This window comes from Ixodes scapularis, unplaced genomic scaffold (assembly GCF_016920785.2).
Source record: "Ixodes scapularis isolate PalLabHiFi unplaced genomic scaffold, ASM1692078v2 PGA_scaffold10__122_contigs__length_95168666, whole genome shotgun sequence".
Taxonomy (NCBI): Eukaryota; Metazoa; Arthropoda; class Arachnida; order Ixodida; family Ixodidae; genus Ixodes; species Ixodes scapularis.
The window spans coordinates 35,110,937-35,179,742 of NW_024609836.1; the positions used below are offsets into that span (position 1 = coordinate 35,110,937).

General features: G+C 45.5%; 1 protein-coding gene and 1 non-coding gene across 2 annotated transcripts; both read right to left on the minus strand.

The window, feature by feature from the left end:
- Nucleotides 1-15,351: 15,351 nt before the first annotated feature.
- On the minus strand, nt 15,352-15,439 carry Trnastop-uca. The gene has a single exon. It is a non-coding gene; the product is annotated as a tRNA-Sec (tRNA).
- A 6,547-nt stretch (nt 15,440-21,986) lies between these two features.
- On the minus strand, nt 21,987-42,344 carry LOC8024092 (dopamine beta-hydroxylase). Its single transcript, XM_042288529.1, has 9 exons — nt 41,495-42,344; nt 32,802-32,948; nt 29,717-29,890; nt 28,082-28,168; nt 26,237-26,416; nt 24,985-25,254; nt 23,805-23,987; nt 22,815-22,874; nt 21,987-22,148 (listed from the first exon to the last, which is right to left on the minus strand). Exons 1-9 carry the CDS (start codon nt 41,795-41,797, stop codon nt 21,987-21,989), a joined length of 1,566 nt encoding a protein of 521 aa, XP_042144463.1. The 5' UTR covers nt 41,798-42,344.
- Between the last annotated feature and the right edge of the window lie 26,462 nt (nt 42,345-68,806).

Consider the following 68,806-nt stretch of genomic DNA (forward strand, 5'->3'; position numbering starts at 1 on the left):
GGGAGAGGGCACAGGGACTGGTTTATAAAATTCCCTGCGGTGACTGCCCCGCGTCGTACGTTGGGGAAACGAAAAACTATCCAGAGCGCTTGCGGCGCCACCGCTACGACATCGCGAAGAAAAATGTGGAGGGAAGCGCGCTGGCCGAACACGTCGAGAAGACGAACCACTCCCTCGACCTTGACAACAGCTCCATCCTCGGAACGGAGAAAAACTGGCGGAGGCGCCTACTGTTGGAGTCGTGGCACATTCAGTGCACACGTGGCAACATAAACCGGTCGACGGGGACCCTTCCCAGCAGCTACGTTTCGGGGTTAAGAGGGATAATCCGGAAAACACCCGGGGGTGTTCGGGTTCGTGGGCAGGCCATTCCGCGGGACAAAAACAGACACCCGTGATCAAGGGACCGAGTTGGTTCCGAAACGTCGGGATTTTTGCTTTTTAATAAAGCTTGGTTAGAGTTTCTAAGTTGAAGATTTATTAATCATTCCTAACCAGACGGATGTCCGACGAAAATGTTTACATTTAAGTCACGAAGTATTATTCAAAAAGCTTGAAATTTATGGCATTCGTGGACATGCCCTACAGCTTTTAACATCGTACCTACGACATCGTCAGCAATATGTTAACATAAACGGTCATTCTTCCACTGTAAGATCTATTACGTCAGGCGTTCCACAAGGAAGCATATTGGGAGCATTTCTTTTTAATTTATACATTAATGACATAATCAACGTAAACACTAAGGCGAAATTTCTAATTTATGCCGATGACACTACCATTTTTTTTCTGGCGAAACCTGTGACAAATTAATTGATATGGCGAACTTTACTCTATTAAATATAAAAGGCTGGGGGGATACCAACTCACTGATTATATTATTAATAAGACGAAAGCCGTCATATTTCGACCAAAAAATAGGTCTCTGGTTATATCGAAGGTTCTCCGCTTTGACTCGTCTCCCATCGAAATCGTTAGTTGTTTCAAAACACTTGGAGTGTTTTTTAGTGAGACAATGAGCTGGGATAATCATATAAACTATATTGTTCCAAAGCTTGCTCGGGTAGTTGGAATCGTAAATCGCTACCGATCTGTTTTACCGACGAACGTTAAATTGTTGCTCTATAAATCACTATTCTATTCCCATTTATCGTATTGTCTTCTAGTTTGGGGCACATCCACAATGACTAATATAGAAAAACTGTTTTTGCTGCAGAAAAAAATATTGAGAGGAATATGTAATGTTCCATATAACTTTCATTCTGCCTATTGATTTAAGACTTGTAAAATAATTAACGTTTCTAAATTATATCAGTACAGACTCGCTACAAGTTTTAAATGTGAAAAGAAAAGGGGATTGTGTTTTCTGAAAAGACTTGCGTCGTTAAGGGAAATTTGCCCACATTATTCCACCCGCAACCCAGAGAAATGGAGGACGGTCACTCAATTAACAAATTATGGCTTTCAAATGTTAAATTTCACACTCCCACATTTACTAAATAGTTTTAGCACTGATAATATTGACTTTGATAGTTTAACTTTAAAAGACCTGCGCTTATATTTTTGTACGTGATTTTCGCTTTCATTCTATGTTTTGTACCTGGGTGAACCTTGGTTTGTAGAAATGTCAACCTTGGATGTGCAACGGTCTCACTATATACTTTGCCTTTTTCGTATTTTTTTTTTCGCCTGCTTGTTGCTGACCAATGTAAGGGGCCCGAGGTCCAGTCACGCTGCCTACTGCAGCTTTTTTCCTTTGGGCCCCCCATCATTTGATGTAAATAAAGTTATTATTATTATTATGATGATTATTATTATTATTATTATTATTATTATTATTATTATTATTATTATTATTATTTATCGTTCCTGCTACGTTATCTACTAGCTTATCTGCGAAGTCATGACGTCATGCGGTCGTTGTGCTATTCATGGGTGCGTAAGGATGCGCCCAGTAACGTCATCGAATTATAATGAGGAGCTACACTTTCACATTCGAGAGTCAGATGCGCGCGCTGGCGGTCTTCTAGGATACCAAGGCCCATTTGCTCGAAGCAGGTTAACTTTAACCGTGGAAGAAAGTTAACCACATTTACCTAAGCTTTAGGTCGCGTGACCGGCAGAGTAGGGACGGCGGGGAAATATGGCGCTGCCCCTGCCAGCGAGCGTCGCTCGCTTTGGAAACTACTATGTTGCAGTCGCTGCAATATCGGACACGTTGGTCAGCAATGAATGGTGCAAGAGGCTTTTGCTTTGCCTTACCTTACTTAAATCGCAAAGTGTGTGCAATATTCTGGCCCCATTTTTTAGATAGTCTTTCGATTCTGGCCCTTCCGAAACCTAAAGGGACGCGTTAATTGTCGACATGGAATTGTCCTTGGAATCGTAGTGGATCGTAGAACCAGACCGCGCGTCAATAGACGTTTTGCTAAATTATCCAAGCAACAGCGACCATGCTACGAGTGTAGTTACACGTGCTACCCGTGCTGACGTCTGCAGTAGTAACTATTCTAAATAAAAGACTAAAACACATTTCTCCTTGCACGCGCGTTCGTCAAAGCCCAATTTGAATTATTTGCTTCGAACCTTTTATATGGGGAGTCCAGCGCGTGTGCCGCGTAGAATTACATTCCCAGCATTCTCCTTGATGCCTGGGCAATTTAGCAATAGGTATTTTTAGAGCTGAGCTGTTAAGGGAAAGTTTCCCCAGTATCATGTCTGTCAGACAACAAATGATGACACTAAACTCTGGACACCTACCGCCATCTATGAGTGACGGCGGCAACGAGACAACCGGATTGCGGGTTGCCTGGCTGCCGCTGTTACTCATAGATGCGCGGAAATCTCTCCAGCCTTTTCACTCTGGCTTGCCGAATCGTGGCCGCCCATTACTTTATTCCCACCATAGTACAGCTTCGCATGGTCTCCCTTCTTCACCGAACTGGATAGGCTGAAGGTTTTTTAACTGGAGTTGAAGCATACGATTTTCTTTTTTAAAGAAGGTTTTTATACAGTGTTTACACGCTGGCCAACCAAGCTGCCGGTGTGCTGCCCGCCTCTCACTGCTCACTTCTTCCTTGTTGTCTCTGGCATCGAACTTCGTCGTCCTCTTTCGAACTTGGAAGAAAATTTCAACGAGGCTTGTCTTCGCTTCAAACAGTGAAACATTGAACAATTTTCCAATCAAAGGTTGATTTAGTTTTACCATATCCATTATCTGTACCACAAGCAAAAAAAAAAAAAAAGAATCCTAACTGTATTTCGCGCTGTGTCGGGAAAGCCGGCTGCGCGCGTTCTTGGGGGGTCCCTCCTTTTGGGAAACCTTTCCACGAAATCCACTTATGTTCGCTCTAATTGACACGACCTACAAGAGCACTATAAAACAAAGGGGTATCACACACCCAGCCCTCGTCAAACGTGGCTAGGCACTCGTACGTACTTCGTAGGGAAGGGCGGTTAACTTTTTGCCGCGGTTAAAGTTAACCCGTTTCGAGCAAACGGGCCCAGGGGCTACAGTCACTAGATCCTGAGAGTGTAGCGCCATTGCCTTCCCCACCGGTTATACTCCGTTCAACGCTAGGCTGAGACTGCGGTGAGAGTCACGCTCTCGCCGGACCAATCAAAAGCCTCCCTTTCATCACGTGATCCGGCTCTCCTGGCGAGGATGTGGGCGAGAGCATCATAGCGTGGCGAAGAATCGACGTATGGCTGGTTCGAGGCGCTCGCTGCTTGCGCCGCAGTCTGAGCGAAGGGGTGCGCGGAGAATAGCAGACGACAAAACAGATGCTAATGTACATACACCAGGCACGTAGCCAGGATTTTGTCTCGGGGGGGGGGCGGGGGGGGGGGGGGGGGGGTGGGGCGCCCATGACAAAATACTGTATGAGGGGAAGGGGGAGAGGAGGTCCCAGCAAAATGGAAGATTTGGGGGGGGGGGGGGGCCGGGTCACATGCCCCCCCCGCCCCCCTAGCTACGTGCCTGCTTGTAATATTAACATGTTGTTGGCGCACGTTTTAATTACCATCTATTCAGGTAAGGAACTGTGACTGCACAGTCTGTAACAGATCAACAGTAACCTCTTACGACGTAGTGCGAGTAGCTAAACGCCTTTTCTTTCGCTTCCCGGATGCGCTCCCCCCCCCCCCCCCCCCTTGTCTACATGTCTGAGATACACCCAAAACATACTAACATACAGACAACCAAAACCACGCAAGGTAATTTGCTCATTGTTACTTGTTGCCATGGCAATCGCCATTTCGGTACATTTAAATCTGCGAGGCTTCCAAAAAGTCGTTACCAAATCAGCCGCGCCACAAAAGAGATGTACAGCGTCATGGGGCCGAAAGCGTTTTCAGCCAATATGAGTTTTTTAGCATATTCAACCAACTTATCAATATGCTTATCTCCACTAATATCTTACAATTATGTTGTTCCTCGTGAGAGAAATTGCTCACTCCATGGTCCAAAATGGCGAGCCCAGGGGAGACCTTGGCGTTACTTTCCCACGATTCAGAGACTTTACTTCAGATTACCCTGAGTTAAAAAAAAGAACTTAATACAGCTGCTTGCGCTCCTTTTTACCTCCTTCTAGTGGCGCAGAGCAAAGACGTCGGTCTGCGGATCGTACGGTCAAGGATATAATTACTGCTGCTTCGCTTAGTAAGTATCTCTTCTTAAGACTCAATCTTCCCAGTTATAATTGTGTATGATTACGTTTGACAAGCTATGTCTTCGATATTTTTGAAAGCCTTCTATCCGCTACGTACGCAGTGCGTTTATCTCTGCATGCAACGCTTATACGTTTCACACGAGGGTAACTCGTTTCTTATGAAATGTACCGCAAAAAGACATTCTGAGTTAAAAAAAAGGGGTTGCGTTTCTGCGGTTGCCGCATTTTGACGTTTCGTCTGTGAAAAGAATGTTCTGTCGATTATATTAAGACAAACCTCGTTCCATAACTCGGCCTCTAATTGTAGAAAAACGACTCCACCTTCCTTCTTCGTCCCTGTCCAAACAACGTTCTCTCTTTTCATGTGACTCGTTAGCACAATGAACGCGTTGAGCCTCGGGGGGATGCCGCTTTCTTTCAGCGGCGTCCGCTTCATTCCCCTTTCTTTTTGCGAGGCAGTGTGAAGACGACCAGACCACTTCCAGCAACAGTACGTCTTCTATTATAGGATGGATGATTGGAAGGACTATGTTGTCTATAGACTATACCCCTTGTACCGGGCAGTAGCCTGTGCCACGAGAAACCATTTGCAGCACTCTGCTTTACATTTTGCTGTAAGTTTTTTGTTTCCCATTAAATTATTTACCCCTCAAGTTTTCTGGATTATCACGCTTCTCAAGACTTTTTCCATTTATCTTCGAGCCTCCTTTTTGTGTTTGTAATAGTTTGTTCCCCTTTTTTTTTCATCCTCCCCGGCAAAACTTAGCGCTTCAGCCAGATTCCTTACCCTTTAGTTTCGCAGGACGAAACCATGTGCACTTCAAAGCCATGTGTTATACTGCCGTTTTCCTATTACTATTGCATACGGCGCATATCTGTATATCTCTTGAAGTTAGCACAATATGTCTTTCTACTTAAGGGCACAGGGTAAGTCCTATACTCCCCGTGCATTTTAGGCCATCTTGAGGAACTTTTTTTCCGGTAATTATGAGAAATATTCTAAATATAAATTATATATATATATAAACGAATATGTGCAGATGAATAAACCGTACTTAATCCAATGAATTAAAGAATCCAAGCTTTTCAGGAACCCGCCGAAAGCCAAAAATTGGCGGAGCCAGGATTTGAACTCTGGGCCTCCCAATGTCCGGTCGGGTGTGCTAACCACTACACCACTCCACCTTAGCTTTCTGGCGTTTCCTACCTGTCTTATTAATGCACAAGAAACGAAATGTGTCCAATCGGAGGTGTTCTGGAAACACACGCCGCCGTGTGGAACGCGGTACGACGCTTAGTGTCACGTGGTACGTGCTCGTTTGTGCTCCAGAAATCCTCCCACTGTTTGTCTCGCCCCGTGTACATGTAGTATTCTTTGTTTATGAGCTTTTTTAGAGACACGGTATCATCATCATCTGCGAGAATCAAGAGCCACGTTATTGAATATACAACACGGGCACTTCACGTCATCGTACGTGGTCTCCGAGGGGGATATAAACGAATATGTGCAGATGAATGAACCGTACTTAATCCAATGAATTAAAGAATCCAAGTTTTCAGGAACCCGCCGAAAGCCAAAAATTGGCGGAGCCAGGATTTGAACTCTGGGCCTCCCAATGTCCGGTCGGGTGTGCTAACCACTACACCACTCCACCTTAGCTTTCTGGCGTTTCCTACCTGTCTTATTAATGCACAAGAAACGAAATGTGTCCAATCGGAGGTGTTCTGGAAACACACGCCGCCGTGTGGAACGCGGTACGACGCTTAGTGTCACGTGGTACGTGCTCGTTTGTGCTCCAGAAATCCTCCCACTGTTTGTCTCGCCCCGTGTACATGTAGTATTCTTTGTTTATGAGCTTTTTTAGAGACACGGTATCATCATCATCTGCGAGAATCAAGAGCCACGTTATTGAATATACAACACGGGCACTTCACGTCATCGTACGTGGTCTCCGAGGGGGATATAAACGAATATGTGCAGATGAATGAACCGTACTTAATCCAATGAATTAAAGAATCCAAGTTTTCAGGAACCCGCCGAAAGCCAAAAATTGGCGGAGCCAGGATTTGAACTCTGGGCCTCCCAATGTCCGGTCGGGTGTGCTAACCACTACACCACTCCACCTTAGCTTTCTGGCGTTTCCTACCTGTCTTATTAATGCACAAGAAACGAAATGTGTCCAATCGGAGGTGTTCTGGAAACACACGCCGCCGCGTGGAACGCGGTACGACGCTTAGTGTCACGTGGTACGTGCTCGTTTGTGCTCCAGAAATCCTCCCACTGTTTGTCTCGCCCCGTGTACATGTAGTATTCTTTGTTTATTAACTTTTTTAGAGACACGGTATCAACATCATCTGCGAGAATCAAGAGCCACGTTATTGAATATACAACACGGGCACTTCACGTCATCGTACGTGGTCTCCGAGGGGGATATAAACGAATATGTGCAGATGAATGAACCGTACTTAATCCAATGAATTAAAGAATCCAAGTTTTCAGGAACCCGCCGAAAACCAAAAATTGGCGGAGCCAGGATTTGAACTCTGGGCCTCCCAATGTCCGGTCGGGTGTGCTAACCACTACACCACTCCACTTTTTTTTTTTTTTTTTTATTGCCGACATTGACATTGTGCAGCCAATAAGTACAGTGCTGTAAAAATGCCGTCAATCACTTACCGACTGACGTGGCATGGTTAAAAAAAATTTACATTTAACAGTTTTTCCATTGTTGGTAACCACTCCGGGACATTTGATCGAACCTTCCAAACTTCGACAATATAACGGATGGACTCGGAAAAATATTCCACAGGCCTTGTGTCAACATCTGCATGGCGAACAGCCATGCGGCATCTCCATATGCTGTGAAGGCCGAGCAACATGAAAAGATCGAAAGGCACACAATTCTCGTTTTCGACTGCTAGGAACCGTATGCCATGGGAATCCAGAGGAAACTCCTTTTTTAGAGTACGCTGCAACACATCCCAGAAAAATATAGCGTCCCAACAGTCCAAGAAGACGTGTTCAACTGACTCAGGTTTCTTACACAAAAAACAGTGGTCACCCCACGCGACAAACATACCCCTCTCCACCATCCACGTTTTAACAGGCAGAGTACCGGTGTGCAACTTGAAAAAAAAAAAGGTTTTGATGCACGCTGGGACGGACATTTTCTTAACGCGTTTCAGGACATCCTGTCCCGAACCTGTAGAATACAGAGCTCTATACAGTGGAACCGGCAGGGTAACGTCAACAAGGTCCTGGTACAGCTTTTTCCTAGTGACTTCACTCAGATATTCCAACGAAAAGTGTGCTCTTAGGAATTTGTACGCTCCCACCACTTCGCGCATATAACCGAAAATACACCCACCATATCCATACTCTGACGATACTATGAACTCAGGCAGAACATTACACAATCGCACTTGACAAACTGTGCTCAAAAACGGGTCCTTGACTTTACGTAAGAAAAGGAAACGATTTACCAGCTGCTTTAAAAACAAATGAGATAGCGCCAGGCCTCCATCACTCACACTGCGAAAAAGACTAGTCCGGCTCGTGCGCTCATAGGAAGAGCCCCAAATGAAGACCGCAAACACCCGATGCATTTTTTGGATATTCACCCTGGAACAATGTAAAACCTGAAGCACATACCACAATTTACTGATTAGGAACACATTGCAAACAGTGGATCGGGCAAATACCGAGAGATCCCTTCCTCTCCACTTCTCAGCTTTTCCTTGCAATTCGACTACCTGGGTCCTCCAAAAAGGGTCGCTGTCCCGATAGTTTTCCAGGGGGACTCCTAAATACTTTACCGGAGACGAGACCCATTTGACGTTTTCAAACACACTGGGCTTCACGTCCCACTCCCCATGCCAAAAACCTATGCACTTTTCCCAGTTTACGGCACTACCACTTCTATTGCAAAAACGTTTTACTAGTGCTATCACCTCTCGTACGCTTTCTCTGTTTGCACAGAACAACGCGATATCGTCTGCGTAGGCCAGTACTCGCACCTCGGAAGCATGTAGCTTAAAGCCACGAATGACGCTGCTTTTAACTACGCTCAAGCAGAAAGACTCTATGTATATGCAAAACAAAAGCGGGGACAGAGGGCAACCCTGTCGCACGGACCGGAGGACGCCGATACGTTTACAAACTGACTTGTTTACAACCAGGCTTGTCGTGCACCCCTCGTACGCCATACGAACACCCTCTATAATTACGGAGCCTACGTTTACATGTTCCATTATCGCCATCAAAACCTCATGTGACACACGATCGAATGCTTTTTCCAAGTCAATCTGGAGCATTGCAATTTTATCATTCGTTGCGTCACAGCATTCTAGTACACTTCGAGTGGTGTGAATGTTTGTTGTTATCGATCTTCCTTTTATTCCACACGTTTGGTGTGAACCAACTATTTCTCTTATTACTCCTTGAAGCCGTCGTGCCAAAATCTTCATTAGTACTTTGTAGTCTACGTTTGTTAAGCTGATTGGCCTATAGGATGTAACCGAACGCAATTTGACAATATCTTTGGTCTTGGGTATTAACACTGTGTGAGACCTCACAAAGGAGGGTGGTAGTTTTTTTCCTTCATAGGCCTCGTTAAAGACATTGTGTAGCACTGGCGCAACTTCATCTCTGAAGGTCTTATAGAAAGCTGCACTAATTCCGTCGGGTCCAGGTGTTTTTCCAGGGCTCAATTCGTCTATCGCTTTCACTATTTCTGTTACGGTGATCGGCATCTCAAGAAATTCCTTTGTCTCCTCATTTAGCTTCGGCAAAAGCACTAAGAACTCCTCCATAAATTCTGTCACTTTCACTGGGCTGTGCGCGAACAAGTTTGAATAATACTCAAAAAACGCTTGTTCAATATCTGTTTGGTCCTTCATAATCTTTCCATCTTTTTCGATTTCGCTGATAGTGTTCTTTCGTGCATAACGTTTTTCCATGCCCAACGCCTTTTTTGTCGGAAATTCCCCTACAGCGAACTTTTCTGCTCGTGCTCTGATAAGAGCTCCGTGATAACGCTCTTGATCAAGGACTTCCATTTTTTCCTTCAATTCACGTATATCGTTTTTGAATTCGCCCGGTGACTTACTTTCTTCTCTGATGAGCGTTTGAAAGTTTCTGCGCAGGATCGCCTCCTCATGTCTCTGAAGTGCCTTTACAGCACAGGCTTTTTCTATGGCTATCATTTTAAACTCTTCTTTAAAACCCTCCCATTCTGCTGCGTAGTTGCTTGAAACTTCTTCTAACTTGTTTAAGAGGCCTCGTACCAATTTCGTAAACCCTTCGTCGTCTAGGAGTCGACAGTTCAACTTCCATAGTTCCCAGGAAAACTTTGGTCGCCTATGCGTGCTTCCCAAAACAAAAGAAACTAAGCAGTGGTCACTGAACGATACCGGAACTACTTGATATTCGTTGCAGACTGGCACTTGTTCTAATGATATGTAAACTCTGTCTAACCGAGCATGGCTGATTCCTTGGAAATGAGTGTACTGAACAGTTCCCACGTGACCGATGCATTCCGCTACGTCATAAAGACCTGCCTCGCTGACGATGTCGTTCAATACCAACGTGCCAGCATCTCTGTACGGGGTCACTCCGGTCTTATCTTTTGCTGAACAGACACAATTGAAATCTCCTAGTAAAATAACATTACGTTCGCACATACAGTAGCCACGGACAAATTCAAAGAAGATTTTGCGGTCCACTGCAGACGTCGGCGCGTAGAGACAAATAACACGCCAGTGTGTTGAATAGTATGTGAAATCACAAATCACAAGCTTACCCGTTAGACATGTGACGACAGACTCTACAGTTATACCTATTGAATCCTTTAAGAACAAACAGCAACCTCCGGAAGTTCCTACTGCATGACTTACACAAACGTTGTACCGCGATGTAAAGGGTCGTAACATGCTCTGAGTGCGCTCGTCGCTCTCCACCTTTGTCTCTTGTATTGCAACTATGTCTAGCTCTTGGTCAATAAACAGGCGATTCAGCTGATACTGCTTACGCCTATCACTTAGACCTCGAACATTCAACATGCCTACACGCAATGGCTTTTCAAGGACTGGTGTGGTCATTTGCGTGTGCGCACAAAGAGCATATCATGCCTCAATAACAAACAGTTACTGGGGCGGCGGGCTGCCTTGAGACAAGGACGATGACCGCCTTGGTGACCCCCCGCGACTTTTCTTGTTCTTGACGTCGTCCCCCTCTTGTTGCGAGCTCTGCCGAGGCTGCTCACCTGGTCCAGCCACAGCCGCATCTGCCCCTTCGTGTCTTCGCTTAATCATCGCCGGGTTGAAGTCCATGTCGTTGCCGTGTTTCTCGCCCTCGGAGGTTTTGGTTGTATCAGATCCAGGCACAGTCCTGTCTTCGCTACTTTGCGTCGTCGAAGAAGTCTGCTCAGCCTCCGACTTTCCTTGCCGTTCTTCATCCGTGGTATTCGGTGCCTCAGTAGGTGCTTGACTGTTGCTACCGTGTGCACCTTCACTCTTCGCATCCCCGGCCACGCTTGCAGCTTCCTCGGCCTCGACCTCGTCCATCAGTTCCTCGTTGACGCCGCCACCATCGTTGTGCACTGCCACAGCCCGGGCATACCTGCGGGTGCAGTCCGTGCTTTCGTGCCCGAAACCACGACACTCTGAGCACCAAGGCGCCCTACACTCACGCCGTATGTGCCCAATGCGTCGGCAACGTAGGCGAACGGGCGCACGCCCCGGAACCACTACCAGGACCGTGCCCCCGTAGAATCGAAGCTGGTGTGGCAGGCTCTCCAGTGTTAGGTCCTGGCGGAGAGTTAGGACGACGGACAGCGTTGTAGACTCGACGCCCACGAGTCCGTCTACTTTCCACATCTCACGAACAACGCTCTTTACCTCGCCGTACGGTTCGAAAGCGCGGCGGACAGTGTCGACGGGCACGTCAAAGGTCACCCAATGCAGCTTCACCCTGACCTCTCTCCGATATGGGTCAATCGCTAGGCAGCGACGCCCCTTCACCTGGATTTCACCGGCTTGCAGCAGCTTCTCCTTGGCCTCTGGCGTTTTCAACTTGAGGAGCCACACGTGGCCCATCTGATAGGCTCCGAGACCCGCCAACTCCGACAATACTCCAGCCTGTTGCAACGGTCGTACAAAATCTTCGCCCGGTATGGGCGTCCGCCGGTGTCGCAGTGCAACACCACGCTGTTCTTCACCATTTCTCCTGTTGGCAAATGTGGCAGGACGGTCCGGTATTCTTCAGTCATAGTTCCCTTAGTACCGGGCGAAGCCTCAACAGTTCCCCGGCCTGTGGCCGTTGAGTTTTCCTTAGAGAATATTGAAAAGCGTCCGTTTGGAACGGCGTCTTCTTCTTTCTCCACTACACCACTCCACCTTGGCTTCCTGGCGTTTCCTACCTGTCTTATTAATGCACAAGAAACGAAATGTATCCAATCGGAGGTGTTCTGAAAACACACGCCGCCGCGTGGGACGCGGTACGACGCTTAGTGTCACGTGGTACGTGCTCGTTTGTGCTCCAGAAATCCTCCAACTGTTTGTCTCGCCCCGTGTACCTGTAGTAGTATTCTTTGTTTATGAGCTTTAGAGACACGGTATCATCATCATCTGCGAGAATCAAGAGCCACGTTATTGAATATACAACACGGGCCACTTCACACCATCGTACGTGGTCTCCGACGAGGATATAAACGAATTTGTGCAGAGGAATGAACCGTACTTAATCCAATGAATTAAAGAATCCAAGTTTTCAGGAACCCGCCGAAAGCCAAAAAACGGCGGAGCCAGGATTTGACCTCTGGGCCTCCCAATGTCCGGTCGGGTGTGCTAACCACTACACCACTACACTACTACACTACACAACACACTACACTACACCACTACACTACACCACTACACCACACACACACACACACACACACATATATATATATATATATATATATATGAAAAAAAGGCTGTGAGTATGTTTATACAACCTGAACTTAGTCTGCCTCAGCGGGCGACTTGTCTCTCAGCTGTAGATGAGCAATTTAGCCAGTGCAGTACAACCCGCTAAACTGGGGTCTTTACCGTGCACCACGCAGTAGTGATACAAGACCGCACGCCGGTACGATGCTCATCCCTATCAAAACGGGCAGGGGTGGGGACTGAACCCTACCTTATTTCTAAAGAAAGAAAGCTCTTTGTTAATGAACTGAACTTCAGGATGCAAACGAGCTGGTGAATTTCAAGCATAACAAAATCCCCAAGACTGCGGGTAAAAACGACATAAATACTACAGGAGAATAATAAAATTGCACATATGAAAAATAAAATCTTAGGGTTTGTGTTGTTTTTACCCGCAGTACCTGGGTTATTGTCGAGCTCTGTGTTCCTTCGTGAGCTTTCTACTTTTATTACAAAAATAAAAATGATTCCGTATCAGAGAGAAGGCCTTAGTCATTATTACAGTGAACTCATTTAACTATGTAATCACTTTTTTTTCATTTTCAAGTGATGAGCTAACGGATCTTTGCATCTGCTCCAAAAGCGTCAGTGGCTGCTCCAAGTCAATGTTTTGCCTGCTAGAGAACCGGCTCCAAAAGGCCAAATGCAGCTTTAGTCACTGCAATTATCAAAACAAAAAAAATCAATGAGAAAATGAGGACCGTTTCGATGCCGGACGCTGATCATCGCCATGTCTTCGCGGGCTTCGTTGACCGCTATTTTCTTATTGAACCCCTTTGACGAATGGGCTAGTTGGTATAGTTCATTTTAACGAAGTTGCCTAGATTGTCCCTAGGCGGGGGTTGTGGATATTCTGAACTTTCTCGTCGCAATATCGTCGTTTGGGGAAGTTATCGGTGACGACAAAGTGATGTTGCCCAACTTTGGGAAGGAATTATTATTGAGGCGAAGATTCAATTTTGTGGTATTATGGAGCTGTGCTCCTTGTACGCGGAGCTCATCTACCGGGGTCACTGAGAGTGGCGAAAGAAGTGTCTGAGACAAGAGGGTGACGGGGGATGGCGAGAAAAAACCGGGGGAGGTGGAATAACGGGGGTAAGACTACCAATGACTCTAAGGGTGCGTAGGGGTGCAAAGACGCGCGGTTGTGACGTCATCAGTGCAGTCGTTCAATCATCTGGCCCCAGGGTATTACTCGCGCGCTTCGATAGCGCACGCTCCGACTTTGTCTTCCACAATCTCGCTGGAATTTGAGCGCCGAGAGAGTTTGGATGTTTGAAGCTGACTTGTACGTACCGAGTTACTAGTAACTGATTACTTGTAATAAATTTAATTTTATTGTAACTTTTTAGCGCTTCAATTACTTTTTTTTTTTGCGGTGACGTTCACTGTAATTCAATTACTATTTTTTCTGCAATCAATTAGAAGCAATCAATGATATGTTTCTGAAAAAGCTGAAATTATTGAGGTCAATTAAAAAATCGCTCTGTCGACTCGTCGATGTTGCACCAACGTTGGACAGTTTTTTTTTCAAGCCCTAAACACTAACAAAAAAAATATACCAAGACACCAAAAGGATTAGAATCTCAACGCGCTCAGCGACGCTTTGACTGTCGAGCTGCCGACAGCGCCTCGCAACCGATAAGCGCTTCGCTTCCTTGAGGACTCGGAAGTGTTCGTCGAAACACTGCGCAACCACGAACTGAGTGGTAGGCAAAGATTTTTGTGTGCGGTACAACACCGCTCTTCCCTCAAGCGCATCCGTCGAGAGGGTGGGTCTTCTGCGTCGGGGCAGCTATCTTCACCAGGAAACGTGGGAAGATGACTGACGGCAACTACGAACGACAACTGCTGTTGAAGCTTGACAAGGTGTGAATGACAAAAATAAACAAAATGTAACTACTTTGAACATATGTATGAATTTTTTATTTCGCAAGAAAAATAAAAATAAAAAGGTAACGCAAAAAATAATTTATCACTTTCTAGTAACTTGCTAATTACTTTTGTGATGTAGTAATTGATTACTGTAATCAGGTATATTTTCCAATAAAGTCAGTGTAATTTTAATCGGTTAATTTTTTCCGGTAACTCGTACTGGGACTGGATGATTGTCATCTATTCTCGCGTGACGCCGTCGTCGCATGAGTTTAATCAGCATGCTCCGCGAACTTAGGCCCAAACTTTGTGTTTGGCGTTAATTGAAGCACACCTTTGCAAGGTTTGCATTGCTAATGGAAAGGGAACCAATGCCCAAAACAGCTGGAGAAATATAATTTTCTACAGATGAATTTTTTTTTTTTAAATTTAGTGTGTACGGATATTATTTATTTTTATTTCTCATCTTGAAAATTTGAAGCAGTAAAATTTAACTCTAAAGTTCTAAGAATTGGCAATTAAAAAAAAAATCAACTTCGATAAACCCTGAATTTGCAGCGAACAATAAACTCCGAAAACACAAAATTCTACTTATAAAGTATAAAAAAAGAGGGAGCTCATTGATTTATATGATTACAGACGTAACTGACATTTACGTTAATAAATATTGCAATCAGGTGTTGCCTCTCCCGCAAAAGCGCAAGAGGCAACATATGATAAATTGCCTCTTGAAAGTGTAAGAGGCAAAATGCATTTTGAAAGGGGCCAAAGAGTATTAAAAATGCTCTTTGCACTTTCGTCTTTTTGTCCCTAGAAATGGCCATTAAAAAGAGTAGTACGCCCAGAAGGTGGAATCGAACCACTCTGACGTCAGTCAGCTACGGGTTTGAAGCCACGTACCCCGGACCACCGGAGGTCGTCTGGGCGAAAGCGGTATTACCCTCAGCGCCTTTTATAGCAGACGAATTCCCGTTTACTTGTTTCGCGGTGACCGGGCATCTACTCCCGACATTTACAGAAGTATTACACACGGAGCCAAAGTTAACATACGACTGTATTCAGAATTTTAATGTAGTAGACATATCTCTTATCTTATTTGTACATTACAGAATTGCATCGTTTTTAAATAATATATTTTTAGCATGAAATGACACGCACTGACACAGATGAGCGCGCCGCCTACCGGCTTTCGCACGTTGTATGGTTACAAAGTGGCACTGCGTCCGTTGCTAAGGGAAGCGCAGCATCACGCGGCGTAGATGCACCGACGTCGCCATCTGTCGTTTTCGGTTACAGCCATTGATCCTGCTGGCGGTGACGTTCATCGCACCTGTGTGATGAACGGTTGGCTGGTGATGTGTTTTTAATTTTATATTTGCTCTGAAATAATGGAACTTTAGCTACTTATAAAGTGTTATGATCTCTGTTTAAAACAGTTATTAGTTTTAATGTAGCTTCTATAGTTTTATATACAGTCGCAGAAACAACTACATAGAAATTTTTGTTGTTGTTGTGCGGAGATATAGGTACACCAAATATTTAATAACAAGCATGATGCAATAGTTCATTATGCTCCCTATAAAGTGTACAGTGCCAGTATCTAGCCGAAAGCTGTGTACAAGTTTTTAATTTAATGATGCAAATCACAGACGTCATAAAGCCTTCTTCAATTAATTTAAAAAGTTAGTTAAAATTTGCAATGACATAATTAAGATACTGCCATTGCAAATAGATAGCGGAACTCTGCGCATACTCGGAATAATAGAAAATAAATTCATTATGTTTGGAAGATTATACCCAAAGGTGACCGGCACAAACTGTAAAAACAACCCAAAGCTGAAAATTGAAAAAAAAAAAAAAAAAATTCGAAAGTTTAAGAGATGTACTCTGCAAATATCGTCTACAATTACATAAAATACGGCCAGAACATAATTAGGGTGCTCAACAAACAGTCAGATTCAATATGTCGTCTCACACTGTATTAGTGACTTTTCTGGTCCTTCTTGCACCATGTGCCGTCGAACATTAGCTACATTAGCTGTTCCTGTCACGTTGGCATTTCAGTCTTCACGAGGTTTAGGATGGCAGTTTTCGCGGCAGCGGCGTGAAATTTCTTGCTAGTGAAGGGGGGTGCATTGGTTCCAGCAGGCTAAGAATCACGCAGAAGTGCAGAAGTTGATGCATTTCAAGTTGACGGCCAAACTCGTCCGAGCTCTTGCTGTCGCTTCGCTTTGCGCTTACACCTCTCCATGTGATCCGGCACGTATCGGCAAAAACGTCGAAGCAAAGAACCTAATCGGATCACCTGCTCTTATAAGTGTAGTTTGAGAGACCATAAAAATCCTCTACGTTTCCCAGCCGACTTCTGAACGCGTAGTGAATCTGCACTCGTGACAAGTGGGGCAGATCGCACCGCTCACAAATATCGGCAGGGCGCCGATGTCGCTCATCGCTGAACTCGCAGAGCCATAGTCCCGTGGTCTGTATTTGTTTTCGAAGGAAGCGATCTTATCCTCCGTAGAACGAAGAGACGGAGCATCAAATGCGTCGAAACAATCGCCATTACGTGGTTAGGCTTAGCAGGCCGCTGTAAAGGTTCCTCCGCTGACGTTCTCTGCTTAAGTTTGAGCCGCGTTTCTTGAAACTCGCACTTGCTTCGGCAGCTACAAACGCGAAAATCGTGCTTCTTAGTGTTGTCTATCACAAGTGTAATCGGCGATACATAGAAAGTGCTGCTGTCCTGAGCGTCTGCCTCTCCATGATGGCGGATGTTCGCGTAAACTTGGGATTTTTCGAGCACCGCGAGTCACTAAGACAGGTTTCTTTCTAACTTCGGGTGTGAATATTGTTTTGAATTATTTTTTACGTATAAAAGTAGCATGTACAAAAATAATAAAATAAGAGAAAAAACAAACAAACAAAAAAATTTACTATTTCCAAAATGATTTTGACTTTTCGACCCGCATGCATCCATGCTGTGGAGTGCATAGTGCAAAGAGTTGTGTCCAGTTCACCCCCCCCCCCCCCCCCCCCCCCGCACAGAGAGAGAGAGAGAGAGAGACAGAAGTACATGGCTTGGGTAAAACATGGTTGGAACACCGTAATTTATTTTTGCGCCGTATTAGTGTCGCAAAAAAGATCGAGTATATAGTCGGAAGAGCGTCATTTGTACAAGTTAACGCGTTCAGCGTGAGCAGCAGACTGGTTAGTGCACACTAGGCGTTGTCCGAAAACACACAACCCTAATTATATCCCACGGACTTACTTGCTCCATTAAGCGTGCCTTTTCCGCGCTACACGGGTGTGCTCCGACGAAGCAACAACCGCGTCGTCAGCGCGCGGCGGAGAAGCAAGTCGCGTGCGGAACTATCGAAGACACAGGCCGTAAGAGTGCCGTTTTCAGAAATGCATTATTCACGTGTGCACACGAGTTAGGCGAGCGCTTTTTTAAACGCGTTGGTTTCCGACATCTCGCAACTGCGTGTTCTTGAGATGGACTGCAGTTCCGCGTGCACCGCGGGATAAATAGACAAACATGCGTGGCTTTCCCGTCTCGCGCCTTCCTCTCTTTTTCCCGGTGCGTGAACACGTAGAAACGATGTTGCTAACGTTTGTAAGAGCAAGTTACATATCGTAACATTTTCTTATTTCAGACGTATTCAAAAGATAAATGTTTAAACTCAACCCTATTTAAGAATTCGGGTTCTACGCAATTTTACCATCAAATTGGGGTTACCTATTTTATTTACTTAATAGATACTGCGGCTCTCAGTTGAAAGCTTTGGCAGGTGTGAAAGTTTTCACAAGAGAGACACAAGATATAAATACCCCAAATGCGACCCAAACGAATATCTGGTGAAGTGCATCATCAAACCTGGTGAGTGATTAAAGCGTGACAATTCAATTTGTCAGCAAATTCCAATCTTGAATTACCCGAGGGAAAAATTAATATTTGAGAACGCTGTGTTTAAATTTGTATTGCCTAATTGATGTGGTATGGTTATCCTTGCCAATCCGGTCGATGAAAAAGTCATAAACTGTTCAATGCGAATATAATCTTGCCGTGGATAAATTGAATACAAATATTTTAATGTAATAATTCTTGCCCTAGCTTCCAACGTCTTTATATTGGTGTTCGTAAGCGAGTGCGTCCCAGAGGGCCGGTTCCTAAATGCGTTGAAGATGAACCTAAGAGCTTAATTTTGGACGCCTTCAAGTCTGCTCAACCCGTCTGTCGTGTGAGTAAGCGAAAGAGAGTTAGCGTACTCCAGCATCGATGGCCGAGTGAGTTCGGTGAGTGGGCTAGCGCACACCAACTCGGAGCACGGGGAGCTAAAGCTTGCGCTGCAGAACACAGTAATCCTGGGTTCAATCCCCACCCCTTCCCATTTTTATCTGGATGAGCATCGTACCGGCGTGCGGTCGTGTATCACTACTGCCTGGTGCACGCCAAAGACCCCAGGCTAGCGGTTGTACTGCACTGGCTCAATTGCTCATCTACAGCTGAGAGACAAGTGGCAGACTAAGTTCTAGGCTGTGTAAACACACACACACACATTTTTTTGTTTTCTAATTAATGTTATATGCTATAGTCTTTGTCTCGGTATCCGCAAAATTAAGGGTACGCCTAAGCGTAAAACGTGTACATCTAGCCTTTTTCGCAATTTAGCCAACACATTGACTTGAAGTCACTTTTTTATTAAACGTAGTGCCGAGGTATTTATAGTGGTCTTCAGATTATTATGTTTTTCTTTCATTCACAGCGTGACTAAAATGCAGAGGAATCGTTTTATAAGTTAGGGTCCTTGTTTCTGTTCTGACATATTCTAGCATTATTAAGATTTGTTTGATCTTAGGGGGGGGGGGGGGGGGGTGTAGTATTTAAAAAAAAATCATCTGGAAAAAAGAAGAAAAAAACTTGATTGATACTTATGTCTTTTCAGATATTATTATTAAAGATGACAAAAATGGACGAAGTACTGATCCCTGGGGTACCCCCGAAGTGACAAGGATATGAGTCAACGATATAGCATTAATTTTGACATTCTGAGTTCGATCAGATAAGTAGGCAGCAATCCAGCTTACTAATTATTCGTTTTTAAAAACTTAAAAAAAAAAAAAGATTGAGTAGATTTTGTGGTGAGAAACGCAATCAAAAGCTTTGGAAAAAGCTATACATATATCATCTTTTGATCACCGCTCATATATTGTATTCAGCACTAACTGGTGGTATTCCCAATTTCGGAAGTAGCACAAGGTTTGCAATACATCTGGCTACCATAGAAACCCCACTTTGGGCCCACGTTGCTCCCTCATTTGCCCATGCGGGGGTCGCACATTGCTCCCTCATTTGCTACTTGGGTATAGGTTTTAGATCGCAGCTCTTTTGGGCGCCCGTTTCCGCCTTGAGCGGCGTCGCCGTCGCCGTCGCCGTCGGCGTAACCGCGCGTTGCGTTATGGGACGTTTCCCATAATGACGTCACACGTGACGTCACGAGGGTCACTAGGGTCACAAGTGAGGTAACGAGGGAAGGGGAGGAGAGGAAAAGGGGAGGAGGAGGGGCATACGCTCCTCTCTGTACCCTCCCCTCCTCCTCCTCGAGAGCTGCACTCTAATTCGGCATTACAGAAAACTTAAGCGTCTTTCATTTTTTTTTTATTGTTACGCGTGCCAGCTCTTTTCTCACTGTGTAGCTTCTCCACAGCGTTTGACTTTTCTAGGAGAAGAAACCCTTTCAGGCGGAGCGGAACGCTTGCGCGCGCGTCTTATGAAGTAAAGGGATCATGCAACGATATCGAGTTCGAACTTTATTAGCTCCATCTTTTTTTGTTGAGGCATAAATCAAGTGGAAGATTATAGTAGGGAATCAGAAAGAGGAATTCCGCAGTGAAATTCCAAAAATAAGAGTGATCTATTCCTTCCGACATTTTATCTTGATTTGTCCGGTCACAAAAAAAAAGCGAAAGCCGTTTACCACTCCCTGTAACGCCGAATTGGAGCGCAGCTCTTGAGGAGGAGGAGGGAAGGGTACTGAGGGCCACGTGTTCTCGGGGGGGGGGGGGGGGGGGTCACGTGACCCCCCCGAGGGCGCGTGACCTTGGTGGGGTCATGTGGGGGCAAACACGTGCCCCCCTAAGAGGTCACGTGACCTCGGGGTGTCACCTGACTCCTCGGGTCACGTGACCAAAATTTTTCCGCTAGATTTAGCGGGAAAATTTATCCGCTAGATTTAGCGGGGAAATTTTTCCGCTAGATTTAGCGGGGAAATTTTTTCCGCTAGATTTAGCGGGGAACTTTTTTCAGCTAGATTTAGCGGGGAAATTTTTTCCGTTAGATTTAGCGGGGAAATTTTTTCCGCTAGATTTAGCGGGGAAATTTTTTCCGCTAGATTTAGCGGGGAAAGTTTTTCCGCTAGATTTAGCGGGGAAATTTTTTCCGCTAGATTTAGCGGGGAAATTTTTTCGCTAAATTTTTAGCGAAAAAATTTTCCGCTAGATTTAGCGGGGAAATTTACCCATAATGCACCGCGCGGTTACGCCGACGGCGACGCCGACGCCGACGGCGACGTCGCTCAAGCCGGAAACAGGCGCCTAAGAGCTGCGCTCTAATATGCTGTGCGCGTCACGGCCGAATGTGACTCTGGAATTAGACACGAGAACCGGAGGAACACTGATGGCTCGAGCCATCGGAGGAACACCTGACTGCCTGTACTGGCAACGAGTTGAGGAGGTCAACTCTCCTGGATTTATCGCTCTGTGTCCTGTAACTTTTAGTGCGTGCAACTAAAAACGCATTCCGCGTATTTAACGTCAAGTATCACTTCGAGATAGATTTGCTAGAAATGTAGAAAAATGGTTTAACGCTCCCTTCAACTTAGCGGCAACGAAACTGGCTTGTTTACGCAAACTTCGAGATTATGGCTGCCGAACTATGGCAACGGTGTCCGTAGCAACGCCTCTCGGCCGTCTCGGCCGTGCATGCATGCATCCTGAATGCGAAAACCCACAACTTTAAGGCCAATGAAAACAACAACAACAACAACAACAACAACAACAACAACAACAACAACAACAACAACAACAACAGCAAAAACAACAGCAAAAACAACAGCAACTACAACAACAACAACAAAAACAACAACAGAAAACAACAACAACAACGACAAAACAATAAAGAGTCGAAAACAAACAAACATGGCCTAATTTACTGTGCCGCAGCAGGCAGTTGCAACACGTGGCTATCAACAAAAATGAGAGAGCTTAACCGCGAATTACCGCTGACGTTCATGCAACGTGATTTACGAGATGGGGAAGCAAAGTCGACGTGAACGCAATATTTTGCCCAAAACTATCGCAGGAACGCTGCGAGTTTGTTACGTCGTCGGCGCAGCTAGATCTCGTCGTTTACGCAACGTCTGAAGGACGTAACGCGGTGCGAGTACGTCGTCCATCGCGACATTTACGTCCAGCTGCCTATGCCGTTAGCGAAGAGAGGCTGCGCACGTACTTGTTCATGTACTTGAAGTAGCTTTCCAAGGAGTGCGAGTCGATGGAGCTCTTGCACACCTCCAGGTCCGTCTTGGGGAAGTAGTGGATGTAGGAAACGCACATCTCCTCCCTGATCCCAAAGCCGCCCTGCGTTAAAAACAAACAATGCGAAAAGGAAAGCGCGACATTGATTGATGGTGATTTAGAGCTATTCTCGCTGTATAATTTGTTGCAACATGAGAAGTACGTAACTGGCTTCGTCCCCCAAATTTCAAGAGAGAAATTCTGTCATTACTCCCTCAATACGACCAAAGCATTTTTTTTTTAATGTAACGAAAAACGAGGAGCATCCTGGCTTTTTTATGTTTCAGTTTTGAAGATTCTCTAGCAAGCGCGTTTGGCAGCCTGGAAATGAGGAAATGCCAGCCAGAAGTCCGCATCTGTTAATACGATGACGCAAAATATACGAATGCATTATTTCGTGTAATGGCGAAGCTGGCTAGATTTCTCGCGGCTCAAAATTATAACCTAGCTCTCGACACCTAAAAGGCCCTAAGCTAGCATTATCACCTCTTCGAGCACCTTTTTGTACTTTTCTTCTGGCATTTTTTTTCATCTTAGCATGAATTTAAGCAGAGGTTACATGTGCGAGAAAGTTATCTTGGTAGGCGGAACCGCTGTGCGTTAGCCCGTGCAGCAAAGGCTCGTTCTCAAGCAAGGAATTCGCGCTTCTTAAAATTATTGTTTTATATATAGGAAACCAACGTCACCTAAGTCAGCAATCGGCAGAACAACCATCGCGAAATGACTTACCAGGGTCACGTTTTCACGATCCGCGGTGTCGTAGCGGCACGTTATCACCAAGGCGTCACCCTGCGTCATTAACCAAATATATGCTAGACACCCCCGACATGAAACTTCCTACGAAATTCTTTTTATTATGGCTCGGTGGCTCGGGATACGACGCTCTCAGGAGATGCCCCACGTTTATTTTTTAGTCTATACTTCATTTTACCGAGTCCGACCAGGGCCGTCGCTACAACCCGGTGGAGATAATCAAGCAATGTCAAAAGTGCATCGTCACGGTGTTTTTTTTGTGAGTTTGCTATTACCGGTTAATTTAGCCGCGCACAGAAATAAAGGAAAAAATCAGCTCAGGATTGTGGCGCATTTACTGTACGGTTTACCGGGTGATAGTAAAGACACAAATGTAATGAGCTCTATATCATGCGCACTGTTGGCGCTGCTTGAATGGGCTTATAGCCTCCTCTATACTCTCAAAGCCTGGCAGTTCGTCGACGGTGCCATAGAGTGCCTGGTCGCAGATTTGGAGCACGAGTATCTGATAGCAAAGAGCATCAAAGCCATTTCTCGGGAAACGTGGACGTCAGCGCACAGCTTTTGCAGCCGCGAGGACCCGACACACACTTGTTCGCTCGGGAGAAGTGTGTTTCGGCGGCTCGTCGCAGCGGGGCGCCAGTCACGTGGCTCTCCTTTCAACCGTTGTCTGCCGCTCCCCATTTTCCATTTCGGCGGCCGCTCCTCCTGGCGACCTGCCAGGCTTTCTTAGTATAAAGGAGGCTATGATGGGCTTCATTGGATCATAGTGTTGGCTGCGGTCAGGCTTAAAGTGAAACGAAGTACACCATAAAATCACCCTTTAACTTGCCCTTCATTGGCTCTCCGCCTACTCTGCGGGGGAAGCAAATTAACGTGCTAATGTCGGTCGTATCGTGGTTGGATACTGAAACGTGCGAGCGATTTTCTCAGAGTGTCGTCTCGACCGGTAGGGTTCCGACTCACGGGCATGAGCTGTAGCCTGTCCTTGAGGAGGCGTATCTCCTGGAAGTGGGTGCTGAAGTGGTCGTCGCGCGCCATTTCGCCGAGTTCGCTGCCTCCGCGGACGTGCTTGACCCAGACGCGTCGACCGGTCAAGTGGGTGTGCAGCTGAGCTGCCACCAGGGTGATGCCGGACTCGGGCAGTGCCTGGTGTCATAACGGGACCATTTGTGCTTGAGCTTTTGTTTTTGCCGCACAATACGTTGTAGGGGAGGCTTTGCAACTAAAAAAAAAGTTACGCAAAATCCCTACCCCTGCCCGTTGCGATTTGAATTAGCATCGTACCGGCGTGCGGTCTTGTATCACCACTGCGTGGTGCACGTTAAAGACCCCGGGCTAGCGGTTGTACTGCGCTGGTTAAGTTTCTCATCTACAGCCGAGACACCAGACGCACATTCGGGCTCACTAACTTGTCGCTGTATAAACATACACACAACACAATTACTTTTATTGTAGGGGAGGCTTTGTGGGAGAGGAGTGGCACAAAATCTCCAGCCCTGCCTTTTTTGATCTGGATGGTCATCGAACTTACGTGCGGTCGTGTATCACCCTTGCGCGGTTCATGTCAAAAACCCCGGGGTAGCTGTGGTACTGCACTGGCTTAATTTCTCATCCACTTCGTAAACCAGTGTCGCCATGTTTAAAAGGCAGAGCGACTTTATATTCTGTGTAAACCCGAACGTCGAATTGGGTTTTTAGTGGCACAAAACCGTCGCGAAAAAGCGGCACGTAATGACGTCATCTGCGTGATGGTGGTCACTTATCACGTGGTCACTGCCCCGTGGCAACCGGGATGATAGGTCACGTAATGGTTAACATGTGACGTTCCGTTAACGCATCCTACGTAGTACACGCATCTTGTCATGCATAACCAAAACGAGTTGCAAGTTTTACAATTGACAGAACATCTATATTTTGTAGACAAACCTCCTGGAAGCTTCAGAGGACTACTAACGTTACAGAGGCCCCAAGATGCTAAAACACAGCTTCTTCAGCGCCTTGACATAGCTAAGTGTCTGCCACTTTGTGGCTTTCAGAAGGTCTCCTCTAAAGTTCCTTATATCGGCTTTGACTATCCTCAGTCGCCTTCAAGGACGCTCTTTTTATTACGCTCACGGAAGGTGTCCCTGAAGAGGCAACTCACCACTCTGGTGCATTCGGAGATGCAGTAGCCCGTGAGGTCGAACGCCGGCTGGCGCGGAGGGATGGCCATCTTGTCGGTGTACTCGAGGCCGATCTCGAGGATGCCCACGTCGTAGGGTCTCAGCTCACTCGTGTGGTACAGCGTGATGCCGGAGCTATCCACGAAGCCACTCTGGTGCGCCGGGTTGTTCAGGTGCACCTCCAGCATGGCGAAAAGGGAGTAATCCCTGCCTCCCGCCGACAGGCCGGCTTCTTCTGGGTACGCCAGAGGCTTTGAGGAAGCCAGGACACGTCATTACCCCAGTTGCGAGCTCCGCTGCCCTTTTATTGAACCCCCGTTTCACAATGTTAGCAGTCAACTCCACAAGGAACAATACTCAAGCAACAGAAAGGGTAACTATAAAATAAAGAGAGCGTACAGGGAACGGCCTTTGCAGACGGCCAATTACACGCCGGTCTAGCAGACGACGTCTCTGCCCTCTGCGTGGGGATCTTATTGGGAACTGCGCACGCGCAGTGAGGCCAGGTACTGAGTGTTATTTGATCCATCGTCTACAAGACGGTTTTCTAAAATGTTTCAATGATAGCTGTAAGCCGTACGTTTAGTTAATAAAAAGTTGGATTTTAGACGCTTAAAACATATAGATTTAAAGTTTAATGACTGCAACGTGCGCCTCTAATAACGTGCCGCTCCTTGCGTTGTTTTTCACCTCTCCCTGCACCTATCGCCACGCCATCTCGAATAACTTCAGAAATTTCTTAGCGTCTCCGGCTCCAGACGCCGTCAACTTCCATTACTCGAAAAAGTCGTCTTTTAGCGATTCCTCTTCAACATTGGTTGAAAAAAGGAACTACATCGTGACATCGTTCAGTTAAATGAAGATAATATACGTGCGTGACTCTGTGTGGACTCTAAACTAGGTTGTTATTTGGGCCGGTGTGTTCATGGTCTTAAAATGTATAAAAGCTCCGAAAACAATAATTACGAAAACAAAGTAAGACAAAGACAAGGCGTTTTGTGTTTGTATTAATTACTTCGTCTTCTTCCTTATTAATTTCGGCACTCTTACACCTTCTAAGGCCGTAAACACGAAGTGTGGAGTTGGAAGAAACAAACCGATTGATTTCTTCAATAACCTATCAAGAAAGAGCCGAAGCTGTGTCGTGTACCAGGGCACCGAGCGACATGCCCCGAAACACGTTGGAAGAAGGTCGTTGTTGTGCATATAGAAATTCCAAGGAACGTCCAGTACCGGAGCCCCCATGGCCCAAGCCGCGATGACCCTCTTGCACCTCTCGAGGATCTCCGGTTTTTCGGGACTGTGGCAGGGTCCGTTCCAGGCCGGCAGGTCCTGGTCCGGCGGCACCTCGCAGTGGAACAGCTCCATGTGGTGCACTAGGGCTTCGTTACCCTTTTGGACGTTGGCCTCGTACTGCGGAAACATGTTGCGTCGTAAATACGGCCGTCCACACCGCAAAGCCGCAGTCAGCTCGTACGTCTCGTACATCATCTCGTACATCATCTCGTACATTATCTCGTACATCATCTCGTATATCATCTCGTAGATCATCTCGTAGATCGTACAAAAGACACACGGTGTTCGCTGCGGACACGATGAGAGGACATGTGTGCGGACACACGCCTTGAGCATGGTCGAAGTCGGCTTCATTCATGCTCCAAACATGTCTGCAGACTCTCCCTTTTGTACGATATGTATTAGCAATCTCACCGAGTCATTAGATGTAGCATAACAATGTTTGTGCCGTGAAGCAGGAAGCTGGTTCCGTGGTTAAACGTGGTGACGTCGACCTTTTGTAATCGGGCTTTGTGTTCCGAGCTCTCAGAAAGAGAAGCAGAAGTAAGGACATATACAATATTGGGATACCACCGCAAATATCACCCCAAAAAATCGAAAATTTGCATATCTAAATACTCAAAAAAAAGAAGAAAAAAAAAAAACGAAAATGATATTTGTGGATAAAAACAAAACAAAAACGAAAGCTACACTGAATTAAACAAAAATAAAAATGGAAACGCCAAGCGCTAGTTACATGTTACAAGTTACACAAAAACAACTGGCAGCGACCTTTTCGTCCAAAATTTTATAATGCATAAAATGCAGTATTTAAGGATCTACCTTTTTTATTTGTTTCGAACCCAGTAAACAGTCGTGTCGGAGGTGAAGAACATGCATCTTTATTCATATTCTGAAATAAAGGTTACTGCGCAGGAGAGCAGGGGAACGATCATAGCGAATAAAAACACCTTGAGATTACGGACCAAAAATGGGACAAAACAGTCCCATTTTCAGATGGTGTTGCCTCGCCCTTTTTTACCATAGTCTCAAGATTCTTTTTTTTTTGTCACTACTATCTTTATTAATTTCTTGTTAAATTCAGCAGGGAAGCTGAATAGGTGTTTAGGTTACGTGTCATGAATTTTCCCGTTAAATGTTAAGTTCAGCGGGGGAACTAAATTGCTGCAGAGCAACGTTACTAGATTCGCTCAGTTGCGGAACTGCCCCAGACGCTGCTTGCACAAACACCGCCCCCCCCCCCCCGCCCTCTCTTCCCCTACGGCTGGCCTCCCGTCGTTTGACGAACCATCGTTTTTGGGGGACATCTGCTATGATAACTGCAGTGTATTCCATGGAATACGTATGCTTTGAAGCTCAGCGTCTAGATGGCGTTTCATCGTACCCTATGAGACACGCAGTTTTGAAACGAAGATCTAGATGGCGCTTCAAATGACGGGAGGCGGACTGAAGGGGAGGTGATACCCCCCACTCGGGAGTTCTACAACTGAGGTAATCTAGTAACATTAGTGTATGGGTTCCGGGACATAATCTTTTTTTTTTTGTTGGTAAAGTTAGGGAACAAACTGAATTGGCGCCAGGTTACGTGACGTCAGGTCACGTGACAGCAGTTTTTCTGCTAAATTCAGCGGGCAAAGGCATGGGCACACGAACAAAGCCTTGGGATTAAGGGCCGGGTTCCGTTAAAAAGCATTCCAAGCTTTCAAAATAATGAACGACGATATTTTTTTGTAGGATTTCTTTTTGTGTTTGTTTGTATGCCTCGATCAGACGACAACTCACCCGAACAATGTGCCTCTTGTAGCGGAAGTCTGAGGGCAGCTTATGCATCGTGCACCAGTAGGTCGTTTCGTCGCTGGGCACCGGGACCTGCGACCACCGCCCAATTTAATTGTACCGGCAAGGGTAGTCGCGGTAAGACCCTAGGTCGATCGGCGTAAGCGGTTTATCCTTTTACGCTTCTCTGCGTGCACCTAAGCCGAGAGCTCACATGCACGCGTAGAGCCCCACGCCCAGGGTGTGCGAGACAGACGGGCAGCCGAATGTTATACGATCAATTAATCGGCGCCCTCCTTCGTACGTTTGGTAGAAAAAAAAAAAAAAGCGACGGCCGGTTCAGAAATACACACATAAATAAGCGACCGGACAAATAGTCGACATTTGATCTCGTGTACAAAGCATCAAACAATAAAAGAAATTGTTAGACAAAAAATGGAGGTACATAACAGTGTAAAATTTAAAAAAAAATTTGAATAGCCGGTTAAATCAGTATTTTTTTTAATAAATGAGAAAATACAAAAATGAAAGGTCGGTGCCATTAAACACAATTCTGTTTTTCGAAGTACTTAAATCAAGGAGCTGTGTCGATGCTTTGCTAACTCTTTCGAAGGAGGCGCCTCATAAAGCGTGTGATACATCGTCGTACTTTCGAACTGCTGGCTTTTCGCCTGCAGCCGACTATGCGCGCAGTGAAAGATGTCAAATGCGCCCAAATGAATCTTCGGCTGTGAAGAAACCATTTTGCGAAATTCTCCGGAAGTTACCAATTGGACGCCGCTCCACAATTAACTACTAGGCCGCTTAGAAACAACGATGGCGATTGTTACGGGCCTTAAAGTTGAGTTATTGTCTTTGAAAAACTACACCAAAACTGAAATCACACAAAAATTAGATTGAAAAGCGAAGTAGGATTTGGAAAATTTGAAGGTTTTGTTTTACTGTGTTTAGTCTACTGAGCGCAATAAACGAAAAATCCCGAATCGCTTTTGTTAGGGGCAATTGCATCTCTGCCTAAAACACGAGTCTGAAGAAGGCGTTTTGAAGCAGCCATATGCGCCGAGAAACTGAGGGAGAAGAGGAGACGAGAACGCGCCGGGGCGTCAAAATGCCGCGCTCTGGTTGGAATGATTGGTGGGTAGACCTTAAGCAGGGTAGACGGTGCGTGGCACGTGACAACGTACCGTCGAACTATGCACATCCCGAGGAAAGCTGCCACATGATTCGATCCGTCGTTCCGATTTGTTCAAAGGGGGGTTGTGGCTCATGTGTCAGTAAAACTTGGCAAAGGACATAAGATATGTCCTTTGCCAAGTTATACTGAGGCACTAAAACGTGGCGTATAGACTATTTCAATCATTGCCGTCTTCATGAGCAGTAGGTTATGTAAAAATCAGACGCCGCACGGGTACTCCCAGCCGAGTGACTCATCATTTTCGCTTGACTAATAAGCTCTGAAAACATTTGTGGCTTCAAACATTTTACTTTCGAAGAGACGTGGAGTCATCCCTCTACTCCGGCACCCACCGCCGACACTAAAGATTTGGAAGCTCTATTTGTGCCATCATAGGGGTCTCTTTTTCTTTATTTTTTCTTCTCTGCCCACCGTTGGACTGAAAGTTGGAAACATGGAGGACCGACCTTTTCATTGAGGAAGTTGACGAACTTGGTGTCCGGGGGAAAGGGAGGTGGCTCCCTCATGATCTTCAGCAGCTGCGCCCTCTGGAAGCCGTGCTCGGCACGAGTCAGCCGCAAGCCGTCCAGCTTGCGCAGCGGGCCCGTGCCCGTGGCGTACACCACGTGGACTGTGCCGTCCTGCGGTGCGAGTAACGTCCGGGGCGCGAGAAGGACATTCCGATAGGCACAAATATCCGAACCGCTAAAGGCGAGGAACCGCTGAAACGCTAAGCGACTAAAGGTGCCCTGAGGAGGTTTCTGAGATCGCCTAAATATGGCGATAACTCGCTCCGTGGGCTCTAAGCATCCTAGAATCCCGAAATCCGGAATCCCGAAATCATGACGATACGACATTCGATAAGAACGTCGGGCAGAAAACGCACGAGGGAAACGTTCTTTCGATAAGAACGTTCTTTCGATAAGAATGATTTCACGTTCTTTCGATAAGAACGTGAAATCGGCCCGAGGGTGACGATTTCACGTCACCCTCGGGCCGACTGCAAAACTATTTGAATCATCTGGAATCAGATGGCATTGACATTTTCAACCCTAACCAACCTCATTTTAGGCAGTGCTTGCTTCATGTATTGAAATAATGTTCATGCTTTGCAACTATTCAATTCCTGTGTTTTTCCTTTAGAGGTGTGTGAGGCGACCATACTTTTTTTTTTGTTTTCGTTTATATGCTATCTGAAATGTTACTAACAAGTGCACCAATGTATAGGCTTTGGCTCTTTTTGGGCACTCAAAATAAACGAACAAACAAACAAACAAATATATGATGAAAACGTAGTCGTTTTCGTTGTACAAGCGTCTCAAGTATGTAAGATTAGAAGGACCGCGGCAAGGAAGACAATTCCTGAAGGCTCAAAAAGATTACTTAGCCGTTAGGGCTGTCCGCGGAAGGTAAACTCTATAACACGATGACAAAAGCTGCGTGATAAAATAAAAAATTATAGAAATTATTGACTCAGGCCGTCGAAGCAAGGTCTTCACGACAGCAAGGTTAGTGTGTCCTCTAGACATTGTCCGAAAGTGCGCAGTTCATGTAGAGCCACTTCTTTTGAGCTAGAAGACAGTATTTTAGGTGCCACCTCACGGAAATGGTTGAAAGAGTAAATCACATTTACGTGATGCGCTCTGCGGATATAACGGGAAGCCACTATGGGGAGTATTCACTGGCGGCCATATCCGTGTGCGCTGCTGCTGAGCGCGTGCTGACGGCGAGCTTCCGAAGTCCTTTTGGAGCGTGCATTTAGCACCATCAAGGTTGCCGGTCTAATCAGGCTATTAATGTGAGCTCGTTCTGAGCATGCGCTCCTAACATCGCCCTGAAATATGGCGTCCAGTGAATATCGTGGAGGGACTTACCGGGCCGCGACTTTAGAGAGTTTTAGTAAATCGTTCCGATACCCCCGATAGCCCCGATAACGATACTATGCATGCGCAAGGGAGGCGGTGGCGGAGTATCGGGTATCGTTATCGGAGTCATGGGAACGATCTACTAAAACTCTCTATTAAGCCGGGGTCACACTGCTTACATATCGTACAAAATACAGTCTGCATACAGATTCGACCGCGAGCCACCGCGAGATCCGGGCTGCGAATGCCGCATGGCAATGAGTTCAAGGAGGAAACTTGACACGCGGCGTTCGAACCATGGATATGGCGGTGACTCGTGTTAGCAGACTGTCTTTTGTAGGGTGTGCGAGAAGTGTGACCCCGGCTTTAATGACCTGTTCAAGAAACTGTAGCCAAATAAATATAAATCAATATATGCTTTCAAACGAACGTAATAATTAGAACAACAAACTTTACATTCTGCTGGCCTGTCACGAAAAGTATGTCCGGGAAAAGAAAAATTAGAGGAGACGATACGCGAGAGAGTGGGCCATCTACGAATTTAGCGACTATGAAGCGTAATTGCAAGACGCTAGCAAGGATACCTATTTTTTTTAGCAACACTTTCTCAGTCCCGTTTAACTTTGCTTAAAAAAAACAAAAGAACTTTACACATTTAATTTACGTTGGTTGTACATACTGTCCTCGAGCGCTATTCGGACGTAAAAATAAATCGTATAAATAAGCCAATGAGCGGAGCAGGCACGTAGCCAGGTGGGTGGCCCATGAGGCCCGCCCCCCCCCCCCCCCCCCCCCCCTCGAAATCTTCCATTTTGCTAGGGCCTCCTCTCCCCCTCCCCCTCATGCGACATTTTGTCATGGGCGGCCCCCCGCCCTCCCCTCCCCCGAAACAAAATCCTGGCTACGTGCCTGGAGCGGAATGCAATAAAACCTTTCACAAGGGTGCCTTTAGATGGTGCATTTGTTATACAACAATTTTGTGAGTGCAAACTTCTATGAAAGAAGTTAATTATATATATCTTTTTATGCGTGAAAAAAAAAAAAAAAAGAAGAAACGGGATTAAAGCGTTTGTATGACGCTGCTCTCCTTATATTTTGTACCGCCAACGCTCGGATTTGCTGTGTATGCTTTAGGGTGGGCATTTCTAAGGAACTTTCAAGTTTCAGGCTGCTTTTGTTTTCTACTCGCGCATAGAAAAAAAAGAAGTTTTTCTTTCCTTTCATTTTTTCACCCAGAAACCTACACTCGCGAAATGTATGTATGCTAAATGCACCACCTAGAACAGTGGTTCTCAACCTCTGATGTTTTGGGGACCCCTTTTGAATTGGCGGAAGTGATGGGGGACTCCTCCACTGGGGAGGAAGGAGGGTGTTGAATGATTACAATGACAAACTGGTAAATAAAGAAAACTATATGCTTGCAAACGAAGTTCGAAGCTCTGAAACGAAGAATGATCAACTCACACGGCGCACATGGTTCGGTCTATTTGAGTTGTTGGTCAAGGACTTCAGGGACCCCCATTTGAGAACCACCGACCTAGAGACACCTTTGTGTCAAGTTTCATTGCACTCCGTTTATTGGATTATTTATAAGATTTTTGTTCACGGCCTTTAAGCGCTTCCTAAGTAAGCGCTAGGCTTCCACGTAGAAACGCTTCGATAGAGACAGGGTGGCAGGCATAGGTACCTCGATGACGTAGTCGTGCGAGTCGCAGGTGTCGAAGCTGCGCGTGAGCAGGAACCGCACCGTGGACCCTCGTCGCTTGAGGCTGCCCAGCACGCAGTCGTTCTGCTCGTCCACCGTCACGTAGCCGGCGTCGTCGGTCCAGGCGTCCTTTGGGAGACAGCAGGCACAATAAGAACCAAATTGGATTGTTTCCACTATTCCGTTTCACCTTGCGATGGACCGCTGCGGGCGTATACGAGTCATCCCTGTCAATCCAGTGGTGTGTGAATGCATCACGTGACTAGTTGCCCTACGGGTCGCTACACCCGTCCCCAAGGTCACGTGACACTCGCGCGGCATGCGAGTGGCTTCGATGGCTTGTAGCGTCCTCCGCGGTTCATCGTGCACGTGCACATGCACACTCTTTCTTTTACTTATCGACTGATTACCGAATGTTTTCTGACGGAACGGTGCTCGCGAAACCGTCACAAAATGTGTGACGCAGACTTTGGGGAAGCAAAACGAACATATAATTGAAAAGTGTGTATCTTTGGTTTTATTATAAAATGAGATATAGAGGAAAAAAGAGGGCGCAAAAAAGAATTGAGAAGAAGTGGAGCCAAATTTGGAAGAAATAACGTAATTCAGATGATCTCCCAACAAGAATCAAACCCAAGACCCCCGATTTCTGAACACGACGCTGGGCCACTGTGGCCGGGGGGAGGGGAGGAGGGGTATATTATTTTTGCGAGACATTTACTTACAATTCTGTACTCAACCCCGCAGCTCGGAGCAACGAAAGCTCAGACTGCAGAACCCATGGGGATCCCGAGTTCTATCTCCATCCATGCCCGTTTAGATCAAAATGAGCATCGTTCTGGTGACAAGATGTTTCGGTGGCGCCTGCTCTTGTACACGTTACTAAAAAAAAAAGTAATTTAATACGATTACAATAGACCCCTTTTCAAAACTCCGCGTCAACGCCTGTCCGCCATTTCTGGATCACATACTCTGAGCATGTATTGGACACGAGGACTGCGTCAGCGTTCAGCGTGAACTCGACTCAGCTTGTGTTGGACACGAGTGTGACGTCAGCGTTCGGCGAGGACTCGTATCCAATCAGGCGCTTCGAATCCAAGCAATGGCGACCGCCAATATTGTTTGATGGATTTAAAAAAAAGGGTCTATTACCCTCGGTTAAAAAAGCTATTCGGTTAGATTACTTGATTAGTTCAAAAGATGTCCGTTACTTGAAAAAGTAGCCGTTACTTTTCAAATTACTTCAGATATTCAAAAATGCAGATTGTTTTCTGCAGGTTTGAAAACGGGTCTTTTGCACTGTCCATTATTGGATTAGAATCACCGAATTATAAACTACTTCTTAATCCACCGATTTTTATACACCAGTTTTATGTCGGCGACCCGATTCAAGGATTTTGTTGGTAGGAAATCCCGTGGAAACAATGGCGCCATTGAAAAGATTTGACGAAAAATAGCAACGGTCACGAGTAATTTTAGTACTTTCAAAAGTATTCAAAATTACTCTCGTGATCACTTTTTAATACATGTATTTGAATAATTACAAAATTGCTCCGAAAAGTAATCGATTACAAGTAATTTGATTACTTGGAATGTGTGACGTACAAGTCTGGGTGGCGCCGTCATATTGTGCTTACCCGTGAGGTCACCCCCTGAACTACAGTTGTCGTCAACAACTTCCGCAGTTGCTGACGACAAGTTTGATGATGTGTGCCAGAGTCACGTCGGAGGCTCGCATTGATCTCGTTGTTAAGACAACATCATCAATGTTGACGGTCTGACGTTACTCCTCATTCCGTCGAGAATAGTGCAGAATTCACCCTACTCAAGACGTCACAGTGAGCAGTAGTATGGGCAATCGTGAAACGCCGACCACAGCGACGCGACGCGTCGCCAATACCGGCGTGCGATCGTATGTCACTACCGCGTGATGCACGTTAAAGACCACTGTCGCCATACCTGAGAGGAATTACGCACTCTAAACGTCTGATGTCGCACCCGCTTCCTTTTGACTATTTCTGTTGCCAGCGTGTTGCGGGAAGTTTCGAAAACGTCTATGCGGGCTGCAACTGGGGGCCACAAAGATGATTGGCACCGCGCATGCGCGAGAACCCGTTTTTGGAAGAGCGAATTTCTTCCGCGCGTGCTCTGTTCCACAGCCTGCACCACTGCCTTGGCACTGAGTCCCATCTTGACGCGAGCTATTATGTTGCGAATTAGCGTTGAATAACGACTACTAAATTTAATATGAACATTCTTGTGACAAAAGGTTGACTAATAGGTCATCAGATGGTAGTCCGCTTATTGGGATACAGAGAACTGCAATAACATGCCTGTTTGAAGGCACTTGAGACAAAAACGTCAAAAATATGACGTCAGGTTCTTGTTTGCATTTGGCACAAAAGAATTAGGCTCAATTTGTTTGGTTTTAATTAAAATCATAAATCCCATACTTTTTTTTTACAAAAAATATATAATATTATTTTGTGTTTTTATACCAAACAATCACGATATGCGCACGAAAATAATTTTTTTTTTATATTTTGAATTAGATTACATTCAATCATTGCCCGTGGAGTGGAAAAGACTAGAGATATTGTTGTCAGCGTGGAGTAAAGGGGTATTCCCACGGGGTCGAAATCGCTCCCTTTGCTCCTCGGGACGCCCATGACGTGGTACGTCACGCTTTTGCGTGGGGCCGCTTTAACGTTGACATCCCAGGGCGATGAGGGAGCTTTCGCTCGGGCTGCACAAACGCTCCCCGCCTTGGCGTGGGATCTCTTTGGAATTGGCAGTATTTTCTTCGCGTATCTGGCAACTTTCCAGCTTTTGCTCAGCGAGATGCTGGCGGTGGCGTCGGGATAACCAAACTTGTTGTGGCTTGTGCTGTTGCGCGTGTCCTCGGAGACACTCGAAGGAGTCTCCGATATTCGTTAATGGCGTCCTCAAGCAGCTCCTCGTACAACTGGTTTTTGATCCCACGTCCTTTGTGTTTCATCCCCTCCATTTAAGAATCCTCTATCTTTTAGCAGGACGCACTTCGCCATCCTCTGCACTGCTACCATATTCGCGTTTCACCTTTTCATGCACGCCTCCATTTGTTTGCTCTCGTCAGCGCGCACCGAGCCCTGTTGCTGAGAGTGCGACCGCTAAATGCGTTTGATAACACTGACATCCGGCTCCCCACCGTTTGTGTGAATATTTGAGACGGGGAGAGAGTCCCGCTGGTTCCGCCGATCATGGACGTCACGCGCATCCCTACCCGAAAAGCATCCCTCGTGTGAATACCCTTTAAAGTACATCTAAAAGTACTTTAAGCAAAGAACAATGTAATTTAGAGGAGCTGCTCTTCAAATAGTCAGCACACTGGGTGCAATATACCTAAAATAAACTCTATCGTTCAGTACTGTTTTTACTGGTATGCATTGCTCCAGGAGTAACCGGGGGCGCATCATTTATTTTCGGAAATGGCGGCGAATACTGGATAAGGTAAAATGGCAACACATCAGTTATTTTCAGAAATAGCGCCAAATTCAGAAGTCCCTCCGACCTATCAATTTTGGCGTCGCTTGCACTGGCTCGTTGTAAAGTCACTTTAGCTCATCGCACCCAAGGCAGTTAAACGTACTAGGAGAGAGCATGACGTCAGCCCCGTAGCTTCCGCAAGCTATCCTCTTGTAAAAAAGTGTCCTCTCCTTAAAGACCGACGACCAGTTCGCGCTTTCCACTTTTCGCCCGCTTCCTCCTCTCCCTCCTACCCTTTCCACCCACGCCCGCCCCTCTTGGTTCCTTCTTTCCATCCTTCGCTTCCCTCGCCCGAAGGCGTGGAGAGGAGGGTCTTCTGCCTTGCAGAATCTCGAGTCTGGTCGTCGGCCTTTAAAAAAAAAAAAAAAAAAAAAAAAACAGCAACAACAACAAACAAGCAAAAACAGTAAGTGTGAAGGCGAGCTGGTGATAATTAATCATAATCTGACACCCTAGGCTGTGGTGCGTAAAAAAATTGAGGAACTTTTAAATCGAAGTAGAAGACAGCCGAGGAGAATGTCTCAAAATATTGAAATCTTCTCATCTATTGCATTCTTATTTGATATTAATTTATTTTTTTTCGAGTCGGAGGTCTAGGAGACACATTATAATTAATTGTCCTCCCCTAATATTTTTAACCTCCTCGCTGGCGCCGACCGAGCGTGAAGTAGCGAGAGTTTGAAAAGCTACGGGAAAGCCGCCCCCAAAACAAACGGAGCGATGCGTCGTCTGCTCGCGTTTCTGTTGACTGTTACGAGTAAAATGTCCATTTCTTTAGAGTTGGCAATGTATAATTTTTTGATACAAATTTAACAAGACCAAATCTGGGAAATGTATTTTGAAGTCAAGAATTGTATCCCCGCCCCCCCCCCCCCCCCCCCCCCCCCAAACACACACACACACACACACACACACAAAAGAAAAAAAAGAAACTTAGGTAAAGTAGGACTTCATATTCAGAGAATATACTTACAAGTAAATTAAAAACCTACTTGAAGTAGTACTTAAGTACAATGTACTTAAAGTACTCCCCAACACTGATTGTTATATCGAGTGGTAAATTTAATTAAGGTAAATGAACGTACCTACTCCGGCACGACTGTTTGAATCCACGATGACCACCTTCTCGGCATATTTAGACAGATAACCACAAATACGAACTTTTTATATAAAACAACCAGAAACACAAAACTTGAAAGTATAAAACATGTATAAAGATGTCCTGCTCCCGTCCTCGTCCTCCGTTTTATACTTTCAAGTTTTGTATCTATTAACCAACACGCTCGTTTTGAATTGTAACCAGAAACAAGCAATGTTGTTTTTTTTTTTTAGCAGCGAAACTTTTTGAGCTGTTTTCTATCTCATGAAGTGGTTTAATATTCAATAGGCACAATGAACAGAAGCAAGCTGACTTCATATTTTCTATCTTGTCTTTGTATAATGAGATTGCTTTTTTTTTTTTTTTTATAGATCAGGATTTTGAGCCTCCATATCGCTTAGAAATTTCAGTACGAGTCTAATTTTATAACGTCCAACTATTTCAGTGCAGGGAAGACCACGTGCATAAAAAAAAAAAAAACGTCGAGAATCTCCAAGTACGAACGCGTAGCTATTCCCAAATCGATGCGTTGCCAAACACCGGTATCTAAATCTTTGTCGTCTCTTTACAAATGGAAACGAATTAGTCTGAGCACTTCAAATACATCCAGAAAAATCCAGAATTCGCAAAGCTTAAAATTACTATCGATTAAAAAAAAAACAATAATCTGCTATGTGCGCACTCACCCTGACACACATGGAAGAACAAGACGCAATAACGAAGCATACAATATGCAACAACCATTAGTATTTTTTGGAACAAGCAGACGGAAGGAAAGAGGATAGAGTTCTTGGAAAGAAATCGAAGTGCGGTGGTCGAGCAGCGAGTTCTCCTCAAGTTGTGCATTCCCGACCCTGGCTCGAAAAGACGGGCTTAGGATTATTGGTTGAACGGGAGGAAGGAGGGAGAGAAGAAGGGGAAGGAGGGAAGGGGGAGACCCTTTGTTCGCAAAGACCACATTCCATTGTGATCTAGTCCGCTTTATTAAAGTCAGCTCCTCATAGTTCATCGCTTTTATTACTATACTTTTTTTGTTGTCTTTGTTTTCTTAGCCGTCTACAACGCTGTACATAATTTACGCTGCGCTTAATATGACCCTGCGGGATCGGGGAAGAAAGGGAGAAGGCTCGGTCTTCTATCGGCATCCCACATTTCTTGATTATCATCTTCGCTGTGGAGAAATTGAATGGGGAAAGGGGGAATACGGGATTTCAGCCGAGGAAGTAAAGGAGGACCGAAAAAGACCTCAATATCCGGCACGTTCGAACTCGCTTAATATAAAAAAAAGTTGGAGCCATTTGCTTTACCCGATCTGTCTTGCTTCCTTTATCGGTGGGATCGCAGCTTTATTACCGCGGACATTTATTGCGGTACTAGATTCGCTATGGAGCGGTTCGAGTTCTATTTATAGATTGAGGCAAGTTAATACGATGAAGAAATCAATTTGTTTTTCTTTTTTTCATATTTTTATGTTAAGCGAAACAAATTTGATAGAAACTACTATTGTAGAATAGAAGGGGGTTTATGCGGGGCCTCTCCACCTTCGTGGAAAATCTTGGCGTTGGACACAAATCTGTAAGAAGGAGCCTCGAGAAAGCATCGACTTGCGTTCACGCTAGTTGTATGTCGCTTCGTGCACGTTTGACCATTCACGCTTCTCAGGCACGTAGCCAGGGGGGAGGCCCATGGGGCCCGGGACCCCCCGAAGTCTTTCATTTTGCTGGGACCTCCTCTCCCCTCTCCACCTCATACAGCATTTTGTCATGAGCGCGCGCCCCCCCCCCCCCCCCCCCGCCCCCCCCCCCCCCCCCAAACAAAAATCCTGGCTACGTGCCTGACGCTTCTGATCTTCTTTCAGCTCAAGTTGCGCTCCTGGGGAAAAGTAAACGGGAGAGCTTTGTTTATAAGAAAAAAAAAAAAAATGAAAGACCTTCACAAATCTATGTAATGCGAAATTAGAGCGCAACTCTTGAGAAGGAGGAGCGAAGGGTATACCTCTCCTCCTCCTCCGTACCCTCCCCTCCTCCTCTCGTCCTAACCCCTCCTTTCCCCCTCCTTCCCTACCCTCCTCTTTCTCCATACACTCCCCTCGTTTTCATCCGTGTCCTCCCCTACTTCTTCTGAACTCTAAGAAATGCCTGCGTGTCTACTTACCCGCAAAACACTCGAAGAGCCAATCTCTGTGATCTACGAAATCGCCTCAGAGAATGGTGAGGCGGAACGTCCGTTTAGACCTAAAAATGAAGTCTGCGCTGTGGCGTTACGCAATGCAAAGCGTCATGCTTGCATTGGGTAATGCCACAGCGCAGACTTAATTTTGAGGTCTAAACAAATGTTTCGCCATCTCATTCGCTGAGCTTATTTCGTAGATCGCAGAGATTGGCTCTTCGAGTGTTTTGCGGGTAAGTAGACGCGCAGGCATTTCTTAGACTGTGCGTACCCTCCCATTTTCCTCCTCCATACCCTCCCCTCTTCCCACAGTTTCGTCGCTAAGTTTAGCTGGAAAATTGAGGCCACGTGACCTCAACACCGAGTCAGTTTCCCACATCAATTCAGATTGGTGTTGAGGTCACGTGACGTCAGTTTTCTGGCTAAATCTAGCGGATAAACTGAATTTGCTCATGGGTGACGTGACACAAAGTTATGTGACGTCGTTTCCCCGCTACATTTAGCGCGGAAATTGACGTTACGTGACCTCAGCACGAATTCAATTTCCCGCTAAATTTAGCGGGGAAAACGATGTCACATGACTTCGCGTCACGTCACCCATGAACAAATTCAGTTTCTCCGCTAGATTTAGCGGGAAAACTGACGTCACGTTTCCTCAACAGCAATTCAGTTCCCCGCTAAATTTAGGAGGGAATTAAGTTGATGTTGAGGTAACGTGACGTCAATTCCCCGCTAAATTTAGCGGGGAATTGAATTGGTGTTGAGATCACGTGACGACAATTGTCCTGCTAAATTTAGCGTGGTTACGCCGACGGCGACGCCGCGAAACACAGAAACAGGCGCCTATATACACTCTAAAAAAGGCCCGTGCGTCTAGCAAGCGTGACGTTTTGCATTGCTTCATGTCACAGCTCAGACTGCGTTTTTTGGTCTAAACATGTTTTGCATCGTCATTCGCTGAGCTGCTTCCGTAAGTTGCGGTGATTGGCTCTACGAGTGTTGTGCGGGAGAGTAGACGTACGGGCTTTTTTTAGAGTGATATAAACACGTCCGCGAGTTCACTTTTACGCATAACACAAAGACAGTCAATCACGGCGAACAGTCGAATGATTCCAGGTAGTAACAATGTTGATAATATCATTAGATCTGAAAATGCAATGGAACAACGAGCAAGTGAAGTGTAACGTTAATTTTCGACGCGCATTGCACTTTTGTTTTGTCGTCCCAATTGTAATTTCAGTTTTGCCATTCCATGGGATGCTTCTACTGTTTGCAGTGATTCGTTGTCTTGTATTCTACAGGAAAGTGAACTCACAGACAGTTTTCAAAGTGCAGCCTATTAAGCAACGCGGGGTCTGTCTCATTATGTCTGCGCTTGCTGCTTCGTGAATCGCTGTTCGACGTTCGGCTAATGCCTTAATCTTATTGGCTGTGGAACGATGGTAAGGTGTTCGGGGTTCACCACGCTCTTCGTTTGTTGACGTCTAAATTACATAAACTATTACGACAGACAGTGAGAGCAAAACTTTCCATACTCTAAAAAAAGTTTGTGCGTCTACTTTGCCGCACAACACTCGGAGAGCCAATCACCGCAACTTACGGAGGCAGCTCAGCGAATGACAATGCTGAAACATGTTTAGACCAAAAAACGCAGTCTGAGTTCTGACATTAAGCAATGCAAAACGTCACGCTTGCATTGCTTAATGTCACAACTCAGACTGTATTTTTTGCTCTAAACATATGTTTCGGTATCGTCACTCGCTGAGCTGCCTCCGTAGGTTGATGTGATTGGGTCTCCAAATGGTGTGCGTGAAAGTAGACGCACAAACTTTTTTCAGATTGATGCATAAATAAGGAAGGAAGAGAAGAAGAGATAACTCACGTCGAGATGCGGCTGTTCCCTGACGTCTGCCCAGAGGACGCACAGGTCCGCCTGGCCCACCTCTCCCCGGTCCGAAAAGCCCAGGGCAAACCAGTCGTTGCGCGCCAGGTTGAGTTTGAGCTCGGCGGTCAACACTTGGGCGTCGTAGTCCACCGTCCAGTAGAGCGTGAACCGCCCCTGCGGATCCAGCACGAGCTCGAAGTAGCGCCGCTGCTCTCCTCCGGCCTCGGCAAAGAGCAGCGAGGCTCCGAGGAGTGCGAGCGCTCGCAACCAGGAGGACAGAAACGGGTCTCGTCCAACCATGCCTTCCTTCTTTTTGAAGATGGCCGTTCTTCTTTCTCAGTGACCCCCTCAGCAATCGAAGCCCAATTTGTAGGGTGGTCAATTCAACTCAACATCTTGTCGCAGCCGAGGTGATCGCAAGGGAACCCCAGGGTCCGATGACTCCTCTATTTGACGAGAAGTCAAGTGACACCGACTTATGGTCGGTGATCAGCCGAACAGCACTCGCTACTCAATGTCTTGCGACTCTGGTTTCCACTCCCAGTTTGAAGTGTCAGTTGTCGGCGAAGGTTCCTGACAATCCGAGCTCAGAAGTTAAGGTTTCTTCGAATACATACCCTACAGGTTCCTTTGTTTTCTATAGGTCCAGACTTCACAGCGTTTTGTGGTTCGGACTTGCAGTTCCACTCCTGAGGTGCGAGTTGTGGACGAAATTTCCCTAAGACTCGAGCTTGAAAACTAAAGTTCCCCAGGGTACATACCCTACAGGTTCCTCTGTCTTCTAGAGGTCCAGAGCTTGCAATCAGAGGACAGAACTGGACTCGATGCCCTCCTCTTCGACTTTTGCAGTCCCTAACGCCGGAGGGTGATGACGCTTTAGGGAAAGGCTGCCAATGAAAGCGACGCAGGAGGCGGGACACGGTAGAGGTGAACCTCCAATAAGGAGGCGTCGTCGGCGTGCTCAGTGACGCGTCTTCTTTTGTGCTCTGCCTGATGATTCCTTCCCCTCCTTTCGGGCCGGGGAATGTGAAAGGGGTCTTGCTCATAAAGGGGGGTCTAGACATGTCCTCCGCTCTTTCCTCCCTTCCCACGCGACCCTTTATAAATAACGGGAGCAATATGGAGCTTGGAGCGAAGGCCTCTGCCGCGAGTTAAATCCTTCGGTCCTTCTCTTCGTTTTTTTATTATTTATATTTCGTTCGTTGTGGCGATGCCCTGTGCGAGTTATTAATACGCATAAAAACTGCCGAGACGCAGCCTGTCGAGCCTCGAAACTAACCGAAAGAAGTCAGTAAAACGGAACTTGCCATCTACTTTGTGGCGGCATAGGCGGCATATGTGCGAAGCAACGTTTTGTGTACGTTGTTTCTTTCTTTGCGCAAGTTAGGCCGATAAACATTGGCCATATATTTATTCCGCGTTCACAAGCGAGTCAATGGTAAACAGAGAAATCATTTTAAGCAGAGCCCAACAAGAAAAATAGTGGACATTACGCGTTTTACCTTTTATTTTTATGGGAAGCTGTTTACTCCATATCCTGGAAGCCTAATAATAGATTTTCGTGTTGTTAACTGTTGCCCAGAAATTTTATAGTCTTTGTTGATATTTTAAGATTGCCGTTATAAAAGGAAGATTAGCAGATCATTTACGAACTTGGATATCAATACTTGATACTACGCAAGGACCCTGTGCATGAAGCGCCGATTTTTTTCGCACCTATTAGAAATCTTTATTGGAGTGTTAAAACGCTTTACTAAAGCTTACCGTCTCATGACTTCGGGAGTACTTTAATATTGCGAGAGTATGTATAGTGCCTTAATTTGGCCGACCAAAGTGCACATTTAACGAGTTTATTGCAGTTATTTATAGATCCCGCCAGGCCGTAAGGCCAAAGTAGGAATGGTACAAAAACAACAAGAACAACAACAAAAAAGAAATATAATCATTGTGACGAACAAAATAACATAAAGAAACGCAAGTTACTCACATAGACTATGGTACACAAATTGTTTTGCGATTGCACTCAGGGAGCGTGTTCCACAAATCTATACAACGAAAAGAAAATATTTGGAACGATATCTGGAGTGCCAATAGGGCTTAATATACATATTGTGTTTTGTTCTTGGTAGTATAGCTTCGGGAATTGTAACATATTTGGAAGTGTTTATCTGATAGTACCAGCGAAGTACTCGAAAAAAAAAGTTTAATTCTATTTATGGTCATTCTTGTCTAAACACTGTTAAGGTTTGCTTGGGACTTGAAATTAGCGACGGTGTCGGTTTAGTAAATAAGTCTGACCGTCTTATTTTGTATTATTTCTAAATCATAGGAATTTTTACTGGTAAATGGCACCCAAACCGGATTTACGTAGTCAATGGTTGGTAAAATTAGACACATGAAAGCCATTAATTTGACCTTTGGACTCGTACGATTTAGCTTTCTTCTCAACGTCCACAGTTTTTCAATATCTTTTTTTTTTTTGCACAGGTGTTCAATGGGAGTTCGAGATTAGATTGGAACTGAAGTGCACTCCGAGGTACTTATATTCAGTAATTGTATTCAGCAGAATTCCTTTGCGTTTTAGATAAATTCCAAGCTCAGTTTTCTGCGCGTTACATTCCTGTAGACAGTTTTCTTTATATTCAGTTCCATTTGCCAGTGAGCACAACATTTCTTATGTTTATTTACATTTTTACAATCTTCGGCAGAAGATATATTAGAGTAAATTATAATGTAATCTGCAAAGTGCTTCAAATTTTTCGCTGGATCCAATCCGTCGCTCATGTCGCTGATATGTAAGATAGAAATGAAGGGGCCGAGCACCGAACCCTGCGGAACACCGGATAGCACTGGTAATGAGTTGGTTCTTTCGTTCTGAAGACAAGCATACTGTTCCTTTTCTGGTAAGTATGCTTCCGACCAATGCACTATTTGGCTGTTCTTTAGAATGCAACTGAGCTCGTGCAATAGTTTAGGATGTTATACTCCATCAAAGGCTTTATCTAAATTTAAAAAAAAATAACAACAATTAACGCAACATTCGTTTGTCGCCGGTTATATACATTTCTGCTAAGATTGCGAAAAACTTCTATCAGCTGCGTAGTTGTGAAATCCCGTAAATTAAACATTAAAAAAAATTGTAGAAGTATCTTATTACATAAAATGTGCAGTTTGTGGTAGACGTTATCTGTATCTCCGCCACAGACAACGAACGAATCTACTGCGTTGAAGAATAACTTATGTAGTTTACCTGTTCTGTGAGGTGCCTTCTAATAAAAGCTTTGCTATACGGTACAGCCACCCGCCTTGCGTATACGTGCTGCTGTGACTGTAATACGTTTATGATCCTGCATCTTCTCACCCCTTCTCTTTCCAATTCCTTCGCCCCTCTTAAATCGTCATAATTTTACTGTAATTCGGTGGCGCGAAATTTTTGTTGCAGAAGGTAGGCGCTCAGCAGCCAGTCACCACACAAGCCACCTATGTGACATCAGTGCCGGCAGTGTATTCGAGTAGTGCTGGGGTCTCCAAACGTTTTGAATGAGGGGCCGGATTAGGAACCTGTGTCAATTTCGAGAGCCGGAAAATACATAAGCCAATAAAAATAAGGAAATACTAAAAGTAAAACTAATAATCATTTAAACATAAAAAATGGGCCGAAATCCCTGCTGCCGCCACGCTGATACTCGAAGAAATGCGTGAAAATTTCGCGCAGCGGTTATAAATAACGGAACACGATGAATGCCCTCCCTTAGCACTTTTCCGCGGGGAGAACTTTTCCGGAACCCCCTTCTCCCTGGTGGAAGCAGATTAGTTCACTTAGTATGTGCATGAAGGACGTGCGCGTGAGGCGCGTAAAACGACAGAGCCATTTCGTTGTGCGCATTTATTCACCTCGAACGCGCCTTTATTAGTGTGGTGGATAGATGATGCACATGAGCAGCCAGTATAACGTGAAGTGCGCCAGATATGCCGACATGGCAAGAGGACTGCGCGTCAAGAACGGCGGGGCAGGCGTGGCAGGTCGAAGAACGTACAGGTGTCCAAAGCCGGCGGCATTAGTTTCCAAAGGGCGTCCAAAGCGCGCACCCCAGAGCCGTATATGGGGAGGGTTTGGTCAGTCTATGATCTCGCCGCCGTAACGCTCTCCTCCCAAGTGAGCCAATCAGCACGCGGCGTAGAGCGAGAGGCATTAGCGCATGCGCGTGAACTCCCGGCTGCTCCCACCTGAGTGGGGAGGGCCGCCATCTTCGATCATTCTCCCGGCGGAATGCGTGGGATCAGCATCTAAATCTCGATTATTGCCTTTTATATCGCTCGCTCTGGCAAGAAAATGACATTCTGTTATTCCTCGGTGGGTTAAAAAGCTAATAAATGAAGATTTTTCGGCGTATGGCCACAAACTTTTATTCAGGCGAAAAAGAAGTCGGCCCGTAGCAGACGACGCGTAGCCTCAGCTGTGGCCTTCTCCGACCAGTCTCCGACAGCGTTGCTCAAAAATGGCGGTCGTCTCCTCTCTGCTCCCTTCTTTCTCTCTCGCTCCTTCGGCGCTCTCCTCCCTTTCATTTACTTTTCTCTCCGGCGCCTTCGTCGCCACACGCACTGGCCAAACTCTCCTAATATACGGCTCTGGCGCACCCGCAGCCCGGCCGCCATCTGTCGGCGCTTGCAGAAGGTGTTTCCTAGACAGTTTCCACATCCAGTGCGGCTCTGGCGCCAGCCCGTGGCGACGTTGCCAACTTTGGTTCGTCCAAACCAGTCTAAGGTCAGTGCATGTACCAGGGCACTAATGCTAACGCATTAATATAAACCAGTGTTGGACAAAATACTCGATAAAAGTATTTAAGTTAAGTTACTAAATACCTGCTTGATAAAGTATTTAAAATACTACTCAAGTTACTTGCACTGTAAAGTACCTTGAGTACAGTACAAATACGTTGAAATGTAATTAAATTACCTTTGAAGATACTTCCCCATTGCGTAATTTCTTTCGAAGTCAGTGAAACACACAATTATACAGTTACGAGGACCTGGTTTACCAGAATAGTTTACTAGCAAACGCAACGGCACAAAACGGGGGAAAAACATCGTAGGGCTATTCTTTGAAGTCAAAATATAAGGAGCAGGATGTCACTGATGCATGTCGCAAAACATTTCGGGACACACACACACACACACACACACACACACACACACACACACACACGCACACGCACACGCACACGCACACGCACACGCACACGCACACGCACACGCACACGCACACGCACACGCACACGCACACGCACACGCACACACACACACACACACACACACACACACACACACACACGCACGCACGCACGCACGCACGCACGCACGCACGCACGCACGCACGCACACACGCACACGCGCACGCGCACGCGCACGCACGCACACACACACACACACACACACACACACACACACACACAGAGGTGGCTTCAGCTATAGTAACATCGCTGAATATCACGTCCTATGGCGCACCTTATACTCCGTCTCACTAAAACTGCTGTACACTCAAAGCTACAGGGGAGAGAACGTATGCCAACCTTTTCAAGAGGAGGGAAAGGAGGAACGGGAGAGAAGGGCTGCGATTCCCCATTCCCCCTTTCCCTTCTCTTAAACCAGGTCGGGATATTCTTTCTCCCCTGTAGCTCTGGCTGCACTGCACGCTTTTAATGAGTGGCATCTCCCGTTTAGCTACAATCCATATTTCCTATTTGGGAAGTTCACTATAAACGAATTTGGGACAAGAAAATGGGTGAATGGATAACAAAGAGAGCCCACATAAGAGCAACGGCACTGGTCGTGCGTTCTTCAAGTAGGCTGCGTTCAGAAAGGCACTCAAGCTTGGGGGACGCTTTTTTGCAATTTGAGAGGTCATCCTGCTCGTAGTTTGTTTCCTGTCCTGTTCTCTTCTCATCAATGTTCGCTTACAGACAGAGTTCGAGAGAGCAATAAGTGCCAGACTGACGAAAAAAAGAAAAGAGAGAAGAAAAAGTTTCGTCGTTTTGCCGTAGCCAGGTCAAATATACAAAAAGAAAAAAAAAATTAAAACAAAAACTTGTATTTTTTTGTGTCCACTTCTCATTTTCTTGACACTGAAGTCTGCATTCTGGTCGTGCACGATCGTTCCCGTTCTACGTTGCGCATTAATGTAAATATTTACTTCCGTAAAATCACCCATTTTGTTTGGGGGAAATTCTAGGAAACAAAAGGCGCCGTTGAGAAGGCGGGGGGAAAGCTTTAATTGCACGAACTTTGGCATGAAATATGAGTCACAATCGGCACAAAAGCGATGTTTTCACAAACTCAATCTAAGTCACTGTAGCTTATCGGAGCTAGTAACATGATCTGTTTGCTCGAAAGAGTGTTCAGGTTTGCTCGTGCCACGCCCTACTCCACTTAATACCGAAAAACTTGGAAAATGGCAGAATGTAAAAAAAAAAGGTATTTGAGATAATGAGTTCAAAATACTGAGAAATGTAATTAAAATACAGTATCAAATTCTTCCGATCAAAAGTATTGGCGAGATACCAAGACACTTCAAAAACAATTTAAAATACAGTATCTTGAGTACAATATTTGAGATAGGCACAAGTCTGATATAAACTAAAGCAAGACGAAATAAGTTTGATGAATACATATACTTTATTTTTAAATTCAATAGTTTTCTAATCATGACATTATGAAATAATTGTGACCCCAGAACATTTACCAGGTATAAATCAAAGCGCATGGGAACTTTTGTGTCTTCACACAGGGCAGAAAACTAATAAGAATTGTAGATCCGATGATGACTAAATACAATGATTATGACAGAAAACACTAAGCACTATATACATGAAAACGCAATGAAATTTAACATAATTACGCGCGGATAAAGCAGGGGACTACAAAAAAGTAATACTGGTGATGACAGTGTACAGTGAGTTGTATGGCGAGAGAAACCGTCTTTCGACGCAGTTGTCTTTCATTGTTTTTGATATCCTCGTTTTTGCATTTTACACGCTCTTATTTTTGCGTTAGTAGCAGCCGGCCGCAGGCCGGGTGTCACTGGAAAGACCACGGCCGTTCGCGGGCCGGTTGAAACGCCTCCACGGGCCGGATCTGGCCTGCGGACCGGGGCTTGTAGACCCCTTGTGTAGTATGTCCGGGTAGAAATTTGAGAGAGAGGAGAAGAATGCAGAAGAATGACGTCAGAACACGGAGCTCTGGCTAGAAAGATCAATGGCGAGATGCAAAGCAAGCTGCCTTTGTCTCTTTTCAATCTTCGAACCCGCTCGAACGCCGGCGTGAGGCATTTGGCGTTCGAATGCGTTCAGAGAGTGAGTAGAAACAAAGAGAGATTGCGTCTCCCCACTGATCATTTCAACCAGAGCTCGGTGTTCCGACGTTTCCGGGCGTTTTCTCATGTCCCCCTCTCTCTCAATCTCTTCCGGAACCGCGTTTGTCGCCGCTCACCCTAACAAACTCTCCCAAAACTACTGCATCTAGTCCAATTCAAACCCACGGTTCTCGTCTGTGTCTCGCACGGCCGAATCGATCTGAATCATTCATCGGGAACCCACCCGAGCGGTCAAGGCCCCGTTCACCCCTAAGCTGACAGTGTGCGCCGGGGGCTACTCGCTCGACGGACCGATCAGCCGTCCCGCTTTTATTTTCCGACCCGCTCTCTGTGCGTGGGCGGTGCCTGATCACGTGGCCAAAGATAGGCGTATGACTGGTCCAAGAAACGCGTAGCTTCTACTGCGCTGCCAGGTTAAGGGTGAACGGAGTTTGGTGTATTCATTATTCAGACGGGGTGCGGAGGATGGGGAGATGTATATACAGTTCCCGACATCCTGACTTCCAATCCCCAGTTTCCGGTTGCACTCTACGCCTTGAAGAGGAGTCCTGTAACTTTCCGTCGGAAGTTCGACGGGTGGCAAAACGCACGTGCCCCTTTTTTATACCTTGTTTCACCGTAACTTAGAGCGCAGTCAGAGACTAAAATATACACCGACGCATAGATGCAAAATAAAGCGTAAGCTCGCGGACCGGTCTTTGATTTCACTGGATGAGTCAGCGTTGTCTCACTCAAAGAAAGGCGACGCGAGTGGTGACGCTGCGCTTTCGGTGCTGCCTGATTGGCTCCATCGGCTCGCATAGTGACGGCTGCGTTTTGACTCCAAATGGAACGGGCTGTAGTATTCCTATGATGCTCAGTGAATTAAATAACACCCCGAGAGTGGATCGAGCGAGTGCTTAAGAAAATAGAATGAGTGTTTCTTTCGGTCGTACGGAAAGAAGGGCCGACGTAGCTTCCATATTATGGATGTTATTGGATTTATGCATATTACAGTGATGTGATTGGCCTAAGCCATTTTGGAGCACCTTTCGTAGCAGCCAAAACAGTGTTTTGGAGCAGCAGATGTGACCTTTGGAGCAGCCAGAACAGTGTTTTGGAGCAGCAAAAGTGCCTTTTGGAGCAGCCAAGACAATGTTTAGAAGCAGCAAAAATGACTTTTAAGGAAAAATATTCTTAGAAAAAAAAATATTCCTTTTAACGAAGGGCCCTTCGTGCTTTGTTGGGTTCTGATGCGTCTTGTTGCAACGGAACTCGCTGCTTGTAGTTTTAGTGCTGAGACATCCCACAAATGTACAGTGCTGTAGGCATTGCCGAGCAATTCCGAAAAACCGCTTGCCACCGTTTTACTGGTTCCCGACGTGCCACATTTTCGGCCAAAGTAAGCAAACGTAAAACAATGGATTTGCAAGCATCCCGGCTGGTGCCTCTGTCGTGCAATCACGTTCGCATCCACTTGAGGGCGACTTCGGCAGGCTTGCAGTTGCATGTGCTTCGTCGCGCGAGCGGAGACAACGGCTGTTCGATCGAAACCAAGACCTTATGCCACTCTGCTCCGTCGCCAACTGATTCCCAAAATTGTGTGCAAAATGTAACTGTCGGGCATACGACACAAAAACGTCCAGCGGCGCGTGCTTGCCAGGCCGCCAGACCAGGTGCAAGCTAAACACGCACAAAAAGAAAGAACCTGAGCACGTCGATGCAAGACATCGCGAGCCAGGGTCAAAAAGTTCTTGGAGCTCTTTGTGCAATGACTGAGCTCGAGACAAACAAGCGCGATGTGCGGGTTCAGCGTTCATACACTGCCTTTTTTGTGTTAGCTCTCTTCTCTTCATCAACTTTCTTTCGCGGCAGATTTTTCACGTATTGGGGTCCCTCTCGAAAGGAAGCCCACCGAGAGAAACTTACGTAATCAATACTTCGTCACAGCAGTCTTGGAGGTAAAGATGGATTTTTGTAGTAACGTATGATTTAAACAAGAAAAGGAATGTTGATGAACATGCAGCCGTACTTAGTTTCGTTTTAGAAAGCGCCATATCTGCAGCGACGTGGGGACGGCAACACCCGACGTCGCACGACCACGGTGACTGGAAGGCAGGGACCATATATAGTTTTCCCACGGCCATTGTTTTCAGGAGCGAGTGCTTCAGCTCACAAAGTCACTTCCACCAGACAAAAACGTGGTTGCACTTCACAGCATGACGGCATGGCAGGTACCCGTCACGGTAGCGTCGGAGCGTCTGCACACACTCGCGTCTTTCGTTGAAATTATTTAAACAAAAGACCCGAGATGAGACCCACGAGAGCGCGAGACGTGAGACGGCGGAAAAAACAAACAAGGCAGGATGCATGGTACTCCGTGTCGGGGGGCCGCTTGCGCCACACAACACAGGTATGCTCAATTACGGTACTCAGTGAAGTTTCGGTTTTGAAAGGTGACCGAAAATGGTGTTTTGGCGCAGGCTTGGCGCAGATCACCCATATTTTGGCGAAATGTAGCAGGATGTAGCAGGGTTAGCTCTTTGGCGCAGTTTGGCGCAATTGGCGCAGCAATCACATCACTGATATTAGTGCCTCGCCGCACCAGTCTTGTAGACGGAGGTAGAAATCGAGATTTGTCTTGACATCTGCGTCCGTGATATGGACTTCACGTTAACAAGACTAACGAAGTGGCATTCATTCTTCGTGCCTGAGGCACAATGCATTTTTGTTTAGATGAAATTATTTCGCTTTCATAGTTTTAAAAATCTTCGGAAAAAACAAAAACAAAAAAAAAAAAAAAACACAACACCCCATGATACGTGCTTGTATCAAAGGGCGCATGACGTTTATGTCCTTGTTGCATCACGTAATGTGCAATACGGATAAGTTGTGCAATTAATTGCGGATGCATAGTTTAGTTTCTGAACAAGGAATGAACGGCAATGAAGTCGAATTTTTTTTTTTTTACTTGACGACTTTTTGATGCTTAATTGTAGGTTGAGAAGAACGTTTTTTGTTTATATCCTTAAATGACCTCATAAAATTTAAGACTGCTGATTTAAGGAGACACATCTAGAATGAAATGACGATAAAGTGTACATTTTAGCTGCCCTTTGTTCTTTGGGATTTAGAAACTTTGCAAGAGTTAGTTTTCAAACTTTGAAGAGGGGACGATCATACAATACGCTCTTAGAATATGTATTCGTTGAAAGATTCGTAAGCGATGAAAAACGAATGAAGATGCGTATAGAGTAGTGGTTCAAGATAAGGATAATTCGCGAGAGTCTTTACACGGAAGCCACTTCTGTCCTCACGACGCTTTAATTTCAGGTCGATCAGTCGGATCGCCAGCTAACGGCCGAAGGGGCTAATTTCAGTGAAGCTGGGCGTGTTGAGTCGTCTACGCAGGAGACACGATAGGCGCTTTCGTGTTGTCTTGTTCTTAGTGTTCGTTTGTGAGCCTCATCAATTTTTTTACAATGATTAACGTACGCAAGCAAGTATACAGAGCGCAACACTGTTTGCCATCGTTCATTTTTATCATTTAAGTATCGTCAATTTCAATAATTTCTGGAGGGAAACCGAAATAAAGACACATGCATTATAGGCATTAATCTAGAGGCGGTACAACTTAGTGATCATGGTTAAAGGAGCACGAAGAAAGTAGCATTAAATTTAAAAAAAAATATATAAAAAAACGACGTCTTCTTCGCGCTGACTTTGTCGCGCCCAGTAAATGGTCATTTTAGGTAGTATCGGTAAATAACCACAAAAGCCCAGAGATAATGCTTCGCCTGGAAGTTGCGACAAAACGGGGATGGGAAACGACTGAAAAATGTCGTGATCCAAGGCTTAAATAAGCGGTAAGCCTGGACGCGGTTCCGAGTTTGGTCCCTGCCTTCCCTTCCGCTTCTCCCTGGGTAGGCGTCCCTTGCAACGCGAAGATAGCGAAAGCCAGGGTCGCTTTTTCGGCCCGGATAGGATAGGATTAGAAAGAGGATTAAAAGAGTAGGAGTAAGCGTAAGCGGGACTACGTATCAGTTTGCTGAATGCTAGAAGTCCGAGAAACGGGATTACCGTGGCTCAAGCGTTTGGGGACGGTAAAAACTTTGAGAGAATTGAGTTTGGCGTTAGGCTTGGAGGCTGTGACTCATTTCAAAAACCGTGATTGGGGGAAATAGAGAGCTGTAGTAGATTACGAAATCCAAAGAGGGACATAAAGGATAAACCGACGACACGGGCACGTGTCGTCGGTTTGTCCACTATGCATGTCTTGTTTTTTGTTTTCGTCTTGTAGTGACCAATGCGATTAATCTTGACAAAATAAAAAGTGGTATATTGTCTTTTTTGCTATTCGAGAGTTATACCCGATAACGCAACTGTAAATTGATCGGAACGATTCAGAATGCGCTTGTTTTATGGGTCACATTGTGGTACATTTTCCCGGCATTTGTGGAAGCTTGTCTTTGTTCTAGATTTCCTATGATATTAATTAAAAAACAAACGAAGATTTAGAATTCAGTATAACTTACTTTACTAGAGGTCATGTGCTCTACAATTTGCGAGGCCTTTAACAAAAGCACTGACTGCGAGTAAATTGTTCTACGGATGTTTAAAGGAGCTATGCAACAATTTTTGTACTTTGCGCAAATACCGCTTAAAACGGATCCCTAACGTTAATGACCTACGAAACACGCGTTCGTTTTTCACCCCACGCAATAGAAGTCCCAGAAAAAAATTTAAGAAAAACGAGCAGCGTTCACCCCCTCAACTCGCAGCCAGAACAAGTGGCCACGTGATCTGGAGCCGATTATATGCCGCCAGTTTTGATCATAGCCACGCGCTGGGGTTGGCAAAGCGCAGGACACGCGCTGAGTTCCAGACATTGTTATGGCTCGGCTGTTGTCGTCGTTGCAGCGATTGGACACGGGTCACAACCCGAATGCTTCTCGAGCTATCAATTGTCACGAGACGAAGTCGAGTGCTCACGCAATGCTCGGGTCCAATCTATGAACCGCATTCAAATATCGTCACTTGGGTGTACTGCGATCCCCGAGTTACGTCATCAAATTTTGCAAAGGAGAGATTGAATGAAAATGATCGCTTTTGTCCTTGAAATTACACCGCAACAAAGGAGTTTCTTGGCCAATGGCGTTGCGTGTGAGTATCCTTGAGTCCCAGCTGTGCCAGTAAGCTCGTGTAGAGAGAAAAACATTCCAATTGAATATCGTTGCACAGCTCCTTTAAACAGCGGGATGTTAATCTGTTCCAAAGGGCGTCGGATGCCTTCACTGTAGGTACGAAATGAATACCCGTGCCACACGGGCAACTCGAACGCCATTTAAAACGAATGACATTTGTGTGATCGGCGAATCAGCTCGCAATCTGTCGCGCGTGGAATGCGCTACGCCCGGAGTGCCGAACGCTGATTGGCCGTCCGCTCAAATCTCATTCGTTGTAAATGGCATTCGAGTTGCCCGTGTGGCACGGGTGTTAGTCGGTGCGATACAACCACTAATCTGTGTTTTCTAACGTGCATCACTCGGCTTTCATACACGAACGCTCGCCGGTAGGATGTTAATCTGGATCAAAACGGGCAGGTGCCATTCACAGACGAAATGTAAGCAAGTCCAATGCCAATTGCTGTCAGCCATGCCATAGATAATTGACTCAGATGGTGCTGACTGATCAGAGATTTATTTGACAATTTTAACAAACTTTAATGATTTCCCGGATCGCGCTTGCCCCGTTCCGCGAATACGGCTACTGCAATTTCTACCTGCCACGTTACGACACATATTATTTAACTAAAAAAAAAAACAAAATGCCGTTGTTTAAATTAGTCTGCATGTGCTGCATGGCACGTGATGTACTTGATCACTTTTTTTCATTGAAGATGTTTCTTGAAGCCTTGTGTAAAATTTAGACCGGGGAAGAACTCTACGAAGGTGTAGCACCAAAATAAACACCACAGGTCCCCTCAGCAGTTCATGAGGTTCGATCCGCGACGCGAAATCCGCTGATTATGAAGCACTCAGTGTTCCCTAACCCTTGAATACCGATCCAGAAAAGTTGCGATGTCTGTATACAGGATATGCATGAAGTTCCCTTAAACCCAGTGCGTGAGCTCAGTTGAAGCCACACCAACTCTTCAGCCATTCAGAGCGCTGGCCAGTGCCTGTACAGTCGTTCGTGCAACTGCAGTAATGTATTCTTCTTTGTTTCACTGCTGAAAGATTTTCAATACTTCTAGCCATACGCTTTCAGGGAACTGCTGTCGATCAATAAGCACATGAGGGAACTTTCTTTTGCCTACGAGTTCACATACTGCCTTTTCTAGTTTCTTCGGGAGGCGCTTTTGGACCTGCTCAATGCATTCGTTTCAGCACGATGTATCTGTATACGTCCTTTATAATTGCTGAACTTTTAGTATTACCATCCGCTTAAACATTCACGTGCTTTAAACCACATGTTGTTTCGGAGTTCTCGGACATTACAGTACAACTGCCTACATGCTACCCACACTGCATGCACGGTTGTGATTTGCTTTCCATTCTAGGAATTGAACACTTGCGGGGATTAACCTTGTCTTGACCTTGTATTACTCGCAAATGCTAGACAGACCTTTCGCATCAATGACTTTTCCGGTATAAAAAAGAACAAAAAGATAACTAGTTAAAAGCGAATTTCGACTTTTTTGTCATGATGTATCCATTGACACACACACTCGTTACTGTCCACTTCACAACGCACTTCCAGCAGCAGAATCAATCATTAATTTCGACGCGACCTTCTCAACGGTTGCAGGAACCTCAAAGAAGATACAGTCATGTCTCGTTAATATGGACCCCGTTCATGTGGATACCCCGCTTTACGGACACCATTTTCGGGGACAAACTGGGAAAATACACGTATCTTTGTCTCGTTATTAAGGACGATTTTTGGGGGGAAAGGAGGCGCCCGTATTAACGAGACATCACTGTATACCATAGTTAGGGCGATTTCCGCAGAGGTTGAGATATACAGGGTGATACAAGGAGACGCCAGGCTCTTTAAATCGACCCGAAAATTCGGCGCCGTGTTGTTTGCAGACCGGTGGCGTCGCTGCGTTTCCATAGGAGCTAAGCCCTTTTCTTTCTGTACTTTTTCCTCGGGTAAGTTTGCTCTTCGCAAATTTTACAAAAACAATGCACCATCTGCGGGCAACGCTGCACAAAGTCGTAGCGCGATAGGTTAAGAAACCGATTTTTCCGGTCGATTTAAAGAGCCTGGCGTCTCCTTGTACCCTGTACATTAATCAATTTGCAGAAGGTCACCACTCCTGCATGTTCTCTGAATTCCTGAAGCATTGCATACTCTGGTCGAAACGTTGTTTTCAACGTCCCGATATTTTTCGATGACTGAAATGGATGCTCATGTACGCATACACCTCACAAAACAGCGCACGTGGAGGGCTTGGTAAAGGAACGCTACGCTATAGTTTCAGTTAAGTATTCGCGCATTGAATTTTGGCCTACAATGACAAAAAGAACGAAAAAAAAAAATCAATACTCATACTTCTGGTTTCCTGCAGCGAAGAGACTGGTGGCCGGTATTCGTAGTTTCTCTCCAGTGCCGCGGAACTCACGTCTACAAACTCAGCGCACGTTTGACTCACCGAGTGCCAACCACGGATAAACTTCTGTTTTGACTGATTTTTCATCTAAAACTTTGAAATATCTTTCAGAATCATAAAATTGCCTCAGTCGTGGCATTTTATATCGTCTAGTGGGGTACGTTGTTGGGCTAGTTGGTTGATCTTAGTGAAACATATAAAATAGCACAAAAAAGACAAGGACAAAAAGTAAACAGGACAAGCTCTGTTGAAACTCCTGTTAAACTTCTTGTCCTTGTCTTTTTTTTGCGCTATTTTATATGTTTAACATTTTATATCGTATTCGTTCATTCGCACCGGTGCGAGCCGGGGCGCCCGTCATTTTTGATAAAACAAACCGGTGCGCGCCGGACGTTTTTGATAAACGGAGCGCATCCTTCCGGTGCGGCTTTTCGTAGCTCCAACGCTCACCGAGGAACCGACAGTGCACCGCGGTGCAATCCCAGCAAGCATGGTGGCTAGGAGCGTGAATAGTTTCCAAAACAAAGTGAAAATCCCCGTTTACTATCGCGATTGCCATCACTAAGGCAAATTCCGCAGTCGCCGCTAGGTGTTTCTGTGGCACCACAATGATGTCCGTACAATGGTAGCAATATGACACTACCTTCGCATTGCAAAGACTCGGGAAGAAGCCCTCAGCGTCCTTAATAGGTCTACGATGCGAATGACCAGAAGCCTTCCCACTTGAGATCACTCCAGTGCTTGAACTGCAGCACAAATCAACAACATCCTGGACACTGCGAACGAAATGGCCGAATCTGTTCAAGACGGAGCATGGAGGGATGATTTTTTGGCGGACTAAGATAGTGTGAACCTACAGACTTACCTTACCACAGGCTCTCTCGATACTGGAAATACAGAACACGGACCAATTTGATACAAGGACCAGGAAACGGAGCACGAAGGGCACTGCAAGGACACGAGCAAGCAGCAGTTGGCAGACTTGAAACAACAAAGAAGCGAAGTCGAAATCATGTTTTGCTACACTGACACTGCAATGGACGACGCAGACTTTCCTCAACCGGGACTATTTCCTAGAAAGACGACGCTCCCAAGACTAGTAGCCCGAAAACGGTCAAGCTTCTTGCCTTTCAGCAAACATTCCGCCTAATAAAAAAAAAAAAAAAAAAAAAAAAAGGCGAGGAAAGACAGATGGACCATCCCCTTGTCTTTGGAAACCCACTCGATCCAACTTGATTTCAAGCGCTTTTCAGTGGTTAAGTCTCAGCAGACTCCAGGCGAAAACCGAGACAGCAATTACCCTGCTGTGGTAGGCAAGTTTCTACCGACCATATGATTCGGACGATCAAGGACTTGACCGAAGCTGCACGCACTGTAGGGGGTCAGCCACGTGTTCCTACTTCGTGTGGGACCGTACCGGGTTCACGAAGCACAAAAACGAAGCTCTCCTGCGAGCTCTCTAAAAAAAAACAAAAAAAAAAACAAAAAAAAACAAAAAAACAAGACCGGTGTTATATACGAAACCTGGACACACGCTAACGTCGAGCACCCTTAGAAAAAATAAATCCTTGACTCCCTTATTTTCATAATATGGTCGTCAGGGGATGCACATTTATCGCCCATCTTCCCTTCCTCTTACGCCCCTTTCTTCTACCCCCACTGAGATTGGAATCTCTATATCAAGAAATTGCGATGTAACCCTTCCAGTCAATAAATCTGTTGGAACAACAGAATAAATCCCACTAAAGATTTTTTATAGCAAGCGCCTTGCCCCATCGTGGAAGGTTGATCATACCACTCTTTTGTTCGCTTACGTCACCAATAGAAAAAAGAAAATCTTTGTGTTGTCTTGTAGAGTAAACTCTACAAGACAACACAACGATTTTATTTTAAAACAATAAGCGAGTAAGTGAGTTGTTGTTGGAGAATGGAAAGTCATATTTTTTTATTATTAAGCGCTAGTGGTGAACATGTCAATGTTTCTATTGCTCGCCTGCGACGCAGCCAGCGTTGCTTCAAATTAATCGGTCTTTTCTAGAGGCCATTCAACGAGAGTAGAGCCAGTAAATGTATGTTCCCGCTCACTAGCTTGCGCTTGTAAACGATCTATTGCCGTCACTGAAAAAATAATTCTGCCGACTGTCAACGTTGTCAGTCGACTGCGGAGTGTATTCTCATCCCCGATGAAACGCAGTATAAAACTAGGTTATTTATGCATGCGAAAACCGGTCAAAGTTTCCATAAACTCCGACGGCGCTCGACGTTGTCGCTCGATCAGTCAGCGCAGCAAGACAAAAATGTACCCGTAAAACGTGCACGGCGGAGCGTTACAATAAAGAGAGCGCCGGGCTGCTCTTAAATAAATAATTTCCGCAGAATGTACAACAAAAGCCTCGTGTAGCAAAGACGGGGCGCGCAGAAAGACCCTCTGAATAAATTGCATTGTGTTCCAGGGATTAAGCGGTTTCACCTTTCCTTACAGTGCAGATATTTTTTTGCTTAATCGTTTGTGTTTTGTTTGGTGCTTAAACGGAATAATAATTACTGTTGTCGGGTGCCATTGAAGTTCTTCGCATCGATTAATTTCGCACCCTTTCGGCCCTCCACTGCGCGCCCGATTCAAAAGCGGAAGTTTTTGGTAGCTTGTAAGGTAGGGAGGACTACGAGGGAGCGATGTCCGATATGTTTTGTTTTCTGCCGCGCAAAGAACTGCACTTTGTAAAAGCAGCTTACCCTACTGCACGCTATCTTATTTATATATTTAAATAAACTGCAGACCAAAAGGCCCAACCAGAGGGGCGAGCCATATATGGGTACGCTGCCTTTTAAATACTGACACACAAAGTAAACAATGGGCCTTTTCCGAGAAGCGTTCTGCGCACGCGCCAGTGCCCGATGCGAAGCGGCGGAAGTCGGCAAGAAAAATCGAGGTAATTCGGAAGGAGGCTGTGGATCAGCGAGTAGAACACGTAACTGCAACATATGTATAATTGTGTTACACACACATACAAAAAAAAAAAAAAAGGAAATGGACGGAAAGAAAAACAGGACGTTTGGGTGGACGCCACGGACGCCCCTCTTAACTGTCGCGTTGGGCAGGCGCCGCCGCTCAGAGAGCGAAGAAACTGGTAGCGTAGCTCCCATTATCGATTGGTAGCGCAGGTAGGTCACTTCCTGGATTTTTAGTTCGTGCAGCCACCGCCTGGGGCCGTCAGTATGTGGAAAGGTCCATTCGTCGGCTAACATTTAAGCACTGCAACAACTGCGTATACATAACAGTCCGCAAAATAAGTGCACGCAGCTGCCAAGAGCATACATACAAACAAAACCAGTTGTTCGTATTAAAGGGAAGCTACGGAGCTTCTTGGAAAAAACGAGTTAGAAGTGAATTCTAGTGTATCTTTACCCCGTGAACCCGAATACCCAAACCATTTGCCGCGTAAGTATTGTTAAACGCGAGTAAAGCGCAAAAGACAGTCGCTGTCCGTGACGTCATCGACGGATCTTTTGGCTGCCCAAGGCTAGGGAGGCGGGGCTTCAGTCCTATTTTGAAATTGCTCGTATAGCTCTCCGGCGCGTCGCATAGAAATACAATTTTGATATCTGTTAATCTAAAGGCCAAATGAACGCAATTCAAGCGTTTTTTCTCAAATGTAGAAGTGCCCCATCTTCCCTTTAACACCAAGGCGCACAATAGATGTGTATGCACAAATATACACACATTTTTACACATGAATTATATTCACTGTACTTTGAAAGGTAAATAACAGCAGGAAATATACTATTTTAAATTATCCCCGGAAGTGTCTTTTTTTTTTTTTTATCGGGGAAGATGTTTTTAACTTTTATATTGAACATACAAAGAATGAATATGTAAAGGCATTAGTAATTCGGATGAAAATGGGGGTTAGATAAAATTGATGACGATGTCGAGATTGCCTTGTACCTGATTTCTCAAAAAGTGGAGAAGGACCGAGGGCCATTTTTTCATGAATGATCAGGAATAAGACTTTCTATATTGCCATGTTTTGATGAAAAATAAAAATAAGACTTTCTATCTTTCCACCTTCCTGGACCTGCTAAAGTTTCAATAATGTTAGCTCTCATAAAAAAAAAAATATCTTTTACATTTTTAAGATTGAAAAAAAAAAAAAAAGTCTTCTACAAACTTACACCCTTGACTATACTCCGTTCACCCTGATGTTGAGACTAGAAGCTCCGCCCTCAGCGCGAGCTTTCTTCTCTTGCTCACACAAGTGCGAACACGCATGCACGTGTAACCAAAGCACTACGGAAGCCAGCGAGCTCGCGCTGAGGGCGGAGCTTCTGGTGCCTGGCGGAGGTTCCCGAGATCGCCTAAATATGGCGATAACTCGCTCCGCGGGCTCTAAGCACCCTAGAAATCCATAAATCATAACGAGGCGCGGCCGAATTTCCTATTAAAAAAAAAACAAGTAAATATCAAAATTATCTCCGCTGATGGAAGGAGCATTGTGCCGGCAGCCACACGGCATGTGAGCAATGATAACGCGACATTTCGTTGAGATTGCAAACTGTTATTACAAAATGTGTATCTTTTTTTTTTTTGTGGATGATTGAAACAAGTAAGGGTAGTCGAAAAATGTTAAATTTTCGCGGAAAGAGAACGTAACACTGCAATAGTCGTCTTAAAAACAACGATCTATGTTTTTTTTTTTTTTTTTCTTTGTTTGTTTTTAGCGGGAGTGCAGTCCGAGCGTCAGTTCTCGAGCGCTGGAGCAGACGCTCGCTGGGTTGAATCAGAGCCGTGTATAGAGAGAGTTTGGTCAATGGGAGGCGCGGGCAGAGCCAGGGCGTGCAGCGGACTCGGAAAGAGGACTTGGCAGGCTCTCTTGACCAACCAGAAGCCGAAAAGTATCTCTAGCAGTGGTAGTCAGAAACAGTTTTAATCATAGGTATATGTTGGTATATATGGTTTTAATCAGCGCGTAAGAGTGAAATGTAGCTACCCTTCATGGTTGAAAATAGGACGCACGTTATGTTTCGATTATGATCATGCAGTAAGATGTAAGAAACGAATGTGCCGCTAAACTCTGTTTTGCTCGGACAGCGCTCGGACGGCAGATTTCCGCCCCTCGACGCTTGGCGTACGAATTATGTCAATCGTTCCGCTAGTCGCACTCTTCCACAATGATTTTGGATGAACGTGATAGAAACATCACGTGCACCATATTTTCAGTCACGGAGAGTTACTCCGACGCACTTATTAATAGCGAGTTCGTTTCACGGCACTCATGCCCACGCGTGCCCCCTCGCAGCGGTGAGAGGGTTCTTCTCGGCCAGCACTCCACGAGCGGTTGCACCCCACGCTTGCATGCACTCGCTGCAGCGAGAAAATCGGGAGTGCGCCAAAATGCAATCCCGTCATGCCTCGCTCCGGCGAAACCGGCGAGGAGCGGGAGCAGACGGCGAAACTTCGACTGCAACGATGTGTCACGGAAACGAAAGAAAAAAAAAAAAAAGTAGATTTTCTGATAGAAATCGCGTCCCGCGGGCAACGGAATCAAACGCGAGCTTCAATTGTGAAAGTCTGCTATTTCATGAAGGAAGCAATTGACAAACCGTGCTTTATTTGGAGGTTTGAAGTAGCTCTGTTGCCGTACAAACGCTGAAATATACCTGTGTGTAAAGAAATGCTCAGAACAAATGCATCAGCGTCGACAAAACTCCCCAAGCAGAAACCTCTGACTGCCCAGTAAGCATCAGAGAAAGCTAAACATAGTGACTTTACCCGAGGCTTGGTCAATATCACCATGTTTAACATTTACCTACGTCAGCTAACTTGCCCCGTCGTATTTTGTTCGAGGAAGCTCTCATTCTCCACGCCCTCACCAAGGCTAATATCTGATCCACCTGTAATGACGATCAAAATCAAAACGAAAAGTTTTGCTGGATATTCCAACAGTCTAGTTTTAAGCCGTACCCCTTTAGTGGTTCACGCATAATACCATGCTCAAACGGATCAAGCTTCTGCTCGGACAGCATCATCAGTTTTCTTCAGTGTAAACGGTTATAAGAATTGAAAGATCGCAACCAGCTGCTTTGTAGATAGTTGGTTGCGGAAATTTACGCCGTCTGTCACTACCTCTACGACAGCCGAGTTGCTTGAAGTCATCGCAAATATAAACTGCAGGTTCCAGCGACCAACGTATGCAGCTAAACGTTGGTAGCGACTGCCCTCTCGCATTCCCACCCATCATTCCGAACAGTAAGGCGCTAGTTTCGGTTTGAGGTCGGTACCTTCTCAACAACATAGATGGCGGCGGCATCAGTCTTGTGCACTCGGTGCGTTTAGTGAGTTCGTTTGAGTCCAGTTCTCCGTGCAACACTCTGCGAGTACGACGCATTCTGGTAGAGAACTCGAACGGTGCCAGTGCGTGTGAAACGAACTCGCTATAAGTTTGTTTCTCTTTCTCCGTCAGGATATTATTTCCGGCTTCTGGTTGGCTACATTCGAATTTTCGAAGACGCCCTGGAAATCGCCCAGCCCGCTTTCGGCCAATGGCGCCTCCTCGTTTGCCTCCTATACTTCCCAACGAATGGCCAAACTTTGCTCCGGGTTGAATCGTAGTCCGGGCCTTATGGGCAATGAGCCGCACACATTAGAGATATCGCCCCGCGGTTCCACCTGTCGGAGGCGCGAGGATTCTTCGCTTGCTGTTGACTGCCAGGGGTCCTGGTTTCGATACATGCTCTGGCCATCGACGGAGATGAAATCGGTGTGTTGCGATCTTTGATTGCTCATTTAATATGGAAATCGACAGCGTATTTTCATGATTGAGGGATTTTTTGGATGCTTAGAGGTAGTAGAGAGAGTGATCGCTATATTCAGATCTCAGAAACCTGTTTAGGCAGAGATGACAGTAATGACATAGCTGTAATGAAATTACAGTAATTAAATTACTTTTTTGTGGTAATGAGTAATGTAATGCATTTCTTTTCTAGGCTGATAACTTAGTAATGTAATGAATTACTTTCAGGCAGTAATTTCGAAAAAAAAAAACGCTCATTGCTTTTAAAATTACTTTTGTTCCAAATGAGAAAGTTCGTTTGCGAGCTGTAAGAAAAAGAGAAAAAAATATTTTGCATGGTGAAATATCGTGCAAATGACGTAAGAGAAAATTAACGACGGCCATCTGAGCGCAAAGCCTAGTACGGAGAACTTGACAGACGCAGAAAGGCGAGCTGGAAAGACGAAGGAGAAAAACTTACATGTAAAGACATCGCTGGAAGGCCACGGCTCACTAACTTCAGGCAAGAGAGATTTACGGCGTCACACCATCACGACGCTACTATATATACTTTGTTCAGCTCTAAGGTGACAGTGCGGTAGGAGCTACGGGCTCACCAGAACCAATCAATTACCTTTCTTTGATCACGTGACCCGTCCCCTTCTCTGCGCGGGGGTAGGAACGACAGCGTGGTTACGTGGCGAAAGATAGATGCGTGACTGTTCCAACGAGCACGTAGCTTCCACCACACTGTCAGCTTAGGAAGGAACGGCTCATAGGCTACAAGGCGCAAGGCATATTACCAATGACGTCAACACATTTTGAAACCTGAGAGGTCAGGACAAACAGATCCCAACCTTCTTGCTCTTTCGTCAAGCAAGGCCAAACCGTAAGCGTCGACAGTTGTGAACAACAAACGTCCGGAATAAATAGTTAATCCCAAATCCGTTGCCAAGGGCTCAGAGCGTTTCGAGCGTATCCTTGTCAGTAAAGGAGTTTTGTAGTCTGAAAATACAGGAATTGAGCAAAACAGGTGCCGCTTGTGGTATACCTTACTGCCTTTCCCTCAGAAGTTTATTCGGGAATAAGCTTACTAGCAGATTTCGCCACCCGTTTGTTGGGAACGTACAGATTTTAGGAAGCTTGCTCCGTCCCTTTCCTCAACTGGCGACGCTTGTGCTTAGCAAATATCCAGCCCCCTCATGTGACAACGCGCAAGAACTTGGGCTGTTCGGGTGTTTGGGAACAATACTCTTTGAGAGGGATGACCAGGGATACGTTCACCAGTACTCTCGGAGTGTTAATTAGATTGCGCCTGGGCCGAAGAAAAACGTTTCACGTTTCTCTTCCTCTCTATAACGTTTTAAAAGGTAAAACGGAAACATATCTCTTTTTAACTAAGGATCTTCACCGTTGAACAAACAGTGTGACCGGTGAGTCGACAGTCTCTGAGTCAGATCTAAAGAATAAGCTGTTCATCATGTTAAACACTTAAGTGATGTGCGCCAGCAAAGCAACTACTTACTATGGTGTACCTTGAAGCGCATAATTCTGCTGCGGTGTAAACAGGAAGATATAATTTTTGTTAGATATACTGTAAATAAAGTGAGAAAAAATTACTGCCTTAAGGTATCGAAAAGTAATCTGTAAGTAATTTTATTACTTTTAAAAACTAATTGTAATGTAATGTCATTGCTTCTAGTCTGTGGTAATTTGTAATGTAATTTAATTACATGTTTGCCGTCTTTTGCAAAGTAATTAGTAATGTAATTTAATTACCTTGGGAAACTAATTTTGCCATCTCTGTCCTCAAGGCACCTTTACGGCTGAACGTTGTATAGAGCCTTTCAGCACACTTATTTACAGTTATATGCCTTTTACAGTGATAGCTGTTAGCGGGACGCTTCGCTTTTTCGCGCCGTCGACCGCGCTCTATATCGACGCGGGCCATTTGCGGCACTCCGCCGAAACATTCCACGGCCCGCTGATAACAAGTAACAGGCATCAAGATAACATGCATGGTCATACATGGTAGCAAGATAACATGCATCACTCAAAAAAAAGAGGAAAGGGGTGTAGCCATTACACCCTTTGTCACGTATACGACACTCCAGAACTTCAGTTCGACGTAGTGCGCACTGATGTCGAACTGACAGCCCCATATTTTTGCGAGAGGCTTGATGACGGTGCGATATAACATATTAAAGAACTAAAGCATACGTATCAAAGACTACAGAAAAAACAAAAAAACACTGAGGTTTTGCAGAAGGGCTAAGAAAACCCCGATTACTTTGTTTTGCAGTCAGTCACACGTACTAGTACATGAGCTATTTTAATAAGTTGTACAACTCGGCTATTACGCCGCTCGTGAAAGTTGGTGGCGTCGTTTCAATATCTGTAAGCTGTAGGACCAACTGAAGTTTTGGGGGGTATTATATGTGACAAGGTGTAAGAATATGCATTTTTTTTAGTGTGTACATGGTCAGTAAAACAGTTCCCGCAGGGCAATCTGGCAGTGCACTGGGATAAGCGCCCATGTGACCCAGAATTAGCACAAACAACGATTCTCGGGAAATACGCAGATAAAACTGCCTTAGAATTTCACGATGCATTCTGTATCAAAAAAACAAAGGGAAAGCAAGTGCGTTAGCGCGAATAACCAAAAATATGGTATTAATAGTGCGTGCTTGTTCCAATAAAGTTTGTTTCTTTAATTTTAAGTCAATTGAGATCACCAACAAGCTCAAGTCTTTAATTTATTTGAGAGTACTTCGTTTTGTCTACTTGCTTGTCCTTGTTTATTCGGCGCTTTTTGCTTAGCAATGTGACTATTTGTACCGAAGTAATGTACAAAAACACGCTCTCCTTCTACGCCGACAGCTCAAGTGCTATCTACCTAATACTCCCTCATTGGCGCCAAAACGCTATGGGGAGGCGATATCAATGTGTTTATTTTGCATCGGTGAAGAGAAATCCGGTCTAAATTGTTTTGATATCTGGACAGACATCAGACGTGGCCGATGCGCAGTATGCATTCCCGAACTCGGGAAGCAGACGATGCAGGCCTGCGTTCTTCGGCAGTTACCTGGGCAGAACTAAAGTGCAATTTAATACGCCAGTATCATTACGTAAGGTGAAGAGGATGCGGATGCATGGAAGCCAGGATAACGTCCACTTCAATTGAATATATAAAACGTGTATTTAGGAGAGCGGTGCAGACCTTGCGGCGGCGTCTCACACCTTTGACGCCTCGGTGGTGAACTCCAGCGTGCATCGCCTACGAGGCGGGCGCCTAAAGGCATGATCGAAAAAACCCATAAAAAATAGCAGCAACAAAAGTACTCTTATAATTTTCTCATATATTTAGAAACGATTAGGTGAGTTTAACATTTGGCTACTAGGAAAGTTGCGGGCATCGACGCCCACAATGCTTTTTTTTTTTTTGCTTTCAATAAGGCCGTTTTTGCATAAACTGGAGATTTTGTTATTTACTTATACGCATCAAAACTAGGCTTTGAAAAATTAACGCAAGCGATTCAATTATTAGTCTTAAAGAACAAAGAAAAAAGTATTGTAGCTAACACCCAACTCCAAGTTGACTAAAACAAATAAAGGAATCTCATAAAGTCTCTTATTTTTAGAGCTCGTATTTGGAATATAAATAGCGTCTTTAAATATCTGTATTTTACTGTAAGATAGGGCACGCTATGGAGTAATTAGGCGCCCTCTTAAATTCGTGTGCTACGCAACCGTTGTTTCACAATGTTTTTTCTTAACTACGCCGGTTTCATGCAAATTGCAGAAATTTACAACATGATATCAGCAAGAACATCCTTATTTTTCATAAAAAAATAATGTTCTTGGCATTCAGAGGCTTCTTTATCTCAATTAATGTTTTCGTACAAATTCCAAACATAAAAAAAAAAAGAATTTGCCGCGTCTCCTTTGGCATGGAAGGACCCCTACGCGGACTCAATGGTGAGTGCTCGCTGGTTCCCAGATCTGCGTTGGTTGCGTTCTCATGCAACCGAAACGACCGTAAAAGACAAAAGCGAGTTTTAGTAGACCGTGTTTCCCCCTCCGCTAAGCCACTCCGCTACCCGGAACTCTACAGCCAGGGCCATCGGCACGCAGGCGCAGTGGCGGTTTCTTCGTAGCGGAGGGTTAGCGGAGAGGGAAACACGGTCTACTGAAACTCCCTAAAGTCAGCGGGACAAGTGTTCGCCGTATATACAGCACGGCAAGCGAGGCAAGGGGTAGCTACGCGAAGCAATACATTAGTCACGGTTGTTGCGGTGTTTTAATCGTTGCGGTCGTTTCGGTTGCATGCGAGCGCTACCGTCGCAAATGTCAATAGGTGGTTTTCGTAGATCGTTTTGGCAGTCCCGCAACACTTTCCGCAACCCGCTACGATACCCGGTACTCTACAGTCAAGGCCATGGGCGCGCAGGCGCAGTAGCGGCTTCTTCGTTGCGGAGGGCTTAGCGGAGGGGGAAACGCGGTCTACGAAAACTCCCTCATTTGTGAACCAGGCTTTACCGTTGATCCAGTTCATCTGCTCCGAAATGAAACCTTAGTGGATCCGGCGCCATGCTTCAGCTGTGGCTTTGTTTCATCGTACGTGTTGAGTAAGTGTTTACCATTTTTAATACTAAAATAAAGTACGGTTGCATGGAACGTCCTTTATTTCAGAAGTGCGTGATAAAGCGCCTGGAAAAGGGCGCCACGGTAAAATAAAACAAATATTCTCCGTAAAAAATAATAATAATAAAGATTTGAAACAATCTTTCTTTTTAATTTGTAGCATTACTCATTACTGAGTCTCAAAGGAAACGCTTTGCATTTTCTTTTTGGTAATTTTTCCTTTTAAAGTAACCGTCGATCTACATAAAGCTAGAAAAGACGAACGACGAGTATAGGAGCAAAGCAAATTACGCGAGACTAGAGAAAAGAAAACAAACACACACACAAAGAAAAAATAACCTCGCTGATTTGCTTTGATCTCAGGCTTGCGAGAGAAATTATTAGGAACGATGGGCCGAAGTTAACGTGATCAGTAAAAGCACTGCCGTATGCGGGATGAAACTAAAAGAGAGAAGGAGACCAGCGTGCGCGTGGACGTCGGAACACCGAGGTCTCGTTCGAATGGTTAGTGAGCAGATGCAAAGCGCCACTGTCTACAGTCATTCTTCGCGTTCGAACGCCGAACAACGGCGTCTGGCGTTCGGCCTTCGCGTTCGGACGCGTTAGAACAGCGAGTAAAAAGAGGAAGGCAGCTAGATTTGCGTGTACTCCCTAATCATTCCAGCCAGAGCTCTCTTCTTCTCCTATTCGTCAGTTTCTACCCTGATTGATTCCCCATTTCTCCAATTTTCGCTGCACACTGGGATAAGCGATAGCGGTGCACTTATCTCACCTTAGCATGGACTAATGTTAGCCGCGCATGCTAAAAGCGCGAGCTATAGTTGCTTCGGGTGAAGCCTCGGCGGCTGCAGAGCGCTCGTGCAGCGAGCGCTCAAGTCAAAGCAGTCAAGGCTAGCCGCTCGCGATCGCACAGCCTCGGCAGTTGTACT

Excerpts from the sequence above, each read along its gene's own strand:
- LOC8024092 (XM_042288529.1), bottom strand. The coding sequence starts at position 41,797 with ATGGTTGGACGAGACCCGTTTCTGTCCTCCTGGTTGCGAGCGCTCGCA. Across the intron at positions 29,891-32,801 it reads CGCACGACTACGTCATCGAG|GACGGCACAGTCCACGTGGT; the intron begins GTACCTATGCCT and ends CTCGCACCGCAG. Across the intron at positions 28,169-29,716 it reads TCAACTTCCTCAATGAAAAG|GTCCCGGTGCCCAGCGACGA; the intron begins GTCGGTCCTCCA and ends CGGTGGTCGCAG.